This window comes from Myotis lucifugus, unplaced genomic scaffold, assembly GCF_000147115.1.
Source record: "Myotis lucifugus unplaced genomic scaffold, Myoluc2.0 scaffold_52, whole genome shotgun sequence".
NCBI lineage: Eukaryota > Metazoa > Chordata > Mammalia > Chiroptera > Vespertilionidae > Myotis > Myotis lucifugus.
In genome coordinates, this window is record NW_005871100.1 from 1,134,232 (window position 1) to 1,185,872 (window position 51,641).

At 56.0% G+C, this 51,641-nt stretch overlaps 1 protein-coding gene across 4 annotated transcripts; it reads right to left on the reverse strand.

Annotated features, from left to right (window-relative positions):
* Positions 1-15,607: 15,607 nt before the first annotated feature.
* ADCYAP1R1 (ADCYAP receptor type I) lies at positions 15,608-48,170 on the reverse strand. 4 transcript variants are annotated; one of them, XM_023753866.1, is made up of 16 exons: positions 48,105-48,155; positions 46,583-46,688; positions 40,326-40,433; positions 37,733-37,753; positions 36,630-36,671; positions 35,257-35,369; positions 34,533-34,630; positions 34,051-34,183; positions 33,069-33,222; positions 32,616-32,676; positions 32,055-32,124; positions 28,989-29,080; positions 22,072-22,152; positions 18,802-18,931; positions 17,308-17,349; positions 15,608-15,796 (listed from the first exon to the last, which is right to left on the reverse strand). In XM_023753866.1, exons 1-16 carry the CDS (start codon positions 48,153-48,155, stop codon positions 15,608-15,610), a joined length of 1,491 nt encoding a protein of 496 aa, XP_023609634.1. The 4 variants fall into 4 exon arrangements, with proteins under 4 accessions (XP_023609634.1, XP_023609632.1, XP_023609636.1 ...); XM_023753864.1 differs by having other exon boundaries at positions 22,072-22,155; XM_023753868.1 differs by lacking the exon at positions 22,072-22,152 and having other exon boundaries at positions 48,105-48,170.
* Between the last annotated feature and the right edge of the window lie 3,471 nt (positions 48,171-51,641).

Consider the following 51,641-nt stretch of genomic DNA (forward strand, 5'->3'; position numbering starts at 1 on the left):
GTTCCATTTCCTAGGAGAATGACTTTTCTAGAAAGTACACGTTTTTGCTAGTTTTTGTATGTTGTTCTAAAGACAGTTTACGAATTTATAAAAATATATGTACATGTATTTTTTCATACAAATGGTGGCAGTAATAGCACACACATTGTTCCACACCTCCCTATTCTCAGTCAATATCTCTTGGAATAATTCCATGTCATTACACAGAAAGCTACCTAATTATTTTTAATGGTTATGATGTTTTATTATATGAATTTATCATAATTTATTTAACCATCCTGTATTCGTGTACATTTAGGTTCATTACCGCCTTTTGCTATTTGAAATAATGTTCCAGGCAATAGCCAAGGTGATACATTTAAAATGAAAATGAGATCAGACTTCTGATTTAAAGATGGCATTATAAAGCTAAAATTTTCCCCTTTATTTCCCTGGAAATCTTTGTAAATTAAAAAAAAACAATTGGAAATATAAGCACAGAAACCACAAACATTTTCTTTGTAGCAAAAAAGAAAAAGAAAAATCCCACATATGTCTATCCAGTTCATAGAAAAGAAACAAAGGTTAAATGAGTTTATATACTAAATCCTGGTTTATAAAAAAAAAAAAAGCCTTACCTCCCTTTACACAGAGCCTTTAATATTCTTCTACAGAAACCACTGGTTAAAAGCTCTTTGTATGTCCTTTAAAGATTTGTAATCACAGATTTATGATTCTGATCATCAGAGAGCAGCTGGTTTCAGACCAATTCTCCCACTAAAAACAACTAGAAGTGCTTGAGAATGTGTATTTTAAATATGTACTTGAAGATACTGGAGAACTACAAAGGCAGTGAGGACTTGAGGAAGCAAAGTCCTGGGGAAAGGACATTTACAAAAAGGTGAGCTTGACGTTAACTTCCTACTGCTTTCCTGGTTAAGGCCTCTGATGATTCCCAAGTGGTGGCCAAGAGACGGGCTGTGCAAGGATCTCCTACATTCTTAGAAGACTTGGGGGCCATAATTAGAGGAAGTGTCCTAGCAAACACCCCAGGATTTCCATTGAGAGCCCTAAAGGAACGACAGTGCGGTAACAGGAATGAACCAGAAATAGACCATCCCTTACAAAGACTGGAGCCCAGCTTTAAGTTAATTCAATATGTGATTGAACTAAAATAATTGTATGGAAATGACTATCTCCTACCCTAACTGCTTACCAGAGGCAAAAAGAAACCATCTGTAGGCATAGGTAACACCCTCCAGAGCATCTCTAAAGATATACTTAATATGGGGATTTCGTCAAAAATGGTTATATCAGGAAATAAAACCAGATGGCTTAAATCATGGGGGGAAAACAAAGGACAGAAATAGAGCCACAGGTAATTCAATAACAGTTTTATCAGACATGGTCTTTAAAATAAGTGACTATTGCTGTTCAAGAAATTAGATGACAAGATGGTAGATTGAATTAGAAAATTTTACAATAAAATAAAAAATAAAATGTAAAACAGAAATTCAAAACAGATGTGCCTGGACCTACATCACCACTTCTGTCATCAGAAGGCTGAAGAATTGAAAGACTAGTAGAAGCTCCACAATCTGAATATTGCCAACCTATAATAATTGGGTTAATGTAACAAAAAAACCCAGATGTGTCTAACAGCAATATGTGTCTATATATTATGTAATTAGGGATTATAAATACATATGGATGTAGGTAGTAATAGAGAGAGAAAATATTAAAAATGAAGCATGAAAAAAGAAGGGTGGAGTAAGAGACATAGCCAAGAATTTAATATGTATAAGACATACTCAAAATTTTAATATGTATAATTGTATTCTAGGAGAGAATGTAACACATAAATGGGACTGAAGCCATTTTTGAAATGATACTAGATAGAAATGCTTTAAACTGATGAAAGACATTAAGCCACAGGTTTAAGAAACACTATAAACTCCAAGCAGGAAAATATAAAGAAAAAAACACACCTAGATTTATCATAGTAAAACTTCTGAAAAATAAATATAAACAAGTGCATTGAAAATAACTAGTGGGGAAAAGGAAACATTTCCTTCAATAAAGCAAGATAAGAAATAACACTTACTTGTCAATGAAAATTACAGAACCCAGCCAATAATGGAATAACATCTTCAAAGTACTGAATAAAAATAACTGGTAAACTTAAATTTTTCCCAGAAAAAAAATCCTTCAAAAAACAAAAAGATATTTCAGACCATAAAAAGCTGAGGGAGCCCTAACCAGTTTGGCTCAGTGGATAGAGCGTCGGCCTGCGGACTGAAGGGTCCCAGGTTCGATTCCAGTCAAGGGCATGTGCCTTGGTTGCGGGCACATCCCCAGTAGGGGGTGTGCAGGAGGCAGCTGATGGATGTTTCTCTCTCATCGATGTTTCTAGCTCTCTATCCCTCTCCCTTCCTCTCTGTAAAAAATCAATAAAATATATTTTTAAAAAGGACTGAGGGAATTCATCAGCAGCAGATATACAATAAATGGAATACTAAAGTACCTAAGGAAAATGATCCCAGGTTAATGAAGGGAAGATTCAGAAAAGAATAAAAATCAAAATAAAGGTCAGTATGAGAGTGAGTCAAAATAAATGTAATTGTATAAAACTAATAATTGTTCATAGGGATTAATCGGTAGACAAAATCAAAATATATAGTAAGCATTCCAGTCTTTGCATTAACAGAAATGGTAAAAGTACTAATTTATGTTCCGTTTTAACAAGTCATCATTTGAAGATGACATGATTGCCTGTAGAAAGTTTAAAAATGTACAGATAATTTATAATGCTTAATAAATACATTAAACAAAATTGTTTCATGCACAAATTAATTGTATTCCTTTAGACAAGCAACAACAACAAAATCAGAACGATCATAAGGATACCAATATTTTTTCTGGACAGGAAGGCCAGTGACTGAAATTGTGCCTATTCACCCACACACATCACTGCTCCACAGAGAATACTCACTCCCATTTGCCTGACTAACTTCAGCTCATCCTGAAAACTTCAGGTTCAACGTCCCTGCTGCATCCCCAGCGTCCACACCTCCACTCTATTCAAAACACAGGTGATGGGACAAAGGGCGTGCTGCTCAGTGCACACGGAGAGGAAGGAGGGATGCTAGAGGCAGGTGAGCTGGAGCAGGTGAGCTAGGAGGGTGCGCGTGTAGGAAAACAGGATGGTTTTTAGGTGCCGGAACTGCCTGTTTATAAGAGTTTTTAGGTGCCGGAACTGCCTGTTTATAAGAGTGTAGGAAATGAAGAGGGAACTACCCAACCAAGAGCGGACTGGGCTGGGAGAGGATGGAGAGAAGGAGTGAGTTGTCTTTAAAAGGGCAGTTTGAGGTGCCTGTGGAACAGCCCGTGGCGATGCTCAGAGAGGTGAGGGCGCAAGAGAGAATAGGGAACAGCTGCCGTCCCTCTTTCTTGCCCAGAGTTCACTCTGTGCCTGTAGAGTTTCAAAGTTCCTGCACATCCCACAAATCCCCCCGACACACGTTTCCTCGACCTTCAGAATTGCGTGAAAGCACCCTAACTTTTAAAGGGGTTGGAGATGGAGTGAGGGCGTGGAGAGGACGGTGGGAGAACGAGAAGGCCCTGCCTTCACTCACCAAGGCCCTGCGCAGCCATGCCGTCAAGCACTTTCCTCTGAACGCCTGGTGCCACCTAGTGGCTGCCTCTTGTAACTGGTGGAATTGCTACCTGCTGTGGAGACCAAAGCAGGCCAAGGCCGCCACAGGGGCCGGATGCGGGAGTTTAAGGAAGCAAGGGAGGGGGGAGGTAATGATTGGAAAGCCAGACGTGAGCCGCTCTTCCGGGACCCAGGATGCGTGCATTCAGCTTGAAATGGGGCACCTGGGTGCCCATTGGCGGTGCTCGGTCTGCAGCGCCCCCGCCCCGGGGAGGCTGGCTTCTCCGAACCTCGGGAACCTCGGGAACCTCGGACCCCTGGCCCTCTCCTTTGCCTGATGAGAAGATCCTCAGTCCTTAATGCCATCCCTGGCTGAGGTTTTCGTCCTGATTATTAGCAGTCTTATTACCAGTGCCTGGATAGCGTGTTTCTTATTTGGAAATCCAACAAGCTTTTAATTAGAGAAGCAACAGGAAGAGATATTCAGCTGTATTAATGCCTCTGAAAACCCAGCACAGCTACAAGGAAGATAATCTCCTGGATAACAGCACGTTGGAAATTACAGGAACGGCTTCCAGCAGATCACTAAGTGGAAATTCCCAGAGAGGGCCAACTGCCGTCGGTTAATACTTGCAGCAAAGGGCAGCTCTTCATAATGGGTCTGTTTTCTTATCCTCGTGGGAGGCAAATAACCAGAGTTGGGATCCCAATGAACAATTATTAGTTTTATACAATTACATTTATTTTGACTCACTTTCATACTGACCTCACTTTAGATGGTGATTCTGGTCCAATTTTAAGGGCCCCAGATCCAACAGTAATGAATCTCATACAAGTGTGTCTTAGAAATAAGCCTTTCACCCCAGCTGGTTTGGCTCAGTGGATAGAGCATCAGCCTGGGGACTGAAGGGTCCCGGGTTCAATTCCGGTCAGGGGCACATGCCTGGGTTGCAGGCTTGATCCCCAGTGGGGGGGTGTGCAGGAGGCGGCCAGTCAGTGATTCTCTGTCATCGTTGATGTTTCTATCTCTCCCTCTCCCTTCCTCTCTGAAATCAATAAAGATATATTTTTTAAAAAAAAAAAAGCCTTTCACCATCAACTCCCAGAAGGGTCCTAAGATTTTTTCTTTCCAAGGAATGTCACCAAATGACCTTAGGTCCGGCTATAGAATAGCCCCGGAAGTTGATTGTTTATAAAAATGGGCACACTTCTTTCTTTCCCCGTGTGTGCTCCTTGAGTCGGGGCTGGCTCGTTTTGTCCAGTAAAACACAGTGGGTAACAGTCATAACAAGGCTGTCCTATTTGCTGCTGTGTTCCCAGGGCCTGGGAGCGTGCCCGGTCACAGGAGGTACTTGTCAACAACGCGTGTGTGGAATGAATGAATTCCTCTCATGTGCTCACATCTAACCCTGACCTCAAGGTACGTTTCCCCTCACCTGAAACTAGACATCATCTTTCCCGGGCCTCTTACATGGCACAGGTTCCCATCCGGATTCCTGGAAGCAGAGGCTGAAAAGGAGACTCTGAGCAAGCCACTTATGGGGCGGGTGCCCTGGGGAGACACTGTAGGGGAGCGAGGGAAGCAGGGAGAGGAGACGAGGGAGTGGCGAAGGTCTTCGCAGCAGAATCTGCCTTCTCCCGCCCTCAGGGAGCTCTGGCCTGTGCATTTCCCCACAGGGGTTGTCCCAGCCAGAGGCAAGGGGCTGGCCGGTCGGACCCCTGCATCACTCAGCCCCTGGCCACGGGCCAGGCTGGGTGGGACGTGTGGAGGGAGGGTGGTGTCCCCTCAGGCACCCCTCAGTGACTGTCGGGACAAGGGGGCAGGTGTACGCCATGAGCAGCCACCCCTGCAGCGGCTGGAGTGGTGAAGCAGCCCCGGCGGACGCAACAGCGTCTGCTGGAACACATCCCCGTTTGCTGTCTGTTAGCGATTTATCTTCTTCCCTACAAACAACACACTCCTTGAGATCAAGAGCCTGACCGCGTTCACCTTCGTGTCTCCCAAAGCCGGGGCGGGAGGACATGGCGCACCTGTCCTTGGAACTCTGAGGGATGGATGAACGGCCCCATGAGTGCACTCGTGTTCGAAATGGAGTGTGAAAGTCCTTACACACACGTTCACCGCTTGAGTGACACCAAACGTGTTTCTTACATGTATGTGGTCCTTCAGAAACCATTTTTGATCGGCGTGGGTGAAAGGGGAGATATGTACAAGTTCAGTGACGGAAAGGAACCTCACAGGTCCCCCCATGGCCCACGGTTTCAAGGAGTTGATCATAAATTCCTAACTGGACACTCACACCTGGTGGGCACTCACACCGCAGGCCTATAACTTCTTTAGTAAAAGGATTTCTTGTGCTTTTTTTTGGTTTTAGTTTCTTTATTTTAGGGGGAGAGAGAGAGAGAGAGAGAGAGAGAGAGAGATGTGAGAGAGAAATATCGATTGGTTGCCTACCGTATGCGCCCCAACCAACCGGAGCTCCAATCTGCAACCTAAGTCTGTGCCTTGAGTGGAAATCAAACCAGAAGCCTGTTTTGTTTTGTTTGTTTAGCATAAGATGACCCTCTAACTAACTGAGCCACCGGCCAGGGCAGTAACATTTTAAGCCAGCCTTGTCCACTGTTCTTGTGCATCCAGGTTAACACACACCTTTGAAATACCATAAATAACCCTCTTCCCAGACCCCTCTAGGTGTAACTACCCTCATAGAAGCACATAATCTTGTTAATGACCCTGTAATCCAATCCCCACCCTGCTTCTCCCACCTTCCTGTCCTCCTCCTTATCCCCCCTTCATTCCAAATGTGTGAAAGAAACTGCAAAACTGTCATTTTCTGGAGCATTTGAGGTCTTGCTCCCAAGCATGTGGTCAGTTTGGCTCAAATAAAATCTCATAAAATTGTCTACAGGTTTGGACACTCTTACTTGCAATCTGGGGAATGGGGGTGGGGGAGTAAGTGTGTTTTTTTAATCTACAGGAAATGCAAAGAATTAAATCCACTGAAATCCTGTCTAGGCCGCATTCTTTCCACAAACAATGTAAGATATAAGTTTCCCCCCTGGTGTTAATTATAGGAAATCCTGTAACTTGCTCTCGCCCCTCCTTATCTCATTTATGAGTCCTTGTGTGGAAACAAAGAGCTCCTGTGGTTTCCAGAGCTGAGCGCTAGGCTGCCCTGGCTGGTGAGCCAGTGACCAGCAGAGGGCAGTGCAGACCCACGCACTGATTTCCCGCCCAATGAAGTCAGGACCTGGAGCGTGCCTACACGTTTGGACTGGGGAGAGATCTGCTCTCAGCTCCTGAGGCGCTGGAGGTTCGGGTTAAATGGCCGGTTGTGTCACGACCTGTCTTACGTATTTCTTTTTGTGATGCAAATGAGTGAGGAGGCTGGACCCTGGCCAGGCCAGTTGCAGAGCCCAGAAGACCTACCTTCTGCACTTGGGGCTTGCAGGTGGCCTGGCCTGTGGCCTGGCTGTCACCTGGAGGCTCAGGGTAGCCTAGGTCTCATGCAGGATCCTCAGAACTCAGCGTGTGGCCCCCTCAGGCGTGGGGCTCCAGCCAGTCTGGGTCCACGGCTGGCTCTGACATTTTGATGGCTGGAGTGAGTCATATAAAACACAGTTTCCTTAAACTCCCCTGAAGATATAACTCATTCCATCTTCAACCTCATCCCTTCTGTATACCCCTTTCACTCCAGTGGAAGGACTTCTTTCCAGAAAAAAAGAAAAAGAAAAAATATCTTATCCTTAACTGATGGTTTTAGTCCCAGGCATCTGAAGCACATAGAAGTTAATAGATGTGGCATTAACCTTTCTTGTATGCGTGCCCAAAACTCAGGGTGGCCTCAGTAAAGAATTTTATAAGAAAACATCAGAGGCATTTAACCAGCTTTGGGCCCATGGCAAGCTTTTCAGAAGAAAGTGAAGTCTTTGCTAACCCTACTTCCCCTGCTTCTAATGTTGCTTCTTTACTCTTTTCTTATCCTTTTTATTCATTAATATTCGGGCTCAAGAGCAAAGGAAAGTAAACTTTTCTTACCCTCCCCCACCCCCCAGGTATATCAGATGCCTCCAGCAGTCAAGGTACAATACGTTGCAAAAGACAGAACCCAACACCATCTCACATGTCGGGGAGTGCTGAACGGACCGTGAGCGCTTTGGGGACCCAGCTGAGGGGAAATTAAGCTAGAGATACATTCAGTTGGGGTTACAAATCAGTGCTGTACTGTTGCTTCGTTATATTGTTATATTGTTACCATCCATCCAGGAATACTCCTGCATGTACTCAGCATGGCATACAAAGGCAGAGGGCCAGGGGTCATGTCATCACACGGAAATGTCCTGCGATGTCAGAGCAGTGACAGAGAGACAAAGTTTGCCGTGTATGGAGCCAGGCAAAAAGTATCAGGGTAATTAATACAAATATGATGTTATTTGTCTGGGTTTTATAATACTTATAGTGGTTGTCAACTTTTCTCATTCTTAAAAAACCCTCATTAGTATGCCAATTTTGAATGTAAATGTTTGCATTTTTTATTAAAGAGGACGCCCCCAAAATCATGAGTTTTGTTAATTACCCTGTAATCAGGAACCAATAAAACCTAGATCTGCCTTTGTTCACATCAGATGCAGCGACCACACAGAGCCCAGGTTCTAGTAGGCAGGGTGTCTTGGAACTGTCTGTGGTGCTGGAACCCAAGTTCACTGGCCTCTCTCCATGGTGCCTCCTGAGTAAGCTTGTCTACGCCAATAAATTGTGCCCAGAGACGAAGAGTCAGGACTTTTAACTGAGGTCATGATGGTTCATGCGTAGAAATGGATGCTTGGCCCATTTAATATAAAAAGAGAAGACAGTTGAAGAGAAAACCACAGATGACTCCCAAGAGTCAGGGAAACCCACAAGACAGGGGCACCAAGAGTGTCAGCTAGAGAAAAACATTGACCACCAAGCCATGCCTGAGTCGAGGCCAAAGGTAGAGAGGAGGGACCTGGTGAGGAGGGGGACGTAGCAAGAACAGGCTACACTGGGGTGGGGGCTGTCTGCAGGAAAGAGAGAAGAATGACTGGGGGGTGGCCTGAGAGGAAGCCCTGGGGCAGAACACAGACCCTTCCCATTGAGCTTGTGGAGGACACACTGACTAAGCTGAGACTTCACCCCCACATCCCCATGGGAGAGCCTCTCTGAGTCAGAATAGATGTAAGTGATGGTTTTATACAGGCTTCCGGCGTCCGTGAGGATGTGTGGCTGACTGTCAGAATCTTGTCTCTGCTTTGAGGGGGGCGCTCAGTTTCTTGGGAAGTTGGGGGTGTCTGGACAGTGAGAGAAGGCCAGGGTCCAGGCCCCATGAATGACCTTCATCCAGCTTCACGGGGTGAGACTGGGCCCCCGAAGGATGCACATGCCACCGCCGGAGTCGTGATGTAGCAGGCAATGGAGTCTTAGGAGTCAATTTCCATGAGAAACACAAGAAAAGCAGGGACCATACCAGGGGCAGGGCTGACACATGTCTTTTTACTGGAACACACTGGGGGGGCTGAGGGGTGACTGTGGGTGACAGGAGGCTGTCATCCCCTTTTGTACCGCAATCTATCATCAACCCTCACCTCTTCCAAATGAGCTAAGGCAAAGCGTGTGTCAGCTCAGCCAGTGGACCTTCTGACGTAATCGCCCTTTGTTGTGTGTTGAGATGCCCGCTCCCCCCCTCCCCCCCGCCCAAAGACACGTTGAGATCCTAACTCCCTGTCAAGGTGATCTTATTTGGAAATAGGGTCTTTGCAGATCTTATTAATATGAGGTCATACTGGACTAGGGTGGGTCCCACATCCCTAAAAGAGGAGCAGAAGACAGGGAGGCAGAGAGACACAGAGGGAGAAGGCCGGGCGGTGCCTGAGGAAAGACTGGAGGGATGCGTCCACAAGCCAAGGAATGCCAGGTGCGCAGCAACACGAGCAGCCAAGAGAAAGGCACGGGGCAGAGTGTCCCTTGGGCCTTCCGAGGGCACCGCCCTGCCAACACCTTGCTTCTGCACTTCCCAGAACTGAGAGAATTGATTTCCGTTGTGTTGAGCCGCCCGGTTCATGGTGATTTGTTATGGCCGTAGGAAGCGGCACACCCTTTCTTGGACATGGTCATTATTTCATATGCGGTGCATTTGTTCCTGCCGGTACCTCTACATGGAATGCTCTTCCCCGAGGTGTTTGCAGGGAACCCCCCAGAATGGGCCAATGAGGCAGGAGCAGAACGCCCAGATGCTTAAATGCCTGCATCTTGGATAGGCCTTCCTGCCTGCCCTGTCTCAGCCTACCCACCCACTCCCAGTACTTACTATTTACCAATGGCTTTACTGTCTTCCTGACACTTTTCTCTACCTGAAGTCACCTCATTTCTTTCCTTTATGTAGAAGGTAAGCTCCTGACAGCGGGGCCCTGATCCCTGAGGCTCACCAGTGACACAGCAGCTCCCAGCACACAGTATGTGCTCAAGAAATACTTGATAAATGAAGAGTTAGATGCGCAGCAAGCAGGTGTTGACTAAATAAATGAAAGCCACATGCCTTCTTGCCACCATCCTCCTTCTAATAAAGTTGACATCCCTAAGCCTCTTCGTTATAGAAACTTAGGAAACAACTTTTTCAGAGCCCAAGAAAAATTATCTCTACATTAGCCTCTTACAACACGGCATCCTGAAAGTTAGGAGAGCTCTTGGTGCCTGAATTGCACACGTGCAATCATCACCTTTGCCTCCAGAACAGGGCAGGGAAGCCAGCTTTATTCTCAGACCAGAAGCACGCTGCAGTGGGCGTCCACCAAGGGGCAGTCTAACCAAGTTGAAGGCTCAAAGGCATCGAAATTGAGTTCACTGGAAGGCAACCAACAGAAATTAAAAGACCAAAAAAATAAGGTGAACGACATCATTACTCCGATAATCTCCCAAGTGAAAGCAAGATTAATTTGTAGAAGCCACGAGGGAGCAGAAGGCACCCAGGAAACGCAGTCAGGGGAGAGCAGGGATGGAGGCAGCCAGCGGGGGTGCGAGCGTGCCTTCACACCTCCCCCGCAGTGGTTCCTGTGGGTGGGCATAGCCACTCCCTCAGTTCTGACTGAGGACCCCAGACGGATTCTATGATCCAGGATGGAGACTGCACCCCTGGTTTGTTCCTAGTGGCGTAGGGACCACCACCTACACCCCTAAAAATCTGGGGGTTTGAGGCTATGGCACAAACTACCATTTTGCCGGCCAGAACCCATTCTCTCCTTCCAATGTTATCAGGGTGCAGTGACGTGTGGCCATGTGATCACCTGTTGGCCAATGAGACGTGAGCTGATGTGAGGCTTCTTTAAAGAGAAATGACTGGGCCAGAAAGAGCTCATCCGCCTCCCTCACTCTCCCCTGGGCCAGAACCCACCAGCCTCCCAGCCTCCCAGCCTCCCAGCCTCCCAGCCCCACGAGGCGCATTTGGCCAATGGCCTTTCCGGTTGCAGGGCCACCGGCTAACTCCCCATTGACGCGCCATCTTCAGAGTGGCCCGCCCATCCCCGGAGGGCCTGGCACTGCCCTTGCCCAGCCTGCAGTGGACAGTCATTATTCAGGGCTTTGTAAGACAATCGCCAAGTCTGAGCCACCAGGAAAAATGAGAAGACATTTATTGAGTCGTCTACAGCAGTTTGACATCCTCAACATCCCGGACGAGGTGTGAGCACAGCATTAATAGTGGCAGCGGGAGCGGGTCTGTGTGGCTGGTCTTTACCGAGCGAGATGGAGCCCAGGCTGACCCGGCTCCCACAAGGGGTCCTGGAGCCGCGTCTGGGATGCCAGGGTGGTCCCACGCTGGTCCTCACAGGGGCAAAGCGACGGAAGACGGACACAGCACAAGACACACGTGGCCAAGCACACACACCCCAGGACTGGAGTTCAGGGAAGGAGAGGAAATGGGCAGGCGGCCCACTCGAGGGACGTCCCAGATCTCTGGAGGATTCCCGTGGGTGGCAGGGGACGCTGACAGCACCCACGTCCTAACCCAAGAACAACCTGACTCACGATGGAGATACCCCTGGCATGGTGTCCATCGGGGCCTGGCCTCGCCTCTCCCTGGTGCTGGTAGGTTTCTACAGGTGGGACAAAGGTTACCCCAGGAGGGCTCGGGGCAGTTGACAAAGAGCACAGGGAGCCTTTCGGGGGTCTTCCCCCGATAACCATTCCCACCCGCGTGTGGTCACCAAAGCCCTTTCTCACAGGGGTCTCACTGCCGCCCCTTCCCTGGCCCATGGACAGACGCACAGCGTGTCCTCCCGCTTCCCGAGTCGGGAAGCAGCGGCCCAGAGAGGTTCAGCCAGGAGGGGCAGCCCGGGGTGGCACACAGGTCCCCCACATCACGGTGACCCCGCCACCCCTCCTGCACTCCGGAGTCCTAACAACTTCTGTGGCCAGAGCCCTGCCCTGCGCCGGGCGGAACGTGTTCTGAACAGATGCTTCCCTGAGGGTCTCATGGGGGCCACGTGCAGGGCCCTGTCCTCAGGCATATTTGCACGGGATCCCAGCAGGTGTAGGGCCAGGCTAGGCCCACCTGCATTTTGTCATCAGCCCAAGAGGGAGGTTGGACCTCCCGGCTCTAGTACTTTGTAAGTCACCCTGAAGATACACAGAGGTGTCAGGGCCAAACAGCAGGCCGGCGGCAAAGCCGGGAGAAACCCAGGTCCCTGTGCCCTGGTCATGAGGCTCAGGTAGGAATCTATGGTGACAAAGCACTCACTGCTTTCACTTTGGAGTGGCCTTGAGGGGGTCAAGGGGACTCACAGAATGACAGGAAGCCTCTCCCAGCTTTCCTTCCGGAAGGGACAGGGTCAGGAGGAGGTGAGAGCACCCTGGGTGGGGGGTGGCCTGGGATGTCAGGCCCCCAGAGTAGCCAGTTCAGGGAGGGAAGGGGTCCAAGAAGGACAGGCCCCTGGGTGGGTCAGAGAGCTGCCCACTAGACAGAGGATGTGGCCTGGCCTCAGGCATAGGGACAGTCACAAAGCTCTCAGTCCTGGGGGCCACCAGAGCCTCTGAACCCCCAAATCTCACACTCTGACCCCTCACAGGCTCCCTGCCTGAGTCCCGCTGCCCCAGGGCTGGGCCTTTCCGACACTGCCTCACCCCCAGGAGGACTCAGCCTCCCCTGGGGAGCTCTGTCCTGCAGGTTGCATGGAGCAAGAATCGCCCCCTTCCTGGCGATGACCTTGTAGAAACACGGAGTTGGGAACTCTGCCCTCCCCACTCCCCACGTCCTCCCCCTCCTCACTCAATGCGGCTTCTTATCCTTCCCGCACCAGGCAGACACTGAGATCCTTGCCAGGGCCCATTCCCAGCAGATGACTGGTGTTTAGACGGAGAATCCAGAGGTGCATTGGACGGGACAAACCACCTAGTCTTACTGTCCATTTTACAGATTTGAAAACAAAGGACCAGAGGGCGAGGCTGTCCCCAGACCTCATGCTCTCGCCCCCCATGCCTGTGACCCTGAAGGCCAGCTGCCTAGCCTCCTGGAACATCCCAAATGCGGCAGGGACCTCGGCTGACACGACAGGCAATCGTTGGTTCATAGAGAAAAACAAAATGACAAACCAGCGGGAACCTGGGGCCCACGAGGACCCAGGCCCAGGGCTCAGGCGGCAGCACGGGGAATTCGGGGCTGGTTTTGTTTTTGCTGATCTGTGGTCTCCATAGAAAGTCACAGCCTCTCTCTCACAGTGAAGCAGGCCTGCTGATGGGGCAGGGTAAGGAACAAGGGCCATGCTAGGGGGCCCCCCCCACGATCTGGAGGTGACCACTGTCCCAGCCAAGGTCAGGGCTGGGTCTGCACACCATGCCCAAGGCACTGGTCCAGTTGTCCCTGGCCCGACCCTTCCCTCCAGCTTCCACTGTGGTGTCCACATGGAAGAGGCGGCTGTTCCATTCCTAAGAATAAGCAGCACCGCCCACACACCTACTCAAACGTACACATCCAGACCTTGGGTGACACGCAGAACAGTGACACACCCTTTACCCGCTTTCCACCTGGACTGGAGGATTACGGAAGCACAGAGCCTGGAGACGCATTAGTCCCCTCATCTCCCAAATGGGGAAACTGAGGCCCAGACAGGGAGCGCTCTGTCCACATGCCCAGTGGTCTGAGCCTGGCGGCAGGCCCCCTGTCTCTGAATCCCAGCCTGTGGCCCCTTCCAAGCCGCTCAGGCCCCTCGGAGTGCAAGGTGGCCCGTGGACACCCCTGTGGGTAACACACTTGTCTCACAGAGCAGGGGAGGGGGGTCACGAGGTCAGAGGCCAGACGGAAGGACCGCGGCACACCCCACGGCCAGCCCGCGTCGCCAATGTGCCCAGGAAGTGGAGGCAGCTCCTTCGCCCTCTGATTTTGCCAAAAACCCAGGGCCTCCCGTTCTCCAACCCACACAGCTCAGCCTTACCCGGTCGCTCCGACGGCCTCTCCAGTAACGAGCAGCTCACAAGCCAGGCCCCTTCCTACTTCTCACACCAGACAAAGCCAGCCTCACTGTCCACCCCAGCTCCACCAGCATCCCAGGCCACGACCACGAAGCCAGTCCACAGACACTCAGCTGGGACATCAGAGCTGACACGGCGCGACGCCAGGCCCACACGCGGTGTCCCCACACTCGAGGCATGCATGGCGCTCCGACGCTATCCTCCACCCCACCCCACCCCAAACCTGGGTCTGGCCCATTTCCTCCTCACACTGTGGGGGGCCAGGACTGGGCTGGGGTACCCAACTCCTTCCACCTGCAGCTTCTCCTAAGAGGCATGGGGGGTGTGGCTTCCCCTTCAGCATCGAGGACACCCCAGCATCCTTCCTGTGACTCAAGGGCAAGAGCACACGGGGTCTTTGCCCCAGTCTCAGAGAGACTTCCTAGCTGAGGCCCAGCCCCAGGAGCTAGTGGCTGGGGCTCCTCGGGGTGGCGAGGGGCAATGGGGGGGAGTAAGGGGGGTCCTGGGCCTGGAATTGGGCCCACGGAGGGCTAAGGTGCTTCATCCTAGTCATGGCTTTGACTGAGGGGAAGGGAGTTGGGAGGACTTGGGGGTTCTATGTGGTGGACGTGGCTGGGGAGCAGTGATTCCCAGGCATCCATCTCTCCTTCCACAGCTGATGCCTGGGGTGCGGGGGGGGGGGGGGGCAGAAGGGAGGCTACCAGGCGATTCCCTGCCCACATGCGTCCGGGTGAATCACGGAGATGGTGAAGGCTTCCATGGGTCCTTCCCTGTCCGTCTCCTTCCCATCAGATGCGCATTTCCAGCTCTTGGCCGTCTTCCACGGGCCAAATGAAAAGCACCAGAACATTCCCCGACCTTTAGCCCCGCACCCAGACTGCAGTCTCAGAAAGGAAGCGCCCTGGAGCAGTCCCACCGCCCGAAACCCAGGAGCTGGGCACCCGGACAGCGAGAGGTTGGGGGAGCAGGAGGGCCTCATGTCTGGCCTGCACTGAAGGCCGCTCTGGCATCCACGTGGGACCCTGGATGGCCTCGGCGACAGGCAGGCCTGAGAAGGGCCCCCCGCTGGTGAGGAGTCCCCTGGAGAGTCAGACACTCTGAGAGGCTGTCCAGCAGGCCCCACCGAACCCCCAAAGCAAGGGTGTCGGCCTCAGGACCAGGTCAGGCGCTCGCTGAGGCTGGGGGGGGACGGGGCGGTGGAGCTGGGACCTGCTGGGGGTGGGCAGGGACACTGGACGAAGGGACCGGGATGGTACAACTTTCCCACATCTGATGAGTATTTACATGTGTGGGATCAGAGCCCATGGGTCTGTGGTGGGTGGGGCCAGCGCCAAATTGGAAGGGGGGCGAAATACCCTCTGCACCTGCATCCTCCTCCCCCCTCGGGGAGCCCGGCTTCTGGCCCAGGGCCTGCCCGAAGGGAGAAAAGAGGCAACATGCGTGGCCGGCGCCCATGGCAGCCCAGCCTGGCGTGAGGAGAGGAGGGCGGAGGGGGCTCAGGTGGCCAGGTTGTCGGCCGGGAGGCCGGACATGCGGATCTGGGAGCTGCTCTTGCTCAGGATGGAGAGCTGGGTGCCCCCGTTCACCCCGCTGCTGGCCAGGGACGGGTGCCGGTGCTTGAAGTCCACGGCGAAGTAGCGGTTCACCTTCCAGCTCCGCCACTTACGCTTGATCTCCGCCTGCACCTGCAGGGAGCAACAGGGCCGTCACCTCCCAGCAACATCCTCTCCGACCTCCCTTGTCCGGTGCCTCCTGCCCTGGGAACGCCCCGACTGGCCCGGCCACCTCCAGCCGAGCCCCGCGCACCCCCAAATGGCAGCTGGCAGCCCGGCCCCCAGTGGGAAAGGAAGGCCTGTGAGGATCAGACCGAGCCTCAAGCCCACGTCGCTGTCGAGCCAGGCCCGCGAGTGGCTTCCTGGGGTCCGTGGCCTCTCGTGTCCACGGCCAGTGACCAGCCGCTAGGGGCCTTCAGGAAGCTTTGCAGCGCTGGCCCTGGGCGGATGGATCGGGGCAAGGCGCCCTCTTGCTGACCATCAACATGGGCTGCATGTTAAACTCACGTGGAGAGCTTTAAAAAGCCAGACGCTCGGACCCGACCCCCAACAAGCACGTCAACATCTCTGGGGAAGTCCTGCGCCTGTTTGCAAACTTCCAGGGACTCCAGGATGCAGTCCAGGCTGAGAACCACAAATAATGCACCCCCTGGGCGGACACCGCCCCTTTGATCTTAGCATGGTGTTTGGGGGGGCACTCCCCATTTCTGTCTTTGTGCGCCTCCCATCTAGAACCTTGGTGGGGTGGGGTGCACAGACTGCACAACTGGAAATGGTACTGGCACCTCTCCAGCCCAGCTCCCCGTCCACAGCATCCTGGGCAAGCCCATGTCCTCCCCGCCTCCCCTCTGCCTCTCCGGGTCTGGCCTGGTCTGGCCTTGCTGCAGGGCGTCAGCGACCACTGAACCATATCTTCTTTCTTACGTGCAGAGTGGGGAAGCCCGCCGAGTCTCCCAGCCAAGAACCCAGCCTGGTGCCACGAGTTCCCATCCACCCCCAGCCCCACCACCTCAGCACCTCTGGTCTGGGCTCTGCTCAAAGCATCACCCTAAGAGGTTAGATCTGGGGACCCCAAGAGCAGAGCACTGGACGTGAGCATCACTAGAAGGTGCCAGGCCTCTCCCCATGGTCTCTGCCAAGTCCCCACAGTCCCCTCCCGACAGGGGTGGGTTTGGGCCGGCTGCCTGCTGGGAGCAGCGCGGAACTTTGGGCAGCTCCCCGCTCAGCACCCCTGCCCTTCACAGCGTCCTGAGTGGAGGGCACCACTCCTCTGCCTTGCCCTTCCTCACTCTGCGTTCTTCTTTACTGAGGGACATCCTATGAGAGCCCTCCCGGCGGGTCTGCCTCTGCAGCTGATGCCTTTGGGGGGGGGGGGGGGGCAAAGGGGATCTGCTCCAGAGGCTGGGCCTCGGCTGTGCAGCAAAGTGGGATAAAGTCTGGCACAAGGGCTGGGGTCGGGGGAGGAGGCTCTCAGGAGACCCTGGCGCCATGCCATCCCATCCCCACCCCTCACCCCCAGTCCGGTCTGGGAGCCTGGCAGAGCCCTGGTCTGGATGACGGGCCCTGTGTGCCAGCAGGCGGCACCCTGTCTGTTCCCTAGCGAGCCCACCTCCACTGCTGAGAAGCCAGAGGGGGGATCTTACCTCCCCGTTCAGAAAGCAGTAGAGAACAGCCACCACGAAGCCCTGGGGAGAGAGAGCAAGGACCCCTGAGCGTGCCCGCCAGGACCTCCACGCAGGTGTGCGGGAGGGGGCAGGAGCGACCAGGGAGCAGAATAACACGGTCACTTGGATGGGGCCGCCTGCCGCCCGGGAAGCTGGGATGAGAAAGTTCTGCTCCACCGAGACGGCCACAGCCATGGAGCCACCTGGCTGAGGAGGGAGCCCCTCCCATGGACGCACCTGGCTTCCGAGCTCACACCTTGGCCAAGTCCTTCCCTTTCCCAAAGGTCAGCTCGATGGATCCCTCTTCCTCCACGAGGCCTCCCCTGAACACCCCAGAATGTCCTCTGGGCTCCCCAGGCAGCCTGCAGGCCCCCCAAGGGCAGACCCAGCAGGACAGCCCAGCCCTGTGTTATATGCACCCCTCCCTAGGCCACATGTTCTGCGCACGCACACCCAGTGCACACGCTCTGCACACGCACCCAGACACCGTGAGCACGTGCTTGCGCACAACAGGGTCCGGCGCCCTGCCATGTTCTTTACGGAATTCTCTGCCTTCAGATTTCTTGTGCTGAGACAGGACCCAGCCTCTGACTCCCAAGCTAAGGCTTGGTCTTTCTAGGGGCAGTTTCATCAGCATAAGAATTAGGATGGGGGGAGGGAGACACTGAAGGCAGATACACAGAGGACCTTTCAGACCCTCCAAGTCAAATACATGTTTAAACACGTGGGTTCAGGACAGATTCTCTGCTGTAACCTGGGGACACTCCGGGGAGCCAGCCCTGCCTGCGCGGCCCACTCGTGCGCCCATCTGCTCAGCTGCTCACTCTGCACTGTCACACCACCTCCCGTCGCTCACTTGTTTACAACCCACCTTCTTAGTCCTTCACAGATGGAGTCCCTAGTTGTCTCTCCCTCCCTCCCTCTCTCTCTCTCTCTCTCTCTCTCTCTCTCTCTCTCTCTCTCTCCTCTCTCTCTCCCCCCCCCCCCGCCCCCCGTGGGTCATTTATTTATATGCCCGCGTGCTCTCCCACCAGTTCCGCTCGCCTGGCGCTCTGTGGCCAGGTCCTGTCCTAGGGCCCTGACTTGGGCAACACAGAGCCCCAGCGCTCACGGGGTGCCAGGTCCACAGGCTGGAGTCAGGACAGGGACACAGCGGTCTCTGGAGGCCACCCTGTCGGCACCTGGAGCGCGGATGAGGATGGGGAGCCACCGTCTTAGATCTCCTGAGAGGCCTGGCTCAGGGCACCCGGCCACAGTGACAGGAGACACCAGGGTCTTCTCACAGAAGCCAGAGTGCAGCAGCAGCAGCAGCAGCAGGGGCTCTCCCAGCCCCGGCTAGTCTAGTGCTCTCACGGCAGAGATGGAATCCTGGAGGCCCAGTTCAGGTTAAAGAAGCTTCTAGAACCACCAGCAGGTTAGGGCCAGGGCCCTGGATCCCTGTGAGCTCCCCTCCCCCCACCCCCCCGCACGTACCTGGAAGGAGCCCAGGCCCAGCTCGAACACCAGCCTCTCCCTCTTGCTGACATACTCGGGGGAGAAGGCGAAGATCGTGTAGTGGATCCCAAACAGCGGGATGAGCAGCAGGGTGGACCGCGCCAGCCGCCTGTCGGGAGAGAGGAGGATGTCCGCTCTGGGGGCCACCAGCGCTTGGGCCAGAGCCGTGGAGGGCAGAGAACCCCTTTATTCTCCCCAGAGCCCTGTCCATGGACCCTCCTTCAGGATTCTCCCCACGTACACAGGGCCTAGGAGGGGAGGTGGCCGACAGAGCCCACACCCCAGAGCTCCCTGGGAGGCTCTGGGGGGTGGGGGGACAGCCCCCAGTCTGCAGGGCTCCTGTCCCTGTAGGCCACATCCTGCAGACCCACTAAACGTGCACATGTGCGTATGTGATTTACAGACACCCCTCATGGGGAAAGCGAAGGCAGGGCAAATACGAGGGCGGGATGTGGAAGGCTTGAGTGACGACGTGATGGGCCCTCGGCAAAGCCCACAGTCTCCTGCTGCAAAGGGAGCTCCCGGGCCTGAAAGAGAGTCTGGGGCTAGTCATGGAGAGTGACAGGGAGGTGCTGAGTGGGGGGTGGGGGGAGTGGCCACAGAAGGAGAGACTTGGGCGGAAGGACCTACTGACTGTGGGCATGAACAATTCCCATGCAAGCAGGAGAAACCTGCCACCCGGGAGAGAAAGCTGTCTGCGTGGGGGTGGAGACCTCTTGCCCAGAAGCCAGCAATTCTGGGTTCCTCTGCCTGCCCCTGGCTCCTGGCCCAGTGGGAGGGGCTCTGTTCTGAGGGGTGGGGCACAGAAGCTCCGTGAGACATCAAGGGTGTGCACAGTGGTGCCCTTGTGGGCCCTGCTCTGTGAAAAGGGGGCTCCCAGAGGGTCTCCAAGCATGGGACCCCATCTCCGCCCACCGCAGCATACTGGCTGAGTCGGGGGCGAGTGGGAGGCTGGGTCCACGCGGGGGGCAGCTGGGCGTGGGGGCTGCCATGGGATTTGGGGCAGTGACACCGTGCATCCCTTCCTCTTCCCCACCCCAGCTTTTCTGGGGCAGAATGTTCTGTGGAGTCTGGGCTCTGGATCTCAGAAGCAAATCCCTGGAGCCGGAATAAGGCCCTTGGCTTCCCAGTGGGAAGGAAGGAGGGAAGGGAAGAAAGAGACGGAGGGAAGGAGAAAAGGAGAAAGGGGAGGGTAACCTGGGGAGATGAAGCCCCTCGAGGGCTGGGCGCCCACCCCTCTCCCCCTGCGGGCAGCCCATTCTGCAAGACCTGGCGTCCTCAGACCTGGGCTGGTGCCAGCAGGATCTGAGCAGGCACCCATCTGGGCCCAGGCACGGTGCTGCAGGGTCTATCCCTCCATCGTCTGCTCTCCCTCTCAGGCTGCGGCTCCTGAAGACAGCTGGCACCTCACTATCCCCACTGGCCTTGGGGCAGCACGTGCCGGCACAGCGCCCACCCCCAGGGCCTGTCTATGGAGGAACAGATGGCCGCACAGCCAGTCTGAAAGCCTCAGTCCTTACACTGACGGTGACCTGGGCACTCGGTCCTCTGCTGGCACCTGGAGCCTGGCACTGAAGACAGCAGGGAGTGTTAGCTAAAGAATGAAAATTTAAACCCAGCTGGTGTGGCTCCGTGGTTGAGCATCAACCTATGAACCAGGAAGTCACGGTTTGATTCCCAATCAGGGCACATGCCCGGGTTGTAGGCTCGATCCTGAGTGGGGAGCATGCAGGAGGCAGCCGGTCACTAATTCTCTCTCATCATTGATGTTTCTCTCTCTCTCTCTCTCTCTCTCTTCCTCTCTCTCCCTCTCTCTCTTTCTCTCTCTCCCTCTCCCTTCCTCTCTGAAATCAATAAAAAGATACTTAACACAAAAAATGAATGAAAATTTAAAAAGAAGAGGCAAGTGGCCTGGAAATGCAGACATGTGCTCATCTTGGGGGCCCCTCGGTGACGCTCCCTAAAGGGACTACTTTGCAAGAGCAACTTAATTGGGGGGCTCAGGAGGGAAGGTGCCCTGGGACGTGCCTGTGGTCCCTGCCTTCCTCCCTCCAGCTCTTCTCCCACAAATGGGCCCGTTCCCAGGGACTTTTCCCTGCAGTTTGAAAAGAACCCTGGACACCACAGGGCCACCCTCTCCAGCCTTTGTGGTGGCGGTGGATGGCCAGGGGTCAGTGTGTGAGACACAGTGACCTTTCGGGCATGGGCTCCGGCCCTGACCACCCCCTGGCCAGTGTGGCGACTAGTATCAGGTGCCCGCTGCACAGCCAGGGATCGCACCTTCCCTCTGGCAGCCCTAAGGCTGCCCGGAACAGTCGGGGAGTCTGCTGGGGACCCAGCGCATCCCAGGGACCCTCTGGCAGATGGGGAAGTGGAGGCAGGTGGGGAGATCTCTGGGCCCAGAGTTCTGGGGCCTCTGCCCTTCAGAGCTGGCCAGAGGCCTTGGAATGGGGACATACGGTGTGAGCCTCGGGACGCCCCTCTGAGGACAGTCACAGAATCACCATCTGATCTGATTAACCCAGAGACAGTGACACGGGCCCTTGGCGTCTGTCCCCTGCCCCTAAGGGGCATCCATGGCAGAAAAATACCCAGAACAGCTTCCCACAGTCAGAGATGCTCATCCCACTTAAAAGGATGTCCAACGAGGTGGCTGCTCCGGCCAGAGACACCCTGGGGCCAGGTGACAGGACTCCCTGGGTTCAAGTCCTCACCCTGCCAATTATGTGACCTGGAGTGGGTCACTTCATTTCTCTATGCCTCAGTTTTCACATCTGTAAAATGGGGATAAACAAGTACCCACCTCATAAGGTTGTGGTGGGAACTCAGAGAGTGAACACAGACCGGGCACGTGAACGTAAGTGAGGTTTGCTGCAGTGAGAGTCCCTGTCCCGGGTGGGGGAACCAACCCTATGAACTCAAGCTCTGAGACTAGCAGAAATAATTTAGCAGTTCCAAAGACTCGACCAAGAGAAGTAAGACATTTGGGAAAGACCACACATCAAAGGCAGCAGCCAAGCCCCAGCGGCTCCATCCCCACGGCCTCCTTTCCCGTGCCACACCCCCGCCCCCAAGAGTGCAGAGAACTCACAAGACACACAGAGGTCAACATGCAACAGCCAGGGGGGCTCGGGGCTGGGGGCACTGTGCTCTGCTCTCCCCAGTCCAGCGGCAGGACGCGGGCTCCAGGCGGTGGCGGCATGCGCCCCCCTCCCCTCCAGGACACGGGCCACAGCCACGCACACTTACAGAGTAATGGTGGACAGTTCTGACATCTTGCAAGAGTGCTGCTGAGCCCGCTCTGGCCTGCAGTAGCATTTCTGCACGCAGCTGCTGGTGCGACAAGATCAGCACTGGTGTCAGCCGGGGCACCGGGCAATGGAGAAACTGAGGTGGGACTTAGAGCCACAGAGTCCATGGGGAGGGAGGGGAGGGCAGAGGAGCCGAGGGTGTGGAGAGAGGACCGGGCAGTGACATGGAGAATGAGGAAGCCAAGGGCCAAGACAGGGTCAGCTCAGGACAGGGAAACACACACCCATACATGTATACGTCTGTGCATGGACATGCACACACACATGAGCACTCATACTGGGACCACCGACGTGGGGGGTGAGGCTTGAAGAGAACACGTGTTCAGAAGGTGGGGCCTTGGCTGGGTCTCTGAGCCAGAAGCTGTCGCCATGGGCAATTCTGGGCTCAGGGCGCGGCCTTGTCTGAGGTCACCCAGAGAGCTGAGCAACTGGAAACACCATGGATCTCGAGGTGCCCAGCCCTGGTGGACTGAGCCTGGACCCGGGCAAGCTGTGGGCTCATTATGGAGCCCGACTCGATGGCCACCGTCTCCCCTCTACACCTCTCTTCTTCCACCCGAACCTTCCTGAGCCCCCAGGCACTTCGGGGCGGGCATACAGGGGCGCAGAGGTGGCCTGGACAGAACAGACTTAGTTCAGACCAGACCTATCCACTGTGACAGCCACTACCCATCTGTGGCTGAGTTTAAATTAAATCAAATAAAAAAGCCACCTCCTCGCAGGCCCTCGCCACACGGCAAGGACTCGACAGCCACATGTATTAGTGAGTGTCACAGGGTCAGCACAGATCGCGGGCATCTGCCGCCGCTGAGTCCCAGAGCACGGCACTGGTCTGGCTCAACCTCCTGAGAGAAGTCGGATGGGCAGGGGCTGAGGCTGAGGGGGCGTCTTTGGCACTGTCCCTCTGCCTGCAGAAACAAGTCATCTGCAGGGGCATCTACGTGTGGGCCCGGGGTCCAGTCTAGCTGGACAGCCAGTGGGCGAGGCCGAGCCTCCCTCTGCAGAGGCTCACGCGGAACGCCCATCTCTTCCAGCCCTTCTCTGCCCTGTGGATGCTGGGGGTGGCACACCCCCGGACACTTCTCTTCCTTCTCGGACAAACACGTACGTGGGGGATTAAGACTGCAATAGACGCGCCCGCTTCACACACCCTCCTCAGGCACCACATGGCCTGAGCCCCGGAACCTGCCCGTGGCTGCCGATCTAAGGGGCCTGATACAATAAGAGAAATGCAGGAAGGGCTCACAGCTTCATCATTTGTGAGTCCAGCTCTCTGAGAGCAAGTCTGCGGGTCCTTGGCCTGGGGGACATGTCATTCTACTGAGGCAAACCTTCGAATCACACATTCCAAAGATGGAGCCAACTGAGGTCCCCCAGTGCCCCAGTGTGGGGGTGGGGTTCTCACTTAGGTAACAGCATCTCTCAATTCCCACCGCGCTGTGAGGTGGGCGGAACGGCCCATTTTATAGATGAGGATGTGGGACACGATGCTCGGCTACCCAGAGTGGGGTCCCAAACCAGCAGCAGCAGCCGCCCCCCCCCCGCCGAGAGCTCCTTAGAAAGCAGAATCTCGGGTGCCACCCAGACCTCGGCTCCGAACCGGCACTTGCACACGATCCCCTGGTGGCCCAAGTCAAGTCCTACATTGGAGACGGTTCCTCCTGTGTCCTCAATGAATGTCAAAGGTCCGCTTCGTATGCACACAGAGACAGATGGACACACGTGCGCTGCTGTTCCTCTCATCACATACACATGTAAGTGTAATTGTAAAAGGTTGGTCAGGCTTTCAGGAATGGAAGCCATCCTACTCTTCACGTGTATTTGCTGCCTCCCCCAGGTTGAAAGGGTGGCAACTCTCCCCTAAGGTCAGTGGCCTGGCCCCTCAACCTTGGCCTGCGTGTGGCACAGAAACCGGGGTCCCGGAGCCCGAGCGCCCGAACCTCGGATGAGCCTCCGACACAGCTGCACGCAGAATTCTAAAGCCTCAGCTGCTCCCCTTTGAGGTCTCTCCTCCTGGAGCTCCCACACGTTCCCCCTTCCTGGGCTGGAGGCCGGAACTCGGCCCCTGGGAGACGTGTGCCTCTGATGGGGAGTGGGGTGCAGGGAGCAATGGGGGGGCCTGGCACCGGGGAGGGCTCTCAGAAGGATCTAAGGACAAAGGGAAGGGCTGTTCTTTCCAAACACACCCCTCCCCCAAATCCTCAACGACTGCCCACAAGGACCCGCAGACGAGAAACACGAGAGCGCGGCAGGAGGCCAGAGACAGGCGTGAGAAAGGCGTCAGATTCCCTGCCAGCCACAGCAACTAGTGAAGGAGGGAAAAGGAATTTAACCACGAGGGAGAGAAAAGCCCAGGCCGACGCACGCACTCAGTTCTGATTTGGATCCAAGGAAGATAAGAAACTCAGACAAGGGTGCTGGGTGGGGCTTCTTGGCGACCAGCACCAGCCAGTCTCCGAGGGAGACCCCGTGGCAGGAAGGCAGAGAGCCCGGCTCCCAGCCCGGTCCTGCCAGGCTTTGCTGTCCGTCCACAGGAAGGTCAAAGCCATTTCCAGGTCTGGGCTCTCCCATCTACAACCAGGGATGCAGCACCTGGTTCCTTGGGCTCCTGCTTTGGACTCAGGCCAGACTCCACGATGCTTCAGTGCCTTTCAAGGGCGGGGCCGCCGGGCTGTGGGCCTAGGCAACACCTGACCGGATGCAGCCGAGACCCCTGCAGGGAGACCTCCGTGGGCAGCCCCGTCTGTGCACCCTCATCCTAGTGACCAGTGTGGCACTGGATATGCCCAGCCCGCAGGATGTCGTGGTCTGAACTGAACATTCTCTAGAGGGTCCCCCTATGCTAAGATGCTGGGAACCCCCAGAACCCAACCCAGTCCCCAGGGGGGCTTTCCACCCCACACTGGTACCCCTACCAGAAGCCCAGCTGTGACCTTGGGTGGGCCATTTTCCTTCTCTGGGCCTCAGTTTCTCTCTCTGCAAAATGGGGGTAACCATTCCCTGCCGCCAATCCCTAACAGGAGTTGGGATGCTGGGGTGCTCCGAGACAGGGGAGAGGGTGCTTTAGTAGTGGAAGATGGGGCCCATGAGAACCGGGCGCCGTGAGGGGTACCCGAGTCCCTGACTGGAAGCGTCTGTCTGCAGAGGTCCTGGGTACATGACGGCCCTGCTGAGCCACCCAGGACATCACCGTGTCTGTTCTCGTCTCCTTCCTTTACCCGGGGACCATGGAGACCCTCTGTGGGGTCCCTGAGGGGGACGCAGATGGGGTTTCCCTCCCCCACACCAGACCCAAGTGGCAGCTCCGGATGCCCACCGTGCCGTGGGAAGCCCACCGGGGATAAAGCCCTCCTTCAGGGCCTGGCCTGAGCCGCTCAACGCAATCCTGTCTGCCCTGCAGCCTCCCCCTCCCCCTTCAGAGCCCCTGCTTCTCACAGAGGTAAACGCTGGTCCCAGGGAAAGGCAGGCGAACCCTGACCCCAGGGGTTATCAGCTGAGCCCTAACCCCTGCCCAAGACCAGGGCGAGCCTGAGCACAAGCCGAGCCCTGACCCAGGCCCGCACTCCACGCCCAAGTCCTGACCCCGGATGCTCATTGTACGAGGAGCACCAGGGAGAGAGTGTGGGGGGCTCATGCCCCCGCCCAGCCCCCAGGTCCATGGGAGGCTGGGCCGAGAGCGCCGTCTTGGTCTACGTAGGACACACCCTTATCAGCTGAGCCGCTGGCACCAACCTACAGGAAAGGGGGTGAATGCTGGTCTGAGGGCACAGGCAGGGGGTCCTCTCGGGCTTTCTTGGGGACTCCCAGGCTTATATTTGTTCTGGAAACAGAGGAAAAAATCAAAAAGCTGTAGGTAGGTCTGAAGGGCTTCTCAGCCCAACACACACTTGGTGGCCCAAGGGGACAGGGGCACCGCCCTCAAACCCTCTCCCACGGGCCCTGCCCCTTCCAATCCCCCACCGTCTCCCTGCCCACAGCAGACCCCTTGCAGCTCAATGCCCTCCGGGGGGCAGCTTCACACAAGGCTGGAACCCCGGGGCCTCTTCTTCCAGGAAGCCTTGTTTATATACTTGCTTACCACCCTCCTCTGCCTGGGACGTCCCTGAGGCCGGGAATGGGGGTTACAGTGGAGCCTGGGGTGCAGGGCCTGCCTGCCTGCAGCGCAGCTATGCCTTCACACTTCCCCACTGGACTCCCTGCCCTTCACCAATAACCAGCTCCCTCGGCTGCGACACAGGGGTTACATGTGCATGCAGACATTTCTACGCCCATCTCGCCAGACCCTCTGCAGCACCGTCTCTTTCATGACCCCTCACTCCCGCAGCAGGGCCTCCTTGACTCAGACCCTCGCTGAACTGAATAGGATCAAGCTGACCCTTGTCCTGCATGGGTCCTACCCCCCCCACCCCCCTCCTCCCGTGTGCAGACCACATCCATCCAAGGGTTTATTTAACCTTTAGGGCTTAAGATGAGCCCATGCTTCGCTTTCTCTATAAAAAGGACTTGCTGAGATTGTGAGGGGACTTTTTACACGAGAGAAGCAAGCCCTTAGCGGGTTCTTTAAACATGTATGCTCACATATACACTTCACAGATGGTGTGTGTTTTTTACAGATTAAAAGGTTTTTTGTTTGTTTGTTTGTTTGTTTGTTTTATATATTTTTATTGATTTCAGTTGAGCAAGTCTATTGGTACCATTTGCTCACTTCCTGTCTGTCACATTCTGGTAATTCCTGCAATATTCAACTTTGTCGTTATCATTGCATTGGTTGTGGTGACCTGTGGTCAGTGACCTTTGATGTGACCTTGGTAGTTGTTTCGGAGCCCACACGCCAGGCCCTCAGAAGACAAACAACCGACAGATGTCGAGTGTTCTGGCTGCTCCAGCGACTGCCCGTTCCCCAGTCTTTCTCCCTCTCCTCAGGCCCCTGTTCCCCGAGACACAGCGACATGGACGTGTCCTTACTCAGGCTGTGGCTGGGCCTGTGTGTCTCTGTACAGGCAGAGTGAGGGGGCGCAGGGAGAAGCCCAGAGAAGGGGTCCCAGGACCTCAGAAGAAGAGACGGATTCTACCAGGACCCGGGGCCGGGCGGCCGAAGCTGCCAGAGCCCAAAGGAGCGATGAGGCTGACTCGGCTACACACTGGCGTCAGGGATCTGAGATTAGTTTGGTGGGAGCCAATCCACCCTCGAGCAGGAAACTGGGACCAGACACAAGGACACAGATCCTGACACCAGACAGGGAAGGGGGAGGAGAGCAGCAGGGCCCCGCTGGCCAGACCTGGGGACAGGCAGGAATGGCCTCTCTAGGACACTTAGTTCGTTGCAGAGGACAGGCCTGGGAGACTGAATGACATGATGGGTGAATAATTTTTTTACTACATGACATACACGTATAAGCAGAGGTTGGTAGGAACTTGCAAAAGTATGAAAAAAAGAAAAAACAGTAAATGAATAACAAAACAGGAGGGGGTTCCTTCCCAATGTAATGGAATCATCCTCTATGCAGACGAAACAAAGCTCACCCCGCCAGGCCCTGAGCTGGTCCCCACCCCAGGGGAAGGGCTCCACAAGGGGTGGTGCCTGGGCTGCACAGACAGACAAGGGAAGCCCCAAGGAGTCTGAGGGAAGGACCTAGGATGGCTCTCTGAGCAGTCTCTGCCTCTCTCTCTCTCTCTCTCTCTCTCTCTCCTTCTCTCTCTCTTTCTCTTCAGGAGAATGGTTGGATGGGGGAGCCCTCTGCTGGGGTCTGCCTGCTGCCCCAGTTGTCCACTGAGCAGCTATTAAAATTCTGGGGTCTCTGATGAAGGCAGGACAAAGCCCCCCACAGATGCAATGAGAATACCTCAGCTCCTTCTAACCTGCTCTCCTCTTAACAAGCCAAGGAAGCAACACCTGTGGCTCATCCCTTGCCCACGGACAGACCCCAGAGACTGCCCCAGATTCTCTGTGCCCATCTGGCCCCTCCGGCCACCCACAGGGGACTGGCCTTCCGCCCCAGCATCAGAAGTAACTCCACTCCCCACACACCTAGCTGGTCATGGTCATGCTTCTGATCACAAGGCAAGAAGAGTCAGGTAGAAGGTACTCAGTCTGACTCAGGGTGGGTCGAGGGCTGGGACAGGCTGGGACGGGTGGGACAGGGTGGGCCGCAGCAAGCAGGGATACGCTGCTGGGGACACGACTGCAGGAACACTTGTAGGAACAAACCACAAGGCAGTGGAGGTGAATGAAGAAAACCCTACACTCAATGCTAAGAGGCGGCCTGCGAACCCCATCAATCCAAAACTTATCAGATGCTCCTTTGCTCAGGAAAGAGGGAATTCTAGTGGGAGGACCAGACCCCAAAGTACAGCTCCTCTCCGAGGGAAGGAGAAGAAAAAGACTCCCTCCTTCCATTACCCAGACCAGCGAGAACGTCCACGTGACCTGCTGGTGGGGCTGAAGCAACTTGCACACAAGGGCTGGGACAGGACCAGCAGGCAGCCAGTGGCGCTCATGAGCTTCCCAGAGAACCGAGATCCCCAAAGGAAATCCGACTTCTGAGCAACCAAGACCCTAACTACCCTCGGGAACCTGGCAATTTCCGTCTTGATTTCCTAGGGTGACATGTCATCGGCCAGCCTCCTCCAATCTCTTTTCCCTTCCATGTCATCGCCATGTGGATTAGGAGCTGCTGGCTTGGCTGAGGAGAGATGGGCAACTAGATTCCAAAGGCACTTTAATCAGAAAGGAATCTTATAAAAGCCCACGCTAGGCTACCCTGTCCCCCAAACCCAGGCCTGTCCTCCGGTGGCCTGCGTCAGGGCCCCCTCAGCTGGCGGAGGGGACGATGGCGTTCACACGGTGGTACTTACAAGTAGACGCTGGACTCGTTGCCTCCCATGTCTGGAGACTGAAGTTTCTGCACGAGGATGAAGATGATGCCCACGAAGAGCCCAAAGTTCACCTGAGGAGCAAAGGAAAAGCCGATGGAAATGATCCTGGGCAGAGCCTGTCCACACTCCTACCTCTGCATACGCCACTATCCCTCCAACAGGGCCCCCCATCCCCATCCAGCCGAGATCCCAGCTAGACTCAGAATTCGGAACAGCGTTCATATGGTTGAAATGACAGAAGAGACAGACACAGAAGAATTCCACAGGAGTACCAAGAAATGGGAAATATATCATTAGTGAGCCAGGAAAGTGAGCAATTTCTGGCAGAGAGAGAGAGAGCAGATAGGGTTGAGGTGATGGAATCATTCCGATGCCAGACAGAAAGAGAAGAGGCTGCTGCAGAGGTGAGAGCTGGCCGCTGGGCACGCCAAGGTCACAGTCACTGAATATGGGGGGCCAGAATGGACAACCACACCCCTTATCCATCCAAGGCCTGGGGATGGTGACAGCAGCATTTACCTGCAGGTACAGATCAGGGCAAAAGCTCTCTAATCAAAGTGGGGAGCAATATGTATGGTGAGGAAGGAGGGAGGCGAGCAAATAAATAGAAATGAGGCACCGAGAGAGGAGCACACGGCAACATCCGATGCAGCCAAAGCAGCGCTCCGAGGAAAACGATAGCCCAACACTTACTAAAAAATGATAAATGCTGAAGACAAAATAATTAAGCATTCAAATCGAAGGCTAGGAAAAGAGTACCACACATGTAACGTATACAAGAAAATTAAGAAAGACCAAAATTCATTATTTAAAAAAAAACAACAGGGAAAAAAGGTAGACCGGGTCAATAAAAATACATTTCCATTTTAGGTCTTGTTTGTTTGTTTTCACAGAGCTGTTGGGATTATACAGAATGCCATGTGAGGGCAGGGTGCTGCTCATCAGGTTCTCTACCGCTCTCATCGGTACCTGGAATTTAGCTCAGTAAACACTGCTAACTGCGTAAGTCCATTCAAAGGAGGGAAAAGTAATTAGAAAAACAACAACACTAAAAGCTTCCCAATCTATCAATAGTAATCTACGAAAACATGTAATGAAAGAATAAATCCAGGCTGGCTGGATTTATCTTGTAGGTAAATTACAAAGACAACTGAAAAAACTGTACAAAACGTCTCTATGAGAAACACTGAATAAATGGAGATGCATGCATGCTCTTGGAGAGAAAGACTCAATATTTTAAGAATATCAGTTACAGCCATCCCTCCTTCCTCACCCTGAGCGGATGCTTAAGACCGTGGAGAATACCAAACCCTACATATCCATGTTTTTTCCTATACAAACGTATCTGTGATAAAGTTTAATTTATAAATTAGGCATAGTAAGAGATTAGCCATACCTAATAATAAAACAGACCAATTGCAACAATATACTGTAATAAATGTGAATGTGGTCTTTTTCTTCCTCAAAATATGACAATCAGTCTGATCACTGGCCAAGATGGCTGCTTTGACTAACAGGTGTGTAGCCGATACAGTGAGGATACACTGGACAAAGAGACGGTCCATGCTGGGGTCGGACAGCGTGACTCAGTGCGAGATTTCTTCACGCTACTCATAATAGCGTCCAATTTAAAATTTATGAATTGTGTATTTCTGGAATTTTTCTTTTAAATTTTTTTCCAGTCTGGCCAGTGTGGATCAGTGGTTGAGTGTCGACCTATGAGCCAGGAGGTCACAGCTTGATTCCCAGTCAGGGCACATGCCTGGGTTGCAGGCTCGATCCCCAGTGTGCAACAGGCCGGAGGCAGCTGATCACTGATTCTCTCTCATTATTGATGTTTCTATCTCTCTCTCCCTCTCCCTTCCTCTCTGAAATCAATAAAAATATATATATATTTTTAAAATTGTTTCCATACCACGGTTGACTGTAGGGAGCTAAAAACTTAGGAAGCAAAACAGTGGATAACTGGGGGAAAGGTGGGACTGTATCTTCCAAATTAGTTTATAAATTCAGTTTAATTCCTATAAAAATTGCAATTAGACTATTTTCTTGCAACTTGCCAAAGGATTTGAAATCACTTGAAAAAGAAAATCTACAAGAAGATTTTGAAAGAAAAAAAGATAAAGAAGGGAAAATTAGCATACCAGATATGAAACCATGCTACAGTGTTATAGTAACTAGCCCAGTGAGGTACTGACCATGGAAGAAGCTAGTAGATTAGTAACATCAAACTGAAAATCTGGAACCAAATGAAATACAGTGAGCGTTTAAGATACAATGACATTTCAACATAATGGAGAAAGGATAATCTATTCAATAGAAATAATTGAGAGACTGGAACATCTATCCACTAGGGGGAAAAAAAATAAAATTAGATAAAATTAGGTATCATTTCAGATCAAGGAAATAAAATTTCAGCCGGACTAAAGCATGTAATAACCCAATCGACAAAAATGTGACAAAACAATTAAGAAGCATATCTTTCTGTCATAGGTCAGGAAAGTCCTCCTTAAGCAAGAAACAAGGCTCGGAATGTGGAAAGAGGAAGCCTGAGGGTTTCACTGCATAAGAGTTATGCCGTCTTGGAAACACACTTACAACACGTGTACCGAATGTAGTGTTACTATCCTTCAAACAATAAGACAGACAACAACGGGGCTAGAAAAATAAGCATTAAAAAATAAGTAAAAAGGTAATAACCAGAATAAAAACAAATCGTCAACAAATATCTGGGAAAGGCCCTGAGGCACTAGCAACATGGAAAAATGCCTGTTAAAGCATCGAGCAACCATTACCCCCTGCCCCAAAAGATTGTCCACAATTATGCACAGAACCCTCTCTAGTGGTATCTTTTGCGATGAGGAAAAATGGGAGCATATAAATGGCCAACGCTCTCAGGATAGCTAGAGCATGTGTACATCCATGCTGCGGAATACACTGCAGCCATGAGAAGGGAGGAGGCTGGTTTAGGTTTCCTCTCCCGTCGTGCCTTTATGCCCAAGCCGCCGCCACCTCTTCCCTGCTCCTTGTCCCAAGGGCACTCACCATTATGGAACCAACCACGGGGCCTTTGATCACCCACCACAGAGGAGTGCTGTCATTCATATCCCAGCAGCTGAGAGACAGAGAGAGAAGCGAGGTTATGCTCAGGGACAGGGCCCCTGCAGGACCATGTCTCTGGCCCTGGCTGGTGCTTCCCCTGCAGCTCCCTGAGGAGGGGCGGCTGGAAGGAGAGGTCTCAGGTGCCGCGGGCCTTCCCTCAGCAGGGATTGCAGTCCACGAGTCAGGGTCACCACAGGGCTCCTGGGCAAGGGCCACCTTCCCCTTCACACCTAGGACTCTTGGGGGGCGAGTTTCCCCTGCACTCATCCTCCCACCCCTGAAAGGAAGCGGATGCCCCGCTCCGGCCCAGGAGCAGAGCGGGGCTCTGAGCCATGCTCCTTCCCACTGCCTTCTGGCTGAGGTGTGGCTGGGTGGACCCACCTGTGGGCGGCTCAGGGCACAGTGGGTGCCCAGCCTGGTATCGTTTGCCTGGGGCCGGTAAAGCGGGGTCCCCCATGGAGAACCCACACAGAAAACCAGCCCAGCGCTCGGGCACGCACTCACCCTGTGTTGTCAAAGTAGAGCCTCAGCGCAGCCCACACCGACACACAGATGGTTGGGGACCCTGCAAGAGCAACAAAGGAGCCCCGTGGTAACAGGAACACCAGCAGGCCATGTCCCCCTCAGACTTGGGGCTCCCTGTGGCTATCATCCCCACTCAGACATGGGGTTCTGACCCACAGGCATGGCTCCCTCTCAGACCTGGAGTTTGGGGACCCTAACTGTCCCTTATACCCAGAGGTCCATGTCTCCCCCTGACCATGGGCTAGCTATCCTTACAGAGTATGTCCTCTCAGAAGGTGGGCTTTCTGGGGGCAGGAAGAGCAGGAAAGAGTGCAAGCAGCAGGTGTGTGGCATTGGGGCAAGGGGGAGGGGACAGGGAAGTTCCTCCTCTGGTCTGATGCTCCCCCACGGGCACCGAGGACATGCCTGGCCCCGAGGCCATAGCAGACCTACCCCAGCCAACCATGGTGTACCAGTAGAAGTATCTCCTCTCGGGGAAGAAGGTCTCCACCAGCAGGGTGAAGAGGTACAGGCCCTCGATGAACAGCCAGAAGTAGTTGGACACAACGCAGTAGTGGAAGAAAACCATTATGGCCTTGCACTCCACCTGCCGAGGGGGCCGGAGAGGGAGGGCGACGTGAGCCCCCATCCCCTGCCCCGCCGAGCCCTGAGAACCAGCCCCGGGAGCAGGGAGAATTCCGAGGGCCCTTCAGCTCTGGCCTGCTCAGGTTCACACCCCATGGCTCGGAAACACTCAACATTCCTGGCTTCCAAAAGTTTAAAGTACTTTTGGAAGCTACTCACAGAGACAACACTGCCCACGTCAGCAAAGGACAGGGTGGGGTGAGCATTGAGCCCCCTCCCCAGGCTCATTCTCCCCATCTTCCTGCCCCTTCCCAGGTCCCACAGGTGAGGTGAGTAGGCAGGTCCCTGTGTGAGGCCCCTTCGTCAAATGAGGGCTTTAGACATCACAGGGGTAGAGGAGGTACCCCGGGCCCCCCAGAAATCTCACAGAGAACGCAGGCTCTAAGTGTGCCTCCGAGCCAAGGCCCTGTGCTCTCGGCAGATTTTGCCCTCCTGCCCCATCCAAACCCATCTTCTCTGCTGACCTGAGGACTGAGAGGTCTGGGGAGGAGATCTAGGAAGATGCCAGCCCACAGGCCTTGGGCTCCGTCATGGGCGGTCGGTAACCAGCCCTCGGTGAGCCTGTGTGCATCCTAGCCAAGTGGGACCCGGCCTTTCCACCTGACCTCCAACTGCTCTGCCGAGTGCACGCAGGTGCCGAGGGCCAGGCCATGGCCTCAAGCAGGCGAGTCCCTGGCTGCTGGTGGCCTGGTGATCTCTCCTGGGTTTCCCTGTTTGCTGGGACTGTGTGTTAACCTGCGGGAAAGCCCCGGACCTCGCACGTCCCGGATGTCCCTGGCCGGGCACTCACGGTGGAGATGTAGCAGTGGTTGTTGTCCTGCTCCTCATACAGGATCCAGTCCTTGATGAAGACAGAGATGGCCCTCAGCATGAAGGACGCGAACAGGTTCATGTGGATGAAGTTGCGGGTGCAATGCAGCTTCCTGCCCAGCGAGGGAGAGGCCTTGAGGTGGGTGACCCACAGCACGGCGGCAGTGCACTCAGGGCTGCTGTGGGCTCCCACCCTGACCACCCCCGCCTTCCTGCTTTCTAAGTTGCAGGCCCCCATCACCCAGCCCATGATCCTCTATGTAGACCAGGAAGGCACAAGCGAGGCAAGTAGGCCTCCTCCCTGGACAGGCCAGCTGCCCTCTCTGGGGTCAGGTTTCCCATCCCCTATCCTGGGAGTGGGGGAAGCCCCGCCCACCAGCTTCAGGGCTGATGTCCAGGGGGCGTGGTGAGGACTCTGAGCTGGAGTGGGCACGCTCACTGGATCACTGCTGGAGATCTTACCGGAAGCGACACAAGATGACCATGGCAGTGGTGAGGGAGACGAGGGACGTGCTGTAGCCAACTGTGTACAGGGCCTTCACCGACATGTAGTAGTAACTCTGGGGCAGGGCACAGGAGGGTGGGGCTCCATGTGGGGTCTGCCGGCCCCCAGCCCAGTCTCCCAGTCTCCCCCCTCTGGGCCCACCGCCCAGCCCCTCCTTCCTCCCTCCTCTTGCTGATCTCACCTCCTCCCTGCTCAGTGCCTCTACCTCTGAGACCTCCCCAAGCCCCCATCCCCCACTGAGTGGCTTCCTCCCCTCTGTAGTGTGTCTGCTCTCATCAGATGCTCCATAAATGCTTGTTGAGCGCAGGAGCTCTGAGCAATCCAGTCACCCCTTAGCCTGGACAAGAGTCCAGGAAGCCCCCTGCTCGGCCCAGCAATGACCCTCCTGCTGCTGGGCCACAGGAAGGCTGGGTGTCCCAGAGGAGCAGCCGGGGAGGTGGGGGCACATGGTGAGCGCTGAAGGAGCTCAGGCAGCAAACCGGCTGCTTCTCGGTCCAGAATGAGTGAATGAGAGTCTTACCCTCCGAGCATCCGGACACGGTGGGTGCTCATACATGCTGCCTGGGGACCTGAGATGCCTATCGTCCCACCAGGAGTCACAGCCTCTGCTGGGAACACCCTTCCACCCGCCTCCTCAACCCCACCCCCACTGCCTCTGGGCGCCAGTGGGCACACACTCACCTGGTCCCCAGACTCAGATTCATTATATTCATCAAACCCACAAGCATCTAAATAGTGAGGGAAGGTCTCCGACCAGCCGTCCTTCGTGCAGTTCCGGCTCACCACCCTCATGCCTGCGGCGGAAGAACACAGGCACAGAGATGATCTAAAAGACCCTGAAATTCTATTCGAAAGTCACTCCATACTTGGGGTTCCTGGGAAGCATGGCCACTCAGGTTCCTGAAATCCTCCACTATCTGCCTGGAAATAGTGACTGTTGATGACCTCAGGCTGGGCCTTTACGAAGGGCATGGGGGTCGGGGGAGGTGCATGCTGCTCTCTTAACAAGGGGAGAGGGGACTGGCCCAGCGGGAAGACTGGCCTCCACGGTGCCTGGGATTCTGAGTCCTGTGACCCAGGGCAGCAGGGCGTCCGCAGGCCCAGGGAGAGAATCGCTTCCGCTCACAATTCCAAGACAATTGCTCCTGCTCCAGCAAACCCAGCTCAGCTGCTACTGGCAGGCTCCTCCCAAGCCCCCGTGACCACCTCTTCGGAGTCTGGGTGTCCGTGGGACCGTGGCCTTGGCCACATTCCTCCCCTGCCTGGGCCTCATCGCCTCTCCACTTTGCCCACGTCAGGGTGGTGGGAAGAAGAAAGGGAAGTTGCTTCAAAATAACAATTTTTTTAAAAGTGTCCTGGAGGTATATGCTCTTTCCTTCCTCTTATTCTCCTTCTTTACATTTCCTTTTAATAACACAGTGTGGGCCCAGGACAGAAGCCTCTCTGTTCCGAACTCTGCCATGAACTGGCCACTCCACTGTTGTACTGCCCTCCAGACGGTCAGCACCGCAGTGACGGCCCAGGTGACTGCACCCGGCTCTCTCCCCCCAGCGATTCCACGGAGCACAGGACCTCGGGGCCCGGCTTCTCCAAGTGGGCGCCTCCCCAGACCAGCCCATCAGCATCACCTGGGAGACTGCCTGGACGTGCACCTTCTCAGGCCCCACCCAGGCCCACGGGATGAGTGACTCTGGGCGGGGGTCAGGAATCTGCGTCTCCACAAGCCCCCTGAGGGGTCGCGGCCACCGTGAAAGTGTGAGAACCACCATTCTACACAGGGGAGTTCCCAGCTGTCAGGGGCCACCTAATCCAGGAGGTTTTTATTTGGAGTCCACGATGGGGCTTCGAGAGATCTGTGTTCCCCTAACATTGTAGGCATGGCGTTCTGTCTGGGCACTTGAGGAGAAGACCCACAGCTTATCAGAGAAGGAAAAGGACCTGCCAGAGGCCACACAGCCACAGAGAGGCAGAGCCAGGCCTGCCAGAGGGGTCCCCCTGCTCACAGGTCAGCAGATGCCCCTCCTCTACCCAGCAGGTGGTTGATCCCAACGTACCTGAGAGGTCCAAGGACTTAAGGTCTTCAAAACCAAGCTCTCCTGCAAAACAGAGACATGGGCCTGAGTCAGAACACCCGCCATCAGCTTGCCCGGGCTGCCCACTGCCGGCCCCCCATGCGGGAAGGCCAAGCTCCCCTGGTCTGGAGAACGAGGGGTGGGGTCTCAGCCAGGAGGCAGCCCAGCACTGCACCCACACCTTCCTGACACACTGCACATCCCACCCGCAATCCATTGGCTTTGTATTTCTATGCTCTAATGATGCTGATGACTCAGTTCTCCTCCCTGGACCACAGGAAGTGGAAATGGGACATTGTCAGGACGGTGAGAGGGCCTCCCCCAGAGTGGGAGAGGAAGGAAAGGGGATGGTTGGGCCTTTTCAAGGACAAGGCAAGGAACAGCCACACGAGTCCTAGGCTTGGTCCCCCTCCTCTTTGGCGCTCACCCCTCCAAACCCCTCTCATCAAAGGGAACCCAGAACTTCAAAGCCTTTATCCTCAGACCTTTCTCTCTTCCTCTCCTGACTCTTTCTTTCCACCTCCACCCATGCTGACGCCCCTACTAGCAATGAGTCTCCATTTCCCCTCTACTTCTCTAAATCCTGTTCCCAAGGTCCAGCTGACATGCCGCCTCCTCCAGGAAGTCTCCCTGCACCTTTACATTGTTCTGCCCGCATGCGGCATCCTTAGGTCTCTTTGGTTCTGGAGCTTGCTGTACATTCCAACTCTGCAGCCACTGGGGGTGTCAGTATCTGTGTGGGCTCCCGCATACATTCAGGCCTGCACATACGTGTGTGGTGGGCTTGTTAACCCCTCCATGAGTGAGTCTCGTCCTCCCAAACAAGCCCATGAGCACCCTGAGGCCAAGGGCTGCATCTTCCATCTTCCTATGTCTCCACCCCCCCAAACCACCTCGAGGATGGCCAAGGGGGAAAGAAGCGGGGAGGGGAGAACCTGGTCCCTGATAAGCCTCTCATTCCACTCCCACCCGTTCCCAGCAGTCAGAGCCGGGCTCCAGCTGGATGGACAGATGGATAGATTATCAAGCTGGGTGGACAGATGGACAGATGAGCAGCAGTCTGTCCTCTCCGCGGTTCCTCTTACCGATGGTTTCTGTCTCCCAGACTGAAACAGAGAAAGGGAGAGAACGCAGAGGTGAGCAAGGGCTGAAGTGGGGTCTGCTCTCACTGGGCCCCAATTCCTCCCCCTCCTTCTTCCCCACCTCACCCCTAAACGCTGGGGCGAGGGTCTGCTGGGGCCCAGAGCCATGAGGACTACAAGCTAAGGCCGGCCAGACACTGGAGACATCTACCTCTCCCTCGGGAACAGGACACAGTTAGAGAAATGAGCAGAGGCGCCTGAGAACAGAGCGTTCTCCTGTCGCTCCACAGCCTGCAAAGCAGCAACCACCCCAATGAGAACGATGAGAACGCCAGGGGCAGCCCTGGGAACCCAGAGCTAACATGAGAAGTGCCGTTTGCAACTTTCCAAGTCCCTGTAGCAAGTCTCACTAATTCAGCTGTGCGAATGGAGATGCTAAAAGGCCTGCCTTAATGAGCTATTATGAGTCAGGTGTAAATAACACACTCATGGTGCAACTGCCAGGGGGAGGGCTGGTGTCTGAAGGAAAGTTTATCTCAAGAAGATCTTATTTTGTTGCTGATTCCTTTTGCCTTATTTTTATTGTTGGGAAGAAGCAGTCTTGCCATGGTGCCTGACCCAGAGGAGATGTTCAGTAGACTTTAAGTAGATGAATGGATGACAGGAGTCTGTGAACGGAGGATGGGATTAACCCGGCTTCTATAGGAAGGGATTAGAGATTGGGCTGCATCGCGGGGCTGCCACATGCCTGACGTCCCACCACTCACACTGCACTCACTTCCCTCCTCCGTCTCAGCTTCCAAAGTTCACCTCCTGTCCCGTTCTAGACAGCACGTGGTCACGCCCAGGCCCGAGGTGTCAGGATGGGAGTTTGTCTGCCACCCTCTTTCTGGGCTGGCAGGAGGTCTGAAGGTAGGGGGTGTGGCTAACAGGCCCCAGAAGGGGAAGCGGGGGAAGGGAGAGGCAAGGTGGGGGGCACTGCAGCTACATCCTGCCTTCTCTGGTCAGAGGATGGAACCCTGAGACACAGGCCTGGCACCCAGCATGCTGCCACTGTCTCCTGCAGGCACCTGCCATCCAGGCAGAGTCAAGGTTGGCAGGATTCCAGGAAAATCAGAATTTGCTTCTATCTCAGGCAGGACAGGGGCCGGGCCGGCAGGACTCTGTAGTGGCCTGGAGTCTGGGAACTCCCTACTTCTAGGACATCGACCGAAGCCTCAGGTGAAGGAGGAAGCGAGGCCCAGGCCGCAAGTGACTTGTGCATGACCACACCCGTGACTCAGACCCTCCTACCCGCGAGGCCCCTGCCCAGGGCTCCGTGGTCAGCACCGACCCACATCGTTCTCAGTAAACCACCTGCCTGGAGCCCCGCCCCCAACAGTGCTCTCAGCTCACCCCTGACACCCACAGGGGTGCGGTGGAGGGCCAGGGCCTGGCTCTAGGCTCTGCTCCGGGTCACAGTGATCTGGCCAGACACCAACCTTCTTTGGGAGCCCACAAGGCCTCAAGGGAAGGCGGAAACAATCTCACACCCAAAGGAGAGATGCCATCTCAGACTGCTCCCCACAGAGATGTGGTCACCACAGCCTGGGGCCTGCAGATAGCCCGCTGCCTTCTCCCCGCCTCGCCTCCCTATATCCTGAGTCACAAAGCCCATCACTGCCCACCCCTAGGTCTCCCACATCGGCTGGGGCCCCTGAGTAACTCCAGGGCACTGCAGTAGCCCCCCCACACACACCTCAACAGACACGCCCCAGGCTGAGCTCCTTATGACACTGCACCCACCCAGCCTCTCCTCGCAGGGAGGCAGCCATCAGACACCGGTCACCCAAGCAGGCATCTGCATGTCACACAGCTCCCGTGTGCCCAGCGTCCTCTCCCAGGCAGCCCAGGGGCTCCTGGGGGACAGGACCCCAGCTCCTCCTCTCCTGAGCCCACATCGCTGCCCGAGGTCAGGGAGGACCAAGAACACACTCCACTTAATGCGCACGAGTGCGCCTGCCTGACGGTGAGGTCGGCCCTGTGCCTGGATCTGAGTGGTGTGCGAGTGTGGACGCCGGCAAGTGTGGCCGTGGGGGAGCGTCCTGTGCCCACTGCCTGGGGTGTCTCCCTGTGTGCCTGTGTGTGTCTCTCTGGGCCCCTCAGGGTCTCCAGATGAGTGGTGACGGCAATAACATCAGTTAACAATTACCACTGGGTATTAAAACGTGCCCAGTCCCACACTAAGTGACTCCCCCGTGTATCACTTGGTCCCCAGTGACCCACCACATGCCTATTTGACAGACTAGGGGACGAAGGGGTGAGGGCCTTGCCCAAGGCCTGCAGCAGGGGTGAGTGATGGAGGCCGTGTGTGAAAGCCCAGCTGTGCCCCACCCGTGATGTCACACCCCCCACGTGGACCGGGCAGCCACGCCTGAGGGAAGCCTGTGTGTCCCTGTGTAGAGGTGGCGTGTGGTCCCATCCCCGCGTCCCTGGGAACAGCTATCAGCCTGTAGGGCAGCCCTGTCCTTGGTGCTCGTGTCCCAGGGAGGTCTGGGGCCCCTGCGGGGAGCGGGCGGGGCTGAGTGTGGCCTGAAGAGGCGCGGGCGAAACCCACCTTGGTCCGGATCGAAGATTTGGAAGAACTTGGGGCAGCTGACCAGGACTATCTCGCCCACGCGGGCGGGCTTCCAGCACGTGATGTTGTCCCACATCCCAGGGCAGCCTGTGGGGAAGAGAGCATGTGAGCCAGGCCCTGGCAGCGGGCACCTCAGTGGGCTGGTCCCCTCAGCTCCCTGGACGGCCCCTAGGCCCCCATCATGGGTGTGGGGAAGGCGATGGGATGGGAGTCCACCAGGAAAGGATGGGGAGGAGGGGAGGAGGGCACCCTGTGGACTTTGTTTACTCGGCGGGGGGGGGGGGGAGGGGAGGGGGCGGGCAGAGGAAGTGCCCGAAATGACCATGACCGATCAGGACAGAGAGACGGAGGAGGAGGAGGGGGGAAGTGGCAGCAGAGCATGGAGAGTCGGGAGAGGGTCCGCATGCTGCAGAGGGGTCCATACACACTGGTGCAGAGAGGGCCTCTCTGCCAGGTAAGGTACAGCCAGTGGAACTGACCTCCCTCTCCCCACCCCCCCACCTCTCACCCCCCGCCCCCCGCCACCCCTCACCTCCCCACACACACTCCCCACCCCCAGGACTGCTGGGAGGAGTAATGAGTTCACACTCATTACCCAGCAGAGCGCCAAGCTCACTCCTCGCATGCCCCCTACTGTTATCATCAATAACTTCACGTCAATTAGGTGTCCCTGGAATCATTCCCTGGAGAGGGGCCTGCAAGGGGAGAAGGCAAGGGGAGAAGGCCAGTGGAGGGCCGACAGGTCACAGAGGCAGCCTGGGCAGAGAGGGGCCTGGGCCGGCCTCATGAGCTCTGTTGGGTGCTGTGTGGACCAGAAGTGGTCTGTCTCTCAGAATTGACACCTGGCTATTTTGGAATTCATCCCCCATCACAGTAACGTATAGCATCCTACTCCTGGAATGACCAAGTCTGGGAGCTGGAAACACCATCGAAAGCTCAGAGGGCTCTGGCTGGTGTGGCTCAGTTGGATGGGCATTGTCTCAGGCACCAGAGGGTCACCAGTTTGATTCCCAGTCAGGGCATATGCCCGGGTTGCAGGGTTTCTGGCTCAATCCGTGGTAGGGAACATACAGGAGGCAGCTGATCGACGTTTCACTCTCACATGATGTTTCTCTCTCTCTCTCCCTCTCCCTTCCTCTCTCTCTAAAATCAATAAAAGCACATTTTTTTAAAAAGAAAATAAGAAAGAAAGAAAGCTCTGAGGACCACAAACCAAGATGGCAAGGTCACTGGGGGCCACATGCGAGGAACCGTGTCCCAGGCCTCACAGCAGCAGGCCAGCCATTGATGGTTCCCGTCGCCCACCCCAGCAGGGCTCCAGCCGCACACGCCTGGTTGTGACATCCGGTACTTGAAAGGGGACCCAGCAGCTCAGTGTGGGCTGCAGGGCCCCTGCTGGCCGGGAACAGTCACGGAGTATGGTCACGTCGAACGTCCAGCCCATGTCCCAGGTGCCCCGTTAACAGATGTTCCCTTATCGTGGAACAGCGAGGCCTGGCACAGCCAGCTGCCACTGCCAGCTGACGCTCCTGAGGCCCTGGGGCACTTCAGATGGAGGCGAGCAGTCACAAGGACGGCGGGGCGGTGAGGGGCACAGGGCTCGGGTGAGGATGGCACAAGGAAGAAGGGGCTCACAGGGTGGGGGGCCCAGGCCTGGAGGCAGGGCAGGCGATTCATTCTCTTAGCTATTTTCTGAGCTCCCGCCATGTGCCAGGGCTACAGAGGTGGAGATAACACTTGGGAAGTTTGCATTTGAGGGCCGAGAGTGGGAGAGGGCAGGGTGTCCCTCAGCTCTGCACGTCAGCCACGAGACTGGAGTTCTGTCTACTGCAGCCCAAGGCTCACTGCATGACTCTGGCAAGTCTCTACCCCTCCACCCTGCCTCAGTTTCCCTGTGTGCACACTGAGGGCTGGGTGTCTCTGAGGGTGCTCCCAACTCTGAGCGACTAGAGCTCCAATCAGGAACAGAGATTTCACTCGAGATCTGCCAATGCCCAGAAGCCGGGGCGCCTCTCTGGTCCCACTGCCAGGGCAAGTGTCTCCCAAGGCACATCTGCCAAGATTTCCAACAGGCAGTGAGATGAAGGTCTGGAGTGCAGGGGGAGTCGGAAATGGAGGAAGAACAGGGGGTGGTCAGCACAGGGATGCCAGGTGGGGCCATGGACCTGGCTGATCTGTCTCATGAGAAGGCCTAGATTTGAGAAGAAGAAGAGAGAAGAGCGCATGACCCCAACAAAAGAAGGTATGCCAACAGCAGAAGAGCAGCTGGCAGAGAAGACTGAGGAGGGGAGGCCAGAGGCAGGAGGAAACCAGGAGAGGTTAGTGACAGCAGCCAGGAACGCGTGCTTCCAGGCGGCGATGGTCCAGTGCATCAGCCACTGCTGAGAGGCTGAGAACGTTCCCTCCTCTCCTCGCCCCTGCAGAGCAGGTCGGGAATTGGAACTGCTCTGGGCCCTGGAGGACTCTCCACAGGGTCACCCCACCTCCCTATTCCTCTCCTGCTGTAGCCCAACTCTACACTGGCTGCCTGTGCCCTCCTGGCTCTGCCTCTCTCCCTCCCCGCCAGCCTCTATGGAACTTGGTCAGAGGAATTCAGGCGGGAAGTGGGGGGGCGGGGGGAGGTGCCTGCGTGGTGGGAGAGGCCCCATCTCCCGGGCTGCTCCCACTAAGCCACCCACACAAAGCAGCAAGGAGCGGCAGCGCCTCGTGACAACAGCGGGAGGAAAGACCACTCGGGCAGGCTGAACAGAGAGGACGCGGGAGCCATTAGCCTCAATTGGAACAGAATGAGGCGCTCATCTCGGGTTGTCATGGTGACGATCCTGTCCAGTTCCACAGTGTGTTCAAAGCCGCGAGAGCAGAGGCACCGCAGGGACTCAGACAAGGCACAGCCGTCCCTTTGAGAAGCCGCCGAGGATGCATGCGTATACTAAGCCCCCATTTTAGCATACAGTTCGAGGGGAAAGCATGATTTCCATTTACTGAGTTATTTTTCCCCTCGAGCTCAGCGGCTCTCAAAGTGTGGACCCCAGACCAGGAACTCCACTGGGAACTGGCCAGAAATGCAGATGCCCAGGCCCCTCCAGACCCACTGAGTCAGAAACTCTGGTGCTAGGCCTAGCCACCTGTTTTAACAAGTGTTCCAGAAGATTCTGACGCAGGCTCAAGTCAGATTTGGGGAGCGAGGGGTCCCTGCAGACCCCATTCCTCCCCCATGCTGGGCGTCTGTTTAGTCTCACAGCAGCTGGGAGGTGCAGGCAAGAGGCTGATTCTGCTCCCAGGATGGGAGCCTGGGCCCAGCCCTGCAGTGGTTCCCTCCTCCAGGCCTCTCCTCTTCTGGTGGGGGCGGGGCAGTGGGGGGAGTGGCTGGGACCAGGCACTGTGCACCCTGGACTGGCCTCAGAGGCCGGTCAGAAGAGCAATGAGCAGGCTTTCGTCTTCTGTACAAGTCTCCTTCCTCTGCCCCTGCCAGGGCCGCTGCAGGCGTCCCTCTTCCATCTCCTCCAGAGTCTGGGGACCCCCGAGGACCACACCTGACCGGCCCTGCTTAAATGCTGGCCAGGCCTCCAGGCTGACGGAAGCCTGCAACCCTGCAAAGGGGAGGCTCTGGCCGGACTCACACGGGACAGCCAGGCTGCCTGGGCGGAGCAGAGAGCAAACAGGCCCGCCCAGCAGGCAGGGCCTGTGACCGGCGTGGGTCTGGGACCCTCAGGAGTGGAGAGTCAGGTTCCCACGCCCAGGGGCCCTTTTTCCTTCTCTCTGGCATAGGGCACTGCAGCACAAAGGGCACCCCTGGCAGGGGCCGCAGACCTGGGGCCTGTCCCCGAGCTGGCTCGGGCCCTCGGTGTAACTTGGCCAGGGACTGCCACCTCTGGCCTCAGCCTCTCTGAGTGTCACGTGACAGAGCTGGACTCCGTGTTGTCTTGAGTCCCACTTAGCATTCAGAGGTTTGGAATGAGGGACAAAAGCACTAAACACAACTCTTCAATAACAGTCCCAATAAGCATCTTGAGAACATGCCGAGGCTGATGCAGACAGAAGCGCCGGGCAGAGGGCTTGCTTTTGCCCTCCACCACCTTGCCGACGCATCCTCCTCCTTCACCTGCCTGCTCAGCTCCCATGCCTCCCCCAGCGTGACCCTGTCCCTCAGCTTCCCTCTGGAGGCCACAATGCACATCACCACCCGGTGTTCTCTCGGGGGTGGAGGTCCTGGGAGGGACAAGGATTTAAGAGGTGCAGGTGCCTCCGTGTCCTCATCTATAAGACAGGGGTAATAGTAGAGCCTACCCTCCAGGTTGCTGCAGTGGGAGAAAAAGCACTAGTATAGTGCCTGGCACATGGAAAACCTATGTAAGTATTGGCTATTGATAAGGTTCGTCCCACCTGCTCGTTTTAGTAGTGGAGCTTCTGTGGCACAGAGCTCTTGCTGCTGTGGTGCCCCCACCGAGGATGTTCTCCCCACTCACTCACCCTCAGCTCTCACCTGCCGTCAAGGGCCTAGTGGTCCCTAGGGCCTAACTCGGGGGTTCTCAGACCAGCTTCTCGCCAGCGTCACCTCGGAGCCTTTAAAGTCACGGTGACTGTGAGGGACTGTGGTTCTGGTTTGGACTGTAGCGTGAGCACATTCTTCTAAAAGCTCCTGGAGATTCTGATGTGCAACCAGGTTTGAAAACCACGGACCTAGTATAAATCTTGTCCATGAACCCTCCCAGAATTCCTCTCTTCCTCTCCTGAGCACACCTGGGGTGCAGCCTCTCCCAGCACTGGCCTGCCCCCTCCTGGGAGGGTGTCCATCCTCACCTCTGTCTCACGCTCACGTCGCCCCTGTGGGCTAGCCTACTTGTCCTTCCCCAGCTGGGGCTCCACAAACATCTGTGCAATAGCCCCGCCTCCCACCTCTACCCTTTCCTCCTGGATGCTTCTTATGCCCCACCCCACATGCCCCTGACACCTGTGATGCAGGAACAGCAGCCCTGGGCTAGGAGGCAGGACACCTGGGCTCCAGGTCCACCTCATGGCCCCATTTCCCAGCTCCTAGACCAGAGCCTTGGGCCAGATACCAGTTTGGTCTCCTGCAACTGGGCACCTGTTTGGGGCCCCTGCCTCTGTTTCCCTGGCTGGTGAGGCCTAGAATCCACTTCCAGCCTCAGTTAGGGCTGAGCCAGAGCTCGGCTGGAGGGCAAGCGAGTCCAGCATGGCCGGAGCAGCTCTATTAGCAGTTAATGTTCACTGTCTGGCCAGGGAGCTTGGCCTAGAGGGACCGTTACACATAACTGGGCTGCAGATTAATCGAGTATTTAAGCAGATGGTGCTCAGAAGAGCTCCCTATAAGCAGAGAGGATCCTTCTCATCTGGGCAGAGAGCCCCACCCTCCAGCGACGGAGGTGTAAGTGAGGCTGGCCAGGCCTCCAGGGATGCCCCCACCCCCAAGTCCCTGGCTTCCCACACCGCCCCCCTCTCTGGTTGCTGGGGGTCAGGAAGTCCAGGGTGCCCTTTCCCTGTGGGCCTCAGCGTCCTCTCTGCACAGTGAGGGAGTTAGGAGAAGGGGGCCACACAGGACCCCTGGTTCTCAGCCAGGGCCACGCCACTGCCTGGAACATCTGGAAATGCTACGAGGCATTCCGGGTTGTCACTGGGATCAGGGGAGCCATGGCATCTGATGGGGAAACAACGGCTGCTAACTGTCCTCAGTGCGTGGCCGCTCCCGCAGAGGAGGCAGCACCCCGCCCCAGGCTGAGAGCAGCTCCGGGAGGAGGACTGCCCAGACAGGCGGGGGTGGGTTACCGCTGCTGCCTCGTCTCTGGCTTCTGGTGGAGTGAGCAGAGGAGGTGAAGAGGGCCCCACACCTCCTTCTTGGGGCTGCCCACCTGCTCTCCAGCTCGGGCACCTGCAGCAGCTGTGTCCCTGCTGCTGCCAGGCCCAGGCCGCCTGCTAACGAGCTCTCTGACAGCCAGACCCAGCTCTAGCCCAGCCCCCTGGGATCTAAGGTAGCCACACCCAGCCACTCAGAACAGCCCTCCCACAGGGAGGCATCCAGGGCAGGCTGTCCCCAATGAGGGCAACCCAGTGTCGCTGCCCAGAGCACATCCAGGACTCCACTGCCCCACAGGGCTCTCTGAAAGACCCGGGGACCCGTCCCCTCCACCTTTCTTCCCAAGGTGGCCACAGGCTGGGGCACCAGTTTTAATGGCTATGGATGTGCTGGGATACCATGTCCTCCCCGCCAGCCTACTCACCATGGGAGGAGGCGTTCAAGCCCATCAGCTCGTTGGCCTTTCGGATCTTCTCCAGGCACAGGACCTGCTCCTGCTTGAACATGCAGTCGGAGTGCATGGCGGCCACCTGCAGGGAACAGGAGGGATGGTGGGAGGGAGCAGCAAGACTCACTATAAGCCCTGGGGCCGGGGGGAGGGGCAGAAGCAGGATGGGGATAATGACAGAAACTTCAGGGCCAGCAGGGACCCTGACATCCACTCTGTCACAGACACCATGAGGTTCTTCTTTACCAACTCAAAGTGTGACCTTGGGTAGATCCCACCCTGACCCTGGGCCTCAGTTTCCAAGTCTTATAAAAGCAGCAGCAAACACAGATATAGCACTTTATGACCTTCATACTCTATTCTGCCATATACTATATGTGTATACATATATATCCAGAGGACTACAAGGTAGGTAGTATTTTTGCCATTTTTCATTTTACACATGTGAAACTTAAGCCCAGAGATGTTAAGTAACTTGCTCAAAGCCACACAGCGTAGTAGACTATACAGCCCCAGACAGTGTAGCCCCAGAAGCCACAAGGCTACTGCTACACTTTAGGGGAGCCAGCAGGGGCTGGGGGAGAGGAGGGGCTGATCGCTCATTGTCTCTCTCCTCTGGGGACTGGGGAAGGAGGTGCAGGCGGGGAGCAGTGGCAGCATTCAGTGGGCCTATGAACCACTCCCATTTACTCTTGCCCCATTTTACACAAGAGGAAACTGAGGCTCAGAGAAGTTAAGAAAACTCCTGCCCAAGGTCCTACAGCTGGTTAGTGGCAGATGCTGGATTCAAGCGCAGGAGCAAGTAACTTCAAAGCCCTGGCATTGCTGTCGCCACTAACTCAAAATTCGGGGGCAGGATCGGTTCTGTAGGGGGATGTCGGGAGCACGGAGGCAGGCACATCCAGGACTCCCATGTTCGGTCTAGCCCCGACTGTTCACAGAGGTGCAGACGGCTTCCAGGGCGGGGGACAGGCTGTCTGTGGCCACACGGTGAGGCAGGGCAGAGGCGGGGCTCGGGTCCAGATCTCGGAGACAGCGAGAGCCACTGCTGGTGTGAAGTCCCAGCTCGGGGCGGGGGCCAGGGCCCGGAACCCTCCCCACCGCCCTCGCTCTGGGAGAGACATGAGCAGAGAGCAGGCTCCTGAGCCCTGGCCTGGCAGACTGGTGAGCAGGGGCCTGGGGTCAGAGAGCCTCCTGCAGCCCGGACGGGGCCCTGCAGTGCGCAGGATGCACAGCGCTGAGACTGCCCACGTCAGCATCGCGTTATCGAGTTACATTCCTAAACTGTGTAAGGATTTCTAGCCAAGTCAGTTGAAGGCCTTGAGGATGGGACACCCTTTCTAATTCACAAAAGTGCTGGATGGTCCAGTGGGGGTGCCAGCAGAGATACCAGCTGAGGGCAGGCCAAAGACAGGGTTCTCTGGGGTGAGGGCTCAGGTGAGCTGGGGGCTGCAGCTGGTGGGGGGAGGGGGGACAGGGTATGGACCTGGGGCCTTACCAGAGGCAGCAGCAGGAGAGCAGCCAGGGAGGCCCATACGATGCTGGCCATGGCGCTTCTCAGCCACAAGGAGGCTCAGGCCAGCACCGCTCACCGCCCACTCAGAGCAGCCGCTGGTCAGCCCCAAAGTGCCTAGGGTTCGAGAGAGAGGAAAGGCATGAGTCCTGCGGGACAGCCTGCTCTCCCCCCGATGCCTCCCCTTCCTGCGGGAAGGCTCTCAGCCTCCACAGGGAACCCCTCATGCCTTCGTCCATGCTGTTCTTCATTCTCTGCCCCACAACCGCCTGCTGAGCACCCACATCTGCGAGGCACAGAGGACACGGTGGGAGCACACCGGGCAGGCCCCCAGGGGACCACTGGGGTGGTGTGGGTGGCCTTCTCCTCTGCGGCAGGCGTTTGCCTCCCCCATCTCCCTCCACAACAGCTTTAGCTGTCACGCGTGTGCCCGCCTGTCCCTCTTGCTCAGGTGAGGGCATGTGAGAGTTCCCACCTATGGAAGGGGCGGCAGTGACATGTCCTTACAGCATCACACGCTGTCCTCCTGCTCCTACGCTCTTCCCAATGCTGGACCCACCCGCTCTGACAGGGCAGCCAGGATGACCCCTGAGCGGTGGGGGCAACACTCCGGGGGGAACCGGGATGCCTGAGGGAGCTCGTGGAGCGGGGCCACCCTAGCTCCAGGCTGCTACGTGAGACAGGAGCGCACCTCTAACCTGCTCACTCACGGAAGGCCGCTTGGTTCCAGCTGCCGAGCTGGTCCCCTAGCCCCACAGCCTCCTGCACCGGCCTCCGCCCGCTGGGCCTCCAGGCCAGAGCCCTCACCTCCCACACGCACAACAAAGCGGCTGCCGAGGGAGCTGGGCCTCCGCGCTGCAGGGGCGCCGGGTCCTCCAAGACTGAGGCCACAGTGTGTGGGGAGTCGAGTGAAGAGGCTGGGGAGGCCCGCACAGTCGCAGGGGATGAGTCTGGTCGCCTTGAAAACTGATCGTTAGCACATAGTCCCATCCACCCAGGGACCCCGCACCTGGAAGTCTCTCCTGGAGAAACCTTTGCACTTGAACAGAAATTGGCACGGTGAGGTTACTCACCGCAGCACCATTGACAACAGCATCCACACAAAGCATGGGCCACAAGGCCTCCATCCCATCCTGCAGGCACTGTTCACAGGCCCGGCACAGCCATACAATGCAATACGACTCAGTCATTTAAAACGTATGTTTATTACTATTCAATTACAGAGTGATTGAGGAGACCCGTGTCAGGGTCACCCCTAGCCCACAGGTGCCTGGTTCGGGAGGCCCATGGGCACTACATTCGGACCACTAGCCTTGCACACCCCCACCAGCGGGCAGAGCTGCCGTTACCCTAGGGCCGTTGTGCCCAGGCTCTCTGCCCATCCATGCCTCCCTCCCTCTCTCTCTGCCACTCCAAGCTGCCCTCAGCCCTCCAAGCTAAAGTGGGGGACAAACAAGCACCCAAAGCAGTGAAAGAAAAAGAGCCACAGGCAGGCTCCATGAAAGGGGCCTGTCTTAGCCCCCTGCTGCTCTGCCTGCTTAGGGCCCACTCAGAGATGCTGAAGGCGGCCTCCGTACCCCCCAAGAGTTGCTCTGAGAAGTCCAGTGGCCATGGGGATGCTGGCCCAGCCTCTGCCCTGTGGTTCAGGAAAAGCTACCCGGGCTGGGCAGTCCCTGGCCAGCACCTCTGGGTGCCAGCTGTGTACAGGGCTCTCCCACCCCTGCTGTCACAGGCTGCCTCTGGATGACCTGGCACGAGCAGTCCCCGGAGGCTGGGTCACCTCCACTATCCCTGGGGAGCTCCAGGCCCTGTCCGACATGCCTGGCGGGACCATGGGAATGCCTGCCCACCCTCAGCAGATGCAGGAGGCCGGCTCTCCCCACCAGCAGAGGGCTCCGAGGAGAACCACAGGCAGAGGTCTCTGAGATGTGGAGCTGACTCTCAGGCACGTAGGCCAAAGGATGGTGAGGTGCAAAGTCAGGGAGGCCTCCACCCAAGACAAGGCCTCCAGTACCTCTGCCAGCCCCTCTGGCCCGGAGGCCAGCAGCCAGGGCCGACTCTGGTCCCAAAATGCGCTCTAACCTATTAGCCCTGCGCTCAACCTGGGCTGCCCCCCCCCCCAACCACTGAGGTGTGTTTAAAATACCCCTGCCCAACTGAGCAGGTGCTCTAGGGCCGGGACGGGCCTCGGGGCTGATTAAAGCTCTCAGGCGACTCTCACTCTCACGTAGAGCAGAACCACGAACCTGTTTAACCTCCATCAGCACCAAGACTGCTAGCCCCGAAAGGACAGTGGCTTCCTTGGCTCTGGTTGCTCTACAGGCAAGCAGGTGGCAGCCAGCAAGCAAGGGGTTAGTCTATTGAAGACTGGCTGATGCCTGATTCTCTCTCTCTCTCTCTCTCTCTCTCTCACACACACACACACACACACACACACACACACACACAGGTCCACAGAGAAGATCATAAAGACATTTATCCCCAGGGCACCCACTTGAAAGCATCAATACAAAATACAAACAGCCCTGTGTGGAATACACAAAGGAGGAGAGGAGGAGATGCCTTCAGGGGCTGACAGACCACCACACACACACACACACACACACACACACACACACACACTCCTTCCCAGCAATGCAGAAGCACGCTCACCCAACCGAGAACAAAGATGTGTGCAGATGCAGTCACACCGGTATGTTTATCAGCCTCGTGACACATATCATAACGCACTTACACACACTCATTGCGCAAAGGCACTCAGCTAGGTAGAGGCAACGAGATCTGTCTGGATTCTGATGCAGGAGGGACACACGCAGACATACGCACTCCAGGCCTGTGCGCGTGCACACACGTATGTTCACGCGGGGAGGCGGACAGGCAGGTGCTCACCCCGCTCCCGGCAGAGCAGCTCTGCGGCCACCACTGCAGTGGACTGAACACACGCTGGAGACCCACTATCCCCCAGTGCCCTGCTTTGTCACCGGGCTGTCCAAGCCCAGGGACATAGGGTGGACGGGTGGGATCCGCTCAACACGAGCCGCCTGTGGAACTAGGCCTGGCCAGGTTCCCGATTCCCACTATTGTCCTCTCTCTCTTTCTTTTATTGAGATGTAATTGATATGGAACATTATATTAGCTTCAGGCATCCAACATAATGATTCAATAGCTATATATTGCAAGTGATGGCCACATAAGTCTGGTAAACATCCATCACCTAGTTACACAATTTTTTCCTTGTGATGCCAACATTCATGACTGATTCCCTTAGCCCACTGCTGTCCTCACGTATCCACCCTCCCCCACTACATCCACCCCTGCCCAACCGGATGCGGACACACCAGCAAGAGACCCCGGAAGCTCCCAAGCCCTGGTCTTCCCACCCCCCCACCTCCACTCGGGACCTCAAGTGGCACCTCACTGCGCATTCTCTACATACACTACCTTCCTCTGCCTCACCACCCCTTCCTAGGGCACGTATTCATGCTTCCTAGTAACAAGGGCGAACTGGGGGCCTAGAGAGAA

Coding starts and splice junctions, on each gene's coding strand:
- ADCYAP1R1 (XM_023753864.1), bottom strand. CDS start 48,155: ATGGCCAGCATCGTATGGGCCTCCCTGGCTGCTCTCCTGCTGCTGCCT. Junction 46,689..48,104: donor CTCTCCTGCTGCTGCCTCTG/GTAAGGCCCCAG, acceptor TGTTCCCTGCAG/GTGGCCGCCATGCACTCCGA. Junction 34,184..34,532: donor GTCATCTTGTGTCGCTTCCG/GTAAGATCTCCA, acceptor CTCGCTGGGCAG/GAAGCTGCATTGCACCCGCA.